General features: G+C 39.2%; 3 protein-coding genes and 1 non-coding gene across 4 annotated transcripts; 3 read left to right on the forward strand and 1 right to left on the reverse strand.

Moving 5' to 3' along the window:
- The first annotated feature begins 20558 nt into the window (after positions 1 to 20558).
- On the forward strand, positions 20559 to 20665 carry LOC131257053 (small nucleolar RNA R71). The gene has a single exon (XR_009177075.1). It is a non-coding gene; the product is annotated as a small nucleolar RNA R71 (small nucleolar RNA).
- A 3600-nt stretch (positions 20666 to 24265) lies between these two features.
- On the forward strand, positions 24266 to 25465 carry LOC131255301 (disease resistance protein RPM1-like). Its single transcript, XM_058255999.1, has one exon. The coding sequence runs from the start codon at positions 24335 to 24337 to the stop codon at positions 25463 to 25465; it is 1131 nt and encodes a 376-aa protein (XP_058111982.1). The 5' UTR covers positions 24266 to 24334.
- Positions 25466 to 27480: 2015 nt separating this feature from the next.
- Positions 27481 to 28806, reverse strand: LOC131256515 (ribonuclease TUDOR 1-like). Its single transcript, XM_058257378.1, has 4 exons — positions 28429 to 28806; positions 28166 to 28354; positions 28002 to 28082; positions 27481 to 27916 (listed from the first exon to the last, which is right to left on the reverse strand). Exons 1-3 carry the CDS (start codon positions 28621 to 28623, stop codon positions 28056 to 28058), a joined length of 411 nt encoding a protein of 136 aa, XP_058113361.1. The 5' UTR covers positions 28624 to 28806; the 3' UTR covers positions 27481 to 27916; positions 28002 to 28055.
- Positions 28807 to 36054: 7248 nt separating this feature from the next.
- Positions 36055 to 37644, forward strand: LOC131255302 (disease resistance protein RPM1-like). The gene has a single exon (XM_058256000.1). The coding sequence runs from the start codon at positions 36055 to 36057 to the stop codon at positions 37642 to 37644; it is 1590 nt and encodes a 529-aa protein (XP_058111983.1).
- The last annotated feature ends 34445 nt before the right edge of the window (positions 37645 to 72089 follow it).

Here is a 72089-nt window from a genome sequence, read left to right on the forward strand (position 1 = left end):
ATCCTTTGCTTTCCGCGTCCAACGTACAGTAGCAGCGTGGAATGAAGCAGAGAGAGGAAGCATCAATACCTCATTATAAAAGAATGAATTAAGCAGAGACATTCATCTTCTTCATCCAACAAAGCTCGAAGATAACTTTAATGGCTGACAGCTAAGGTACGTTTTTTTTTTTCCTTTTTCATGATTCAACGTAAGATTTTCATATTGGAATCCACTGAATAACATTCATAGGTGAACATTCTAATTTTCTCATAAAAGTAATTACCACAATTATCTTTGTCCATACCGTAGATTCCTAATATCTAAACTTTCACCTACAACACTGTTTTTTCTCATAAAACGGTTTATTTCCTGTGAACATGTGACTCAGGCAGAAATTGAACTAATCAACTCATTTCATGGGATGCATCCATAGTTAGGTAGATCATATGTTATCCACCGATTTGAATGGTATAGCCAATGGAAAAGGAGTTGCAATCCTCCAAGGGAATTAGAGTTTTGGAGAGCTTTCAGGGAAGATGGGTTTTGATCCGGGGAGCGGAAGGGTGTGCATTGTAAAGGGGAATGGCAAGGAATGGGGTCTTAAACCCCTTTTGCAAATGCCCCGAGTGTAAGACCTCCCTTCCCATCTTTCTTTCATTTTTTAAAGAAAAATAAATAAATAAAATTGTGGACCCAGTCCACCGGGTCAAGCAAGGGTGGACCGGGTCACATCCATCAAGCCAGGTCGACTGGGTTGCCCTGTCCCACTTTCTTAGCTAGCCATCCGGGGTTGACCGGGTAGAATTGGGGTCAATCGAGTCACCCCCAGTGACTTGGGGTCGACCGGGTCACCCTGGTCCCCCCATTGGTCAGCAACCCGCGGTTGACTGGGTCACCCCAATGCCTTGGGGTCGATCAAGTGGATCCACTGTCTTAATTTCAGCCATTATATTATTATTTTATTTTTTATTTATTACTATTATTATTTTGTTTACTTGGTGGACCACGGACTCGGAATTAACTACCCAATCTTCATTGATTTTTGGTCACTAACAAATGTATATAACCAGTACGTCACGTGAAAAAGGGGAACACAAATGGGCAACATGGATAAACACATGCATTCACGTGGGGCCCGTATGTGTAGTAGATTTAACGAAAAACCTACGTAAATCCCTCATGGGATTAAATGTACTTTTCATCCCACCAAAACCCACCTAATCACTTTGCACCAAACATCTTCTCACCGGATTTCTCCACTTGAAATCATTCCTCATTCATCTCAGTCCACTCGCTCAAGTGGTCCATGATTGGACCAATCTGGCAACTGATGCTCCTACAGGCTAGAGTACATCGATTTAGGGAAATCGCAAGTTCTTTACTAGTTAATAATCTAGGGGTTGGTTCCTAGGGTTCAATATCACCAATTTTCATAATCCTATCTATGTCAGCGTATTCATTATGGTAAGTCCACAAGTCCACGATCTATTTTAATCACAAACTCATGATCTGATACCAACTTGTGATGTCCCAAATTTCAGGGATCGAGCATATACTCGATCCCCGATGTTCTGAGCATCACGTAAGCCTTTCGAAAATATCATTTGGTTAAGCGTCTACCAATTGTATCATGATCGTGCGTAAGAAGTAAACTAAACATTGTATATCATGGTTACTACAAGTGTACAAGGAAAAAGAAAAAAAAAAAAAACAAGTTCCATACATACATACATACGTCCAACTAAGTTAGTCCACCCAGCTAGGGACTCAATATACATGTCCAAACATAAAATGCAATGAGTGTCCCCGTCCTCAAAAGGAAACCAAACTGGTGGTCCCAAAACGCCGCTTTACGTCTGGTCGTTTGCACACTGGAAGTATAAGAACTCCTCGACATGGTCCACATACTCCTCAACTGGTGTATCCTCCTTTAGGGCACTTGCGTTGACGAAATCGTTTAGTTAGTGTTTTAAAACATCGTCCCGGGTTGGGGTGAGTGATCAATTCAGTGTTACTATTAACCGAAGTTTCACATGTTATCAAACAAATATATGCATAGGCCATGATAGCATATTAAAACACAAAAAGTCTTATATTTGGTTATTTAAATGCGTGAATGACATGAAATGTATATGCATGATCTAGGATTTAATGATACCAATATAGAACCATATTAACACTATCACTGCTGAGGACGTTAACATATGCGCAATGGTTAGCGCGAAGCACAATCTAACAAATGCTATGGAGTGGATGATTAGCCGACTGTTTATTAATGTTAGTTTAAACAACAATTTGGTAAAGCTGGGATACCGCCGTCGAATATTGGGTTTCTATCCGGATTATGTAGGTCCTTGTGCCACTAGGAGGCTCATCACCAATATCCCTTAATTTATTTTGGATTTCCATTCTATTAAGTCCCTATACTTAAATCGGATTTATAGTAGAGCTAATCGTCTGAGGACGGCCACGACTAGGGTAAAGGTCGTCACCCGACCCCAGTGTGGAGAAGGCACACCACTCGTATCATCAATATCATGATAGGGTTGTGTCCTTTTTATGTGCTAGTCGGTTAATACGGAGAGGCTCGTCACCTAATGTTTTACTAATGTGGCAGCCCCATCACCCCAGCGTAGGCCGACAGCTCAGGCATAATATCTCATACCACCATGTCTGGCCTTCGAGTCTCAATGGATCATATCGCACTAATGGTGATGAATGACCTCATTCTTTAGTGACAGGGTATCCCATATTGATGCATGACCATATGATGACCTAATCCTAGATGCATGTATAATCAGGTTAAAGAATGTTCAAATAAATACACCAATTAACTAATCATTTCCAATCAAAGGGATTAGGTAAATTTTAAAACAAAGATGAGGTCATTCTGTCAGGATCATGTCCCTTAGCATAAAATCATGTAAACAGTAAAAAGGGAGGATCTAGGGATATGAGAAAATCTCAGATCTAGTATAAGACAGTCCACGGTCAACTTTGGATCTGATTCTATTGACTAACCATCCATATTTTCTGTTCAAATTAGAAAAGGGAGTATCCAGAGAGGAACGAAATGAGTGAAGAATGAAGGGTTTAAGATGAAGAAAGTAAGGGTCCTTTTGTCATAAAAAAAAGAAGAATGAAGATGATTTTTACCTTTTCCTGAACCTCGAAGATTTAGAAAGAAGGAAACCTAAAATCGGGGTGGAATCCTCAATAGCGAAGGGCCAATCTTGAAACCTTAATCTCTTGAATAAAGAGGAAGAAAATAGATAAATTTCTATTCATTTAATAAAAATCAAATGGGGTTTCTCACAACGTATATATAAGCTATGGAAAAAGTAAAAGTGCATTAAAGCCCCTAAAAACAAGGAAAATAAAAAAAAAGGATAAAAAATAAAAAAATTGCAATAAAGCCTCTAAAATAAGAAAAAAGAACAAAAACGTCTAAAACTAAAATACCCGTGTTGTAGGGTGTGAAATTCGACCCATGGATCTATGGTTAGGGTGCGGTCATACTGCTCTTGCATTCGTAACGCGTCAAAAAATGGGTCCGATGGACCTAACATCCATTCGCATAAACTCCTCCTCTCTAGTACTCTGTCGGCGATGCCTCCTCCTCTAGTACACTCTAAAGGGTACACTACTGATGTTCGCATCAATTCTCCTCGGGTAGGAAGAATTCTCCACTGGCGAAAGTGAACTCCTGCATCTCTCTAGCAAATTAAGGTTGATACGTTGCAGCTCTGCCTCTGTGATCCAAGAGTCATCTATAATGGGCCTGTTCATTCATTTAACTAGGAATTTATGAAAATCCCCGGAACGAGTAGAAACCGCCTCGGAGTCAAAAATTTCTTATCTCATCTCTTCTCGGTGCAAGTGGAAGAGAAGGTAAGATAGGTACAGGAAGATCAGGCTGTGGCCAAGGTCCATATATAGGGGGGTAAGAAACAAGAGAACTAGTGGATAGAGGTAATGGCTCGTGAAAGGGAATTAAATCTTCCATAATGAATGTGGAACTGATGCCCATGGTAGCGGGGATATCAACAACATAAGCATTAGACCCTAACCTCGTCATGATTTTATGTGGGCCTATGCTACGGGCATGAATCTCTTCACAGATCTAGATGAAAACCGATCAGACCTAATACGAATCATGACGTCATCTCTAGGATGAAATTCCCTAAATCTCCTGTAAGTGTCAATAGAAAGTTTATAATGTTCATTACTTGAATTAATCTTCTTCATGATCTTACTATGCAATGCATGTATATGCTAGGCAAAGGACTCTCCTAACTTTAAAGGACGTTGTGAGGTAGCCATGAGGATCAAATTTATGGGGGCTTGGGGTCTAAGACTTGAAATAATTTCAAACGGACTCATTCCTATGGACATGTTCATTGAAGAATTATACGCGAACTCTGTTGTGGGAAGAATAGTGTCCCAGGTCCTGTGATGGTCTCCAAACAGACATCTTAACAAATTCCCTAAGGTACGGTTCACTACCTCTGTTTGACCATCTGCCTGGGGATGATATGCTAAAAGAAACTGGAGCCTCGTACCCAAAAGATGTCACAGAGTCTTCCAAACATAACTAGTGAACCTGGTATCTCTATTAGATACGATGGATCTAGATACTCCGTGGAGTCGCATAACCTCCTGAAAGAATAACTTAGCAACGTGTGAGGAATTTGAGGTCTTATAACAGGGTAAGAAATGAGCTATCTTTGAAAATCAATCAACAACTACGAGTATGTAGTCGTGCTTATGAATAGTCTTGGGAAGCCCAAGCATGAAGTCCATAGTGACATCTTGCCACGAGGCATGTGAAACTGGTAAATGAGTATATAAACCTGTATTTTGCTTCCTCTGCTTTGCTAGTTGACATGTCTGACACTTCCCTACAATCTTAGCCACATCTGGCTGGAGATTAGGCCAATAAAAATGATTAGATATAAACCAAAGTGACCTGCCATCCCTCCAGCATGCAGATTTGAAACTAGAAAATCGCGGAGGGACGTGTGTGAGATACAGAGCTTGTCCCTTCTAAAATGATATCTATCTGTAAGGACGAACTCCGCACTCCTTGAGGGCGCGTAGCTCACTAGAGAATGACACATAAATGATCCCCAAATCAAGACAATTTGAGTATTCACCCTTCAGTTTCTCAAAGCTTATAACTTCAATACTCATGGATAACAGCGTCATGATACCACGGCTAAGCGCGACAACAACCTTATTCTCTTTTCCGTCCTTTTGCTTATGCACAAACATGTACTCTTGAAGAAATCATGTCCACTTGACATGCCTAGGGCTCAACTTGTTCTAAGAGCTCAAATATTTTAAGGCCTCATGATCAAAGCACAGGACGAATTCTTGTGGTAATAAATAATGTCGCCACCGCATAGAACTCCTTGTCATAAGTAGTGTTGTTTATCCTTGTTCAACTTCTCACTAAAAAAAGGCCACATGATGTCCCTCTTGGCTTAGCACTCTGCCTATGGCAATTCCTGACGTGTCACGCTACTTTAAAGGCTTTGGTAAAGTCAGGTAGACGTATGACTAACGCTTTCATTATCTTCTTTTTAATTTCTGAGAAATCTTGTGCCGTGGCTTTAGTCCATTGAAACTCCCCTTTTTGTATGCAATCTATGATGGGATCCATAATCGAACTAAATCCACAGATGAACCGTTGATAGAACGTAGCTAGGCCATGAAAGTTTCGCATGTCATGTATGGTACGCGTCTCAGGCCAATTGACAATGGCCTTGACTTTCTCAGGGTCTGCAGACATACCCTTTGACGATACAACGAACCCTAGGAAGATAACACGGGAGGTCAAGAAGGAAAACTTCTTGATGTTCGCACAGAGCTTTTCTATGCGCAAGGCGTTACAAACCTGCCTCAAGTCCTCGATGTGCTGGCTAGGGGATGTACTATAAATGAGGATATCATCGAAGTACACAACTAAAAACTTGCCCATAAAGGATCGCAACACCTGGGTCATCACCCTCATAAATGTACTTGGGGCATTGGTTAACTCGAAGGGTATAACTAGCTACTCATACAACTCGTCCTTTGTCTTAAAGGTAGTTTTCCATTCATCTCCGGGTGAACACGAATTTGGTGATAACCACTCTTGAGGTCAATTTTCGAAAAAATAGTAGAGGTGGCCATCATGTTAAGCATGTCATCAAAACTCAGGATGGGAAACTGATATTTGACAGTGGTCTTGTTTATGGCTCTACTATTAACACACATGCGCCACATGTCATCTTTCTTGGGCGTAATAAGCGCGGGCATGGCGCACGGGCTCAGACTCTTACAAATGAATCCCATTTTAAGCAATTCATCCACCTGCCTTTTCAACTCGGCATGCTCGGTGGGGTTTATTCTGTAGTGAGGAAGGTTTGGTAGGGTCACCCCTGGGATGAGATCTATCACATGCTGAATGTCTCACATTGGTGGAAGCTCATCTAGAAGGTCCTTAGGGAAGACATCTCGAAACTCCTCTAGGACCAGACAAGACTCCTGGGGTATTCCTATAGCAACTTCAGGTGTACCCTCCTTAGCAAGTAAGTCATACACCAGTCCCCATATTAGTCTCTCTTTCAAATTCCTTAGCATTTATGATGTGGAGAGACTTTGACTAAGGCGCCCTTTGACTCTTAGGATCACCTAAGGACGCAACATCTTTCACTCCTGTTGACGATTTGGGAGGGAGCGGGCTCAAGACAAGCTTTTTTCCTTCATGCTTAAATATACAATTATTCATACGCCCAAATAGTGTGACATCTTTGTTATAGAGCCATCGCATTCTCAAGATGATATGACCAACGTCCATCGTGACCACATTACACCATAACTTGTCCTTGTATGGTCTAAACTCAATCGCAACAAGGCATGGCTGGGTTACAGGGAGGGATGTCACATTCACCCAAGAAACTTTATATGGGTTAGGGTGAGGGACTGACTTCAACCTTAGACGACTCAAAGTAACTGGGGAAACTACATTCTCACAGCTCCCACTGTTTATGATCACTTTGCAGCTCTTTTTTCCATACTTGGCGTAAGTGTGGAAAATGATGGTTCTGCGCCAATCTTCACTTTCCTTCGTTTGGGTCAAGGTGCACCTCACCACTGCAAGTGGGATAGTTTCCACAGTATCATCCTTAGCATCACTAGCCGGGTCAAGGGAGGGGATAATGATCTCCTCATCACCCTGGTCACGATCAACTTTATCTGCCACTTCTTCTTCTGTGGAGTGTTCAGAAACAAAGGCAATGTGCCCATCCTTATTTTAACACTTGGCAGCGATGTGACCCATACCACCACAGCAGTAGCACTGCCCTGACATCGTAGGCGTAATACTTGGTCCAGCCATATTATTACTTTGATATCTGTTGACTGGCTAGGTACCAGGTTGAGCTCTGGGTTGAATTCCGACTTGGGGTCTCGCTCCCTGCTGTGCTACTCTAGGCATAGTAGGTCGAAAATCAATCCCCCTCACATTGGACTAGCGCACACAGTACTCCCGTTCCTGCATCACCTGGTAAGCATGTTCTAGACTGGTGATCATGTGAAGCGTGAGCTCCCGCTGAGGCTCAGGCCTGAGGCCCATATGGAAACAGGAGAGAACCACAGTAGGGTCATCATCCACATCGCATCTCATCATATATTCATCGAACTTGGTGATGTATTCCGTCACCGTCATGGATCTTTAGCGCAAAATGTGTCATTGATCCAACAATCTCTATCTATAAGAAATGGGAACATACTTCTCTCGCAACAACTCTTTCATCTGAATCCAAAAGAGAACTGACCCCTCTCCAGATCACTCACGACGACGCTCCACATTTTCCCAATATAGTTTTGCTTGGCCCATCAATTTCATCATGGCGAATTCGACTCGTTATGGGTCTGGTAGACTGAGCCACTCAAAGAAGTAGTTCATGTCTGCTAACTAGTCGGAAAAAACTTTGGGGGTCCAATTTTCCATAAAAAATGGAGGCGTCAACCTTGATGCCCTTCATAATCCTATAAACAGGGTCCTCGTGCTCATGATATCTCTAGGGGTGTTGACGACGCACCCCATCATGGTCCTCCCATTGTATGGGAATAACAAGATCACGATTGTATGTGGGTGGTAATAGATATACCCCATCATATCTGTTGCCAGGCTAAGCCTATGCCCAAACCATCCCTAGGCGGATTAGGGCCCAAAACTTGGGATTGATCAACAACCCCGATGTCAGGGGTCCCCTAGGCTCCACCTATAGTGGCGGTTGGAATACCTACCTCTAGATGCGTGAATCTACCATTTTGATGCAAAAACTGCTGCGCGATATCATCCCTCAAGTTTGAAAAGTTGATCGAGTCTCTTAGTTAGTCCCTTCATAGCCTTGACAAATTGATCGAAGTCGATGGTGTAATGGAGACCAAATTCACGACCAGTGCGCGTGGGCATACACCAGGAATGACAAGTGAATGGTCCTAGATCTATGTGCAAGAAAGGGTAAAAAATGATGATACCAATGCAATGCAACTACCCTCCATGGCCTATATCTATATGGGGACTCAACAAAACTTAGAAAAAGGGTTGACTAAACTCAACAAAATATGTCCCCTTCGTAGAGCTGGTCACGCGAGTCGAGCTAGAAGATGCTGAACATGCATAAATTGCTGCTTAAAATCTTATTGTTCAAATTTTTTTTTAAGTATTAATGATTGAATATCTTGAGATTAAAGATATTGAAATAACCCATTGAGGATCGATACTCATTGAAATCTTCACGATCGTTTATAGGATTCACCGATATGAATTATAGACAACTATCTTGTGTACGTACCACTTGAAACCTAAACAATTTTTATTTTTATTATTTTTATTTATTTATTTTAAAAAAATTTTGGGTAAAGGGTTTCCGTAGAAAATTTTCACCATAAAGACGGATTGAAATTAAACTGACCTATGCTAAAACTGAGCTTTGATACCAAATTTGATGTAGGGACATGTGATGACCTAATCCTAGATGCATGTATAATAAGGTTAAAGAATGTTCAAATAAATACTCCAATTAACTAACCGTTTCCAATCAAAAGAATTAAGTAAATTTCAAAACAAAGATGAGGTCATTCCTTCAAGATTATGCCCCTTAGCATAAGATCGTGTAAACAGTAAAAAGGGAGGACCTTGGGATATGAGGATATCCCGGATCTAGCATAAGTCGGTTCACGGTCAAGTTTGGATCTGATTCTATTGATTAATCATCCCTCTTTTTTTGTTCAAACAAGAAATGAGGTATCTAGAGAGGAAAGAAATGGGTGAAGAATGAAGGGTTTAAGATGAAGAAAGTACGGGTCCTTTTGTCATCAAAAGAAAAGAAGGAGGATGATTCTTACTTTTTCTTGCAATTCGAAGATCTAGAAAGAATGAAATTAACCTGAAATTGGGGTAGAATCCTCAACACCTAAGGGACAATCCTGAAACCCTAATCTCTTGAATAAAGTGGAAGAAAAGAGATGAATTTTTATTCATTCAATAAAAATCAAAAGAGGGTTTCTTACAACATATATCTAAGTTATGGAAAAAGTGAAAGTGCACAAAAGCCCCTGAAAACAAGAAGAATAATAAAAATAAAGAAAGTGTAATAAAGCTCCTAAAATAAGAAAAAAATGCCTAAAACTAAAACACCTATGTGGTAGGCTGTGAAATCCGACCCATGGATATATATTCAGAGTGCGGTCATGCCGCTCCTGTACTTATAGCATGTCAGAAAATGGGTCTGATGGACCCAACATCTATCCACATCAACTCCTCCATTCTGATACTCTGTCGCGACGCCTCCTCCTTTGATACATTCTAAAGGGTGCACTACTGATGTCCGCATCACATATTCCACGATGTGTCTCAAACGTTTGTCCTACATGCAACTAGGCCATGCAAGGGACTAATCTGATTGTCTAAGGGGAACCCTAGATAGACCGACATTAGGTGCAAGCAAGCCATGTAGTTCCAACTACTATTGATCGCCCAAGTTCCTCCTTAGTCAGCCACATGAGTTGGGGTGGCCAGATTAGTTGGTCATCCCCTGTTTTCAAGGTTAGGTAGGGCTTGACCTCTTCCTATCATAGCTTAATTCATAGAATATAATGAAATCAGTAATATAGTATTTATTTGACATCAATAAGGTTTCAAACTTAGCTCAAATAATAAATGTATCTCAAGGCAAGTGTAGGTCGGAATTTACATGTGTCCACATTCAATACGCAAAAAAAGAAGAAGAAGAAGAAGAAGAAAAAACATGCCCAAAGTTGTAAAGGCATAAATAACACTTTAAAATCTACCATTGCCATTTACAAACCCTAATTAACCACCAACAAAGTAAGCATTAAAATTAGCATGCATTTCATCATACATGTGAGCTACCAATAACAACACAAACAAGGATTTTTTTAGCATATCATTTAGGGAATACTTGACTTAAGTATTTTTACTAAATCAAAATGGATCATAATCTATCACCCTCAAGGGTTGATAGACGGAAATGTAGGAGAATAATCTACACCTTGATTTAGCTAGCACGACTCGGATTTGTTCATAGGGTTAGGGTTTTGAAAAGATTCACAAAAACCTGAATGATTTGAACAACCCTTGTAATGTTTAGAGAAACTCAACCCTAACGTCATGATTTGGGGATCTAGGTTCAAAGTTTACCTTCAATGCTTGTAGATGGAGATCCGACAAAGGATTTGGTCGCGGCCAGATCGCCAATTGGAAGGGAAAGAGGCAACCTTCACAACCAGCCTTCACAACCAGCCTCCCTCTCTCACACAACTTCCCTCTCTCTCTCTCTCTCTCTCTCTCTCTCTCTCTCTCTCCTCCCCAAGGCTAGGGTATGAAAATTAGTATGGGGAGAGGGGGTGTGAATAAAAAAGGTATTTATAGAGCTAGAATGTGCACAAATGTCTCCAAAGGCTAAGTCTTTATTTTACTTACCCTACGGGGTGGGTTTACGACCACGAGAGCCTATAGAAAAGTGCACGAGTCAATACATGTCAGGGGACGGGTGCCCCATTAGGGGATCTATGTTTGGATATAGTCATCTGACGATCGAATGTGCTGATTAATGGATAAGGTCTAAAACTCAATTTGACGGTCACCATTGGTTGATCGGGGCCACTGATATGCGTAGGGGAATATCTTAAGTTGGCACTCTGAGTTTGGCCGTGATCTGACGGTCCGAAGGTCACAACTTCGATAAAATGGGTCAGGTGATCATTTCACTTAAGTCTAGGCTATTAACTAAGTTGCTTGTATAACTTATGCGCCTGACTTGTGGGCTGAAGTTGAGCGATCCGAGGTGTCACCTTCGCTCTATATCCGTGATGGATATCAAGTCCAGTAAGACAGACGTTATTCTATAATTTTGAGACCAATAGACTAAGACGTGCAGTGTAGTCCTAATTTGGTTAAATTGGGTATTTATGGGGTATGTTAACTCTTGAGACTTCTCGTGGGTGTCAACAAGCGGTGGAATTGTCTAAAATCACGCGCCCACCTATTTGTGATGTGCAGGAATGGTCATTCGACTCCAATTTCCTTAAATCCATCATTTCTACTGTAATTAGGGAACTAAGTTGGACTAGTACAACAATCTGACAGCTCCACTTGTGTATATTAAGGGTTTCCATGTAGAATTTTACAGAACATTACAACCATGTCCCTGCTTCTAATCATTATTGTCAATTGGAACCCATAACCTTTAGCCAAAATTTTCATATGTATATCTCAAGAAGATACACTGCTTTGCTTTGTCATCAAGTTTGGATGACTCATATTTGAGAACATGCACAAATGATTGGCAACTAAACACCTTTAGGTGTTCATAGGAAACATATTTTATGGTCTATATGCTTTCTACAGCACCTCCATTTAGAGGAGCTGAAGGAGATAGATTAATTAAGTAGCAAGCGGTGCACATAGCCTCTCTTCAAAATGATTTTGATAATTTGATATGTGAAAACATACACCTAATTCTATCTACAATAGTGAGATTCATCATTTCCGCTACACCACTATCTTATGAAGTTTTGGGAATGAATTGCTCATACTTTTTGTTACACCATTGTAGTGGTAGAATGTCAAATCCATGAGATTTATTTGCCCCCTAAAATCTTCTTAAGGCTACAATGACTGTGAAACACAAATATCGGCTTGATCCAAGCTTTGCTCAAGAAGTTTTCAACAATAGGCATCTAATTCTCATTGTTCACTGTACTGTGGCCCACTTGAGCCTTCGATCTACTCAAGCAACCGAATTTCTTGAGAATGACGTGGACCAATCAGAAGCAGCCACACAGGAATTCCCTATGCTTTGTGTTCACTCCCCAAGTATAGGGTGGTGATGTAGTAATAAACTCGGTGAGACCGAGGTCGAATCCCAAGGGACTGATACCTGTACGTAATCTGAAACTAAATAAGACTAGAACTAGAATGAGATGAAATCTAAATCGAATGAATTTTGAGGAATAATGATGAAATAATTATTTAAAACTTTAAAGAATTTAGGGAAGGGAAACTAGGGATTCAGAGGATCCACTTGTAGAGATCAGGGAGATCTTATGCCTGCATCAAGAATTATGGAATTTAAACTGAACTTCCTTTGATATAGTTTTCATGAGATCAGACAGGTGTAAATTAGAGTGGATTCCATCACAAAACCATGCCCATGAGACAAAGCAAACAACAAAATCAAACCAATTCACAACCAATTTGTACGAATGTCAGGAAGAGTTCCGTCATCTAACCATGTCTAAGGGGCAATGGTGAACAACAGGGTTTCCTAACCGCATAGTCACAATGGACATACTCAAAGCCATCGCAAATATATTGTAATTTAAGTCACAATAAATCATTAAAAAAAACTTGAAAGTATTCCATGAGATCAACTATCATCAAAATCAGTTTAACATGAATCAAAGCCATAGGAGTACTCCCATCACGCTATAAGTTTCACCCCTTAGACCTAGCTAAGGGGTTTAGCCACACATGAATGGGCTAAACTTATTAAACAACGCAAAAAAAAAAAGAAAAAAAGAAAAGAAAAGAACAAGAAACCATATTTCCACTTCCTCTGCTTGCTCACGTCCAACCACCCGGTCCAAGCTTTTTCGATCCACTCTTCCCGTTCTCTCCCTCTTTCTTATAGTTATCCCAGCCCTTGAGAAGTCGGCTGGACGATCTTCATGTTGCTGCTGTTGGTGGGATTCTTGCACAGCAGCGTGCACAATAATGGAATCGCAGCACCGACTTGCGTTTGGGACCGAACATCACAGCCGCACATACGAGATCTGAGGCATTCAGTCGCCTTGGGTATGGACGGTCCCACGTTAAGAACATTTGGGATGGTCCAGATGGACGGACCGTCCATTTCTATGACCGCAGAATGGCCCGGATTGGTCGGTGCGTGCGCGGACTGTGTAAACAGACCGAGAAAACCGGCGCTGGACTCTCGGTGGGGCCCATTATCTAGTTTCTACGGGAAATCCACTCCGTTCATTTCATTCCCCTCGCAATTTTGGTCTGGAATGGCTGATTTTGAGTCTGTTTCGATGTGACCCCTTTGATCTTTCTTCCACCGTCCGTCGTCCGTTTTAACGATCGAAAACTGATCTCCGGTGTTTCTTGAAATAAATCCACCTAGGCCTGAGTGAGAGGGGCCGTGCAAGTCTTACGGACGGTCCAGATTGGTCCGTCGAATCATGGTGGTGGCCCACAAGAAAGAGCCGCAAGCTCTGTTACGAGTGTCCGCAGCACGAGAGAGAGAAGGATTCAAATCCTTCTATTCCTCTGATTTGGTGCCCATCCACCGTATGTAAGCTGTGCACACACACCACTTAATGTGGGTCCCACCTTGAGGTATATGAAATATCTACTCCGACCACCTGGTTCTTCACATGATTTAAGGCGTTGAGACCGAAGATGAGGTGTATCCAGAGATCAGGTGGGCCCTAGATCAGTAAATTGTGGGCTGATCTGTCTGTTGGGCCACTTCCACACCGATCCAATGGATGAAATTTTACGTGTACGGTTCATTTATGGTCCTCAGGCCACGTATGGAGTTTTGAACTGATCAGATGGTGAGAACCCTATGATCTTGCATGCTGGACACTTTTCAGGCCACTTGAGCTTCAATTTCTCAATTTTCTTGGATCCCTGGCGTACAAATCTGTCGATCTTAGTCTCCTAGGGTCCGTCGCTTGCCTTGGTGACTTCGGACTGTTAAATCCATGCTTTTAATACCCTTTCCTAGTCCAGGCTCGTGAATACGCCCTGCATCACAAACATGATTAAATCAGGCCGTTAAACAGTACTATGTTTGTAAATCCTGGCAATAACTAGGGTCTGATATGCAATATTCGACCCTCAACACAATCCCCAACCAGCATCTTGCTAGTCCCGAGCAAGGTATGCGAAGAATAAATTGAGAATTACAGGACAATTTCTACAAACTCAAGAGATTTATGAAAAACAATTCAGATACTCGAATTCTAAGATTCATGAATGTTGGCATTACTTTCTCCTGAAATCAAGCTCCCGGTAAACTTCATAATCAAGCTCAAATATTAATCCATTAATTAGAACGATTCTAAATATTGAGTTCCATAGGTGTATCGTGTAATCTCGGCTTATCATTAAGGTTCACTCCTTAATTTCATGATATTATCGGTAAACACTAAAATAATTCATAATAACTTAAACTTTCCTCACGGATCATCTTTTCATTAATCGACCTTTGATATATATATATATATATATATATATATATATCTATATATATATATATATATATATATATATATATATATATTCCATTACATGCCGCCAAGGGGAGGAATCAAATCTTCACCTATAGGGAGCAAACCTATGATGAAGAACATTGCCCACCCCTTTCCGCCGGCCACTTTGGGAAATTAAACCTTCACCTATAGGGAGCAAACCTATGGTGAAGATTATTTACCCAATCCTTTCAATTTTCTCAGGCCGGTTCCTTTCATGCTTAGTGAGTACCAAGAAAATCCTTCAATATCAAACTGAAACCTTAATGTGAAAGCGAGATGTGACATGTAATCATAACTCAATCAATGTGTACAACTTCTAATTCTGGATTAACAATTCAAACTTAATTATGCAATCCAAAAGATACTGAATCCAGGCGTCTTAAATTTCCAACATCATGTATCTTGAAATTCCAAGTGCCCTAGATGGCTGTCAAAGTCCCCTTGAATTCACAAGAGAGTCCAGAAAAATTAAAAATTTACACAATTTTTGCTCAAGACCAAGAAAATGCTGATTAGGTCACCTAATCTCCCACCCCCAGCCAAAAATCTACATTGTCCTCAATGTAAAAGAAATAAACATGCAATGCACATGGGACAACGGAAATATAGGAGGAGTGATGGAAAGATAGTACTTAGACGAAAGAATCAAGAGGCTTTCCAAAGATATCTACGTAAGAGCGGGTCAGCACAAGAGAGAAACGAACAAAAATAAAATAAAATAAAAATAATAAAAATGAAATCCTACCTACACCACTTTCGCAGGTACTCTCGATTGCATTTAGTATATGCAACAAGCCTTTAAACCCCTAGGTTGCCCCAAGTGGACGAGTTGTAGTCTCGTGAGGGTTTGCAGTAATGTTACCCACAAACATTGAACTAACTAACGAAATGAAATGAAGAGCTGGGTTGCCTCCCAGGACCGCTAAGTTTACCGTCTTCAGCCAGACAAATAAAGCAACTACCCTAATCCTATGAAAGTGATAAACCTACCTATACCTCAATCAGACTAGGAGGTCAATCCTGGTAAACATGAGCAATCAGGGGCATGGACATATCTTCTGAATCAAATTTCTCGACAAATGGTTTCAATCGATGTCCATTGACTTTAAACTCATTGTTATTGTTGGGATCTCTTATCTCAACGGCCCCATGAGAAAAAACAGTAACAACAATATAAGGGCCAGTCCAACGAGATCGAAGCTTACCCGGAAAGAGATGTAATCGAGAATTGTACAAAAGGACCTTCTGACCAGGCGTGAATGATTTTCGCAAAATGTGTTGGTCATGAAATGCTTTCATCTTGTCCTTGTAAATTCTCGAATTATCGTACGCATCATTCCGGATTTTCTCAAGTTCATTCAATTGAAGTTTGCGTAGCGAGCCAGCGTTGTCCAGATTAAAATTAAGATTTTTGATCACCCAGTACGCTTTATGTTCCAGTTCCACAGGCAAGTGACAAGCTTTCCCATAGATAAGTCTAAAGGGAGACATTCCAATAGGGGTTTTAAAGGCAGTACGGTATGCCCATAAGGCATCGGTCAATCGGATTGACCAATCCTTACGATCAGGGTTAACCGTTTTCTCCAAAATGTGTTTAATTTCCCTATTAGAAATCTCAACTTGCCCACTTGTCTGTGGATGGTACGGGGTGCTCACCTTATGAGAGATACTGTATTTCTTCATTAAGCTCTCAAATGGTTTATTGCAAAAGTGTGAGCCTCCATCACTAATGATGGCTCGAGGCGTTCCGAATCGAGAAAGAATGTTTTCTTTTAGGAATTTAATGACCGTGCGATGGTCATTAGTTCAACACGGAATCGCTTCGACCCATTTAGTGACATAATCCATGGCGAGCAAAATATATAGATTTCCAAATGATTGGGAGAATGGTCCCATGAAATCGATGCCCCAGCAATCAAATGCTTCAATGATAAGGATGAGATTCAAAGACATCATATTTCGACGGGACAATGCTCCCAATTTCTGACAACGCTCACAAGCTTTGCAAAACTCATGAGTGTCTCTAAACATAGTGGGCCAGTAAAAGTCACACTGTAGAATCTTGGCCGTGGTCTTTTTAGCAGAAAAGTGACCACCACAGGCCTGTGAGTGACAGAAGGAGATGACGCCCTGATGCTCATCGTCTGGTACACATCTCCTTAGGATTTGGTCTGGGCAATATTTAAATAAATAAGGATCATACCAGAAAAAGTTACGCACCTCGATGAAAAATTTCTTTTTATCTTGCGCAGTCCACTGTGTCGGTATGGCTCCTGTCGCAAGATAATTAGCAATATCAGCAAACCAAGGTGAATGAGAGACTCTGAACAGTTGTTCATCAAGGAACATGTCGTTGATATAAGTCGTCTTAAGGGAATCAGAGGTATGAAGGCGAGAAAGGTGATCGGCCACAACGTTTTCTACTTCCTTTTTATCTTTAATTTCCAAATCAAATTCTTAGAGTTGAAGGATCCATCGTATCAGGCGAGGCTTAGAATCATTCTTAGAAAGAATATACTTCAGTGCCGCATGATCTGTATAGATAATGATCTTGGATCCGATCAGGTAGGACCTAAATTTGTCCAAGGCGAACACTACGGCTAAGAGTTCTTTTTCCGTAGTTGAGTAGTTCACTTGGGCCGGATTTAAAGTCCTACTCGCGTAATGGATGACGTACGGTCTCTTATCTTTTCTCTGGCCTAGAACCGCTCCAAGAGCATAATCAGAAGCGTCGCACATAAGCTCAAAAGGAAGGCTCCAGTCGGGTGGCTGCATGATAGGTGCAGTGGTTAACGTGCCCTTAAGCTTGGTGAAAGCTTCCTGGCATTGCTCAGTCCACTCGTACGGAGCACCCTTTTGAAGAAGATTACATAAAGGATGAGAGAGAAGACTAAAGTCCTTTATGAATCGCCTGTAAAATCTTGCGTGTCCTAAGAAGGATCGCACGTCTCTGATGTTCTTGGGTGGAGGTAGGTTAGACATAAAATCGATTTTTACCTTATCTACCTCGATTCCCTTGGACGAGATGATATGCCCAAGGACAATTCCCTTCCGAACCATAAAATGGCATTTTTTCCAATTAAGTACCAAGTTCTTTTCTTCACATCTTTTTAGCACACATTTAAGACTTTCCAAGCATTTGCTGAAAGATGGACCGTAAACAGAGAAGTCGTCCATGAAGACCTCTAGATATTGCCCCACCATATCAGAAAAGATACTAAGCATACATCGCTGAAAGGTGGCAGGGGCATTACATAGTCCGAATGGCATCCTTCGGTAGGCAAAGGTGCCGTAGGGACATGTAAATGTGATTTTTTCCTAGTCTTCAGGGGCTATCTCTATCTGGTTGTAGCCCGAATACCCGTCAAGGAAACTGTAATAGGAATGACCAGCTAACCTTTCCAGGATCTGATCAATGAATGGTAAAGGAAAGTGGTCTTTCCTCGTGACGGTATTCAACTTCCTGTAGTCAATGCACATTCTCCAACCAGTAGTGACTCTAGTTGGCACGAGTTCATTATTAACATTGGCTACGATGGTGATTCCAGACTTCTTAGGGACCACTTGAGTTGGACTCACCCATTGACTATCAGATATAGGGTATATAATACCCACGTCCAATAGTTTAAGAACCTCGGCTTTAACCACTTCCTTCATGTTTGGATTTAGTCTACGTTGTGGTTGCAGAGCGATTTTTGCATTACCCTCAAGATATATGCGGTGAGTACAAATCGAGGGATCGATTCCCTTGAGGTCCGCTATCGTCCATCCCAGGGCTCCTTTATGCTTAATGAGAGTAGATATGAGCATACTCTCCTGTTCTTTCTCTAGGTGGGCAGAGATCACTACCGTGTATGTCTCATCTTGACCTAAATAGGCATATTTCAAATCAGAGGGCAAAGGTTTTAGGTCAAGCTTCGGCGGCTTGAGGTTAGACGGTAGAGGCACTACATCGGTTTATGGCAATTCTTCAAATTGTGGCCTCCACTGGTTAACTTCAAGTACCGGTGCAGTATCAAGCAAGGCGCACGTCTCCCTAATCATGTCATCATCAAAATCATGGGAGTAGGCCAGGCACGTCTCTAGATGGTCGGAGGATAAGGTTAGAGGTGTCGTATCTTCCACGAAAGAGTCAATGATGTTAATGTCGTGGAAATCGTCATCCTACTCTAAGTTTCTGCCATTATTGAAAAAGATGTTTGACTCCAATGTCATATTCCCAAAAGACATAGTCATGACACCATTCCTACAATTGATAATTGCATTTGAAGTGGCAAGGAATGGGCGGCCAAGAATGACGGGGATCTGAGTGGTTATGTTATTGATGGGTTCGGTGTCCAGGATGATAAAATCTACAGGGTAGTAAAATCTATCAACTTGGACCAACACATCCTCGATTATCCCTCTTGGTACACGAACAGAGCGATCAGCAAGTTGTAGTGTGGTTAGGGTGGGTTTTAATTCACCCAAACCTAACTGTTTGTATACCGAGTAAGGAATCAGATTGACGCTCACTCCTAAGTCAAGAAGTGCGTGATCAATTCGATGGTTCCCGATTACACATGATATGGTTGGGCTACCGGGATCTTTGAATTTCTATGGCACGTCTTGCTTTAGAATAGCACTCACTTTCTCAGTCAAGAAAATTTTCTTTTGAATACTTTGCCGTCTTTTGGTCGTGCATAAGTCTTTCAGAAATTTGGCATATGAAGGAATCTGTTTTACGACATCAAGTAGAGGAATGTTGACTTTCACTTGTTTCAATACCTCTAGGATATCCTGAGAGTTAGAGAGAGGTTTTGGTGAAACCAACCGTTGGGGGAACGGAGCAACTGGCTTCTCTAGAAGTTCCGGTTCTAATTTTTGTGAGGCATCACTAGATCCATCATTGTTGTCCTCTTCTGGTTCTTGAGGCTTTTCAGGCCTAACCGGAAGAGTTTTATCAATGATCTTTCCACTCCTAAGAGTGGTGATGGATTTAGCATGCCCCATCTGATTTGAAGAGCTGGGATCATTGATCTCGTACTGCGGTTTAGGATTGGGGAGAGGTTGTACAGGAAGCATCCCATTTTCTATAACCGTCATACGAGAATCTATCTTTTGCATAAAATCTGTAATTCCCCGCATTGCCTGAGCCAGCTCTTGTATGGAATTTTGAACCGGTTCTTCTTGAGGTTTCACTTGATTTGGATTTTGATTGAAGAAACCTTGAGGGGTAGCCGTTTGTCCATTCCTCCAACTAAAGTTTGGATGATTTTTTCAACCAGGATTGTATGTATTGGAGTTAGGTCTAGTAAAAGGTCTTTGATAGTTGTTTACGGCATTAGCTTGTTTATTCAACACTCCTCGAAAGGCGGGTATTGTAGGACAATTTTCAGTTGTACGAATGTTGCAATCATAGATGCCGCAAACAATTTCATTAACCTTATCCTTCTTTCCTTCTATGGCCTCAACTTTCCTTATGAGCGCAGTCACTTTACACTTAAGATCATCCTCTTCTTTCAAGAGATATAATCCACCTTTCTCCTTTAATTGAGTCGGCCTAGACGTGGTGTTCGACTTTGGGTAATAGTCCCATGATTGTGTTTTTTCAGCAAGACTATCGAGGTAATCCCATACCTCGTCAACATCTTTATTAATGAACTCTCCATTACACATTAATTGTCTCGACTATTTGGCGCATGGAAGATGTCAGTCCATCATAGAAAAAATTTGTAATGCGCCACGTTTCAAATCCATGTTATGGGCATGAACTGACCAAATCTTTGAACCTTTCCCAACATTGGAAGAATGTTTCATCTTCCTTTTGGGCAAAGTTCATGATTGCTTTTCTGAGGGTAATCGTTTTATGATGTGGGAAGAATTTTTTTATGAATTCCCTCTGCATGTCGTTGCATGTGCCAATGGATCTAGGACGCAGTGAATGTAACCACGTCTTAGCTTTCTCTTTTAAGGAAAAAGGAAAGAGTTTCAGCCTAATTGTATCCTCAGATACATTAGGAAAACATAATGTAGCTATAATCTCATCGAACTCTTTCAAATGTAAATTTGGACTCTCTGATTCAAGTCCATGGAATTTGGGAAGGAGTTGAATAACTCTTGGCTTGATGTCCATTTGTCCTGTGTTTTCAGGGAAAATCATGCATAAGGGCGTACTCACTCTCGCCGGTTGTAGATAATCTCGTAAAGTACGAGGCGGGGGTGCCTGATGCACCTCGTTCTCATCTTGGGTATCCTCCACCCTGGGTGGAAGTAGAGGAGGTTGGTCTTCAGCCATAACTTTAATTAACTCAGGAGAATTCGAGTGGTGTCTAGTCATGCGATGGATAGTCAACCCCTCAACCAATCCTCCTTCAGTCAAGAGACGTCGAGTGTTGTCACGGGCCCACTTGGGCATGAAAATACTCGCAGCCCTAAATCAAATTCAAAACCTAATCCTAAGAAAGAAAAAGAAAATCTAAAAGAAGGAGAGGAAGAGTTGGAAAGAAATTACCAAATTGAAGCCCCTAAGTTAAGGACCTGCAAAAGAAAACAAACAAGTCAGTTCTAAAGAGAATGTCTAGAATTAGAAAATCCTTAAAAAGGAAGATAGAAGTAAACTAGTTTCTAAAAGAAGAAAGTCCTACACTAAAAAGTAAATTAAAAAGAGATATGAAAAATAGAAAGTGGAGAGAAAGAACTTATCGAATTTAGAAATTTCTATCTCAAAGGCCTACACAATAGGAAAGTTAGTTTCTAAACAAAAATTCTATGAGTAGAAAATTAGGAAGGCATTACCAATTTAGGAACCCATGTCAGGGTCCTACAAAATCAAGAAAACAGGTTAGTTCCTAAAAAATAAAAAAAAACTTTAACCTAAGTTAGTAAAATCCTAATCCTAACCTAATTCTAAAACTAATTAATTTCAGAAAATCGTAGCCGTCAGTCCCCAACAACGGCGCCAAAAACTTTTTCACTCCCCAAGTATAGGGTTGTGATGTAGTAATAAACTTGGTGAGACCGAGGTCGAATCCCAAGGGACTGATACCTGTACGTAATCTGAAACTAAATAGGACTAGAACTAGAATGAAATGAAATCTAAATCAAATGAATTTTGAGGAATAATGATGAAATAATTATTTAAAACTTTAAACAATTCAGGGAAGGGAAACTAGGGATTCAGAGGATCTACTTGTAGAGATCAGGGAGATCTTATGCCTGCATCAAGAATTATGGAATTTAAACTGAACTTCCTTTGATATAGTTTTCATGAGATCAGACAGGTGTAAATTAGAGTGGATTCCATCACAAAACCATGCCCATGAGACAAAGCAAACAACAAAATCAAACCAATTCACAATCAATCTGTACGAATGTCAGGAAGAGTTCCGTCATCCAACCATGTCCAAGGGGCAATGGTGAACAACAGGGTTTCCTAACCGCATAGTCACAATGGACATACTCAAAGCCATCGCAAATATATTGTAATTTAAGTCACAATAAATCATTAAAAAAAACTTGAAAGTATTCCATGAGATCAACTATCATCAAAATCAGTTTAACATGAATCAAAGCCATAGGAGTACTCCCATCACGCTATATGCTTCACCCCTTAGCCCTAGTTAAGGGGTTTAGCCACACATGAATGGGCTAAACTTATTAAACAACGCAAAAAAAAAAAGAAAAAAAGAAAAGAAAAGAACAAGAAACCAGATTTCCACTTCCTCTGCCTGCTCACGTCCAGCCACCCGGTCCAAGCTTTTTCGATCCACTCTTCCCGTTCTCTCCCTCTTTCATATAGCTATCCCAGCCCTTGAGAAGTCGGCTGGACGGATCTTCATGTTGCTGCTGTTGGTGGGATTCTTGCACAGCAGCGTGCACAACAATGGAATCGCAGCACCGACTTGCGTTTGGGACTGAACATTACAGCCGCACATACGAGATCTGAGGCGTTCAGTTGCCTTGGGTATGGACGGTCCCACGTTAAGAACATTTGGGATGGTCCAGATGGACGGACCGTCCATTTCTATGACCGCAGAATGGCCCGGATTGGCCGGTGCGTGCGCGGACTGCGTAAATAGAGACCGAGAAAACCGGCGTTGGACTCTCGGTGGGGCCCATTATCTGGTTTCTACGAGAAATCCACTCCGTTCATTTCATTCCCCTCGCAATTTCGGTCTGGAATGGCTGATTTTGAGTCTGTTTCGATGTGACCCCTGTGATCTTTGTTCCACCGTCCGTCGTCCATTTTAACGATCGAAAACTGATCTCCGGTGTTTCTTGAAATAAATCCACCTAGGCCTGAGTGAGAGGGGCCGTGCAAGTCTTATGGACGGTCCAGATTGGTCCGTCGAATCATGGTGGTGGCCCACAAGAAAGAGCCGCAAGCTCTATTACGAGCGTCCACAGCGCGAGAGAGAGAAGGATTCAAATCCTTCTATTCCTCTGATTTGGTGCCCATCCACCATATGTAAGTTGTGCACACACACCACTTAATGTGGGTCCCACCTTGAGGTATATGAAATATCCGCTCCGACCACCTGGTTCTTCACATGATTTAAGGCGTTGAGACCGAAGATGAGGTGTATCCAGAGATCAGGTGGGCCCTAGATCAGTAAATTGTGGGCTGATCTGTCTGTTGGGCCACTTCCACAGCGATCCAATGGATGAAATTTTATGTGTACGGTTCATTTATGGTCCTCAGGCCATGTATGGAGTTTCGAACTAATTAGATGGTGGGAACCCAATGATCTTGCATTCTGGACACTTTTCAGGCCACTTGAGCTTCAATTTCTCGATTTTCTTGGATCCCTGGCGTGCAAATCTGTCGATCTTAGTCTCCTAGGGTCCGTCGCTTTCCTTGGTGACTTCAGACTGTTAAATCCATGCTTTTAGTACCCTTTCCCAGTCCAGGCTCGTGAATACGCCCTGCATCACAAACATGATTAAATCAGGCCGTTAAACAGTACTATGTTTGTAAATCCTGGCAATAATTGGGGTCTGATATGCAATATTCGACCCTCAACACTTTGAGCACATTGATTATTTAACACCTATTTGATAACAATCAGGTTATGTGCTTGTCATGGACCATAAATTTCTGTCTTCCTGCATTCTGATTGGTCCACGTCATCATTGACATTATCAGCACTGCCGCATTAAATGCATTTTGTGATGATGTGAAATACGGATTAACATTTTAAAAAATGTGTGCGATGATGTGGCTCAATCAGATATCCTGTTTGTGGCAAGCAGAGAATCTCGATTCATATGACAATTTCAACGTATGGCAATGTATAGTGAAAAGCAGGATGATAGTTTGGTCAGATATTCATCAATTGTGACCATCCATTAGGTTTTCTATACTCTTCATGAGCCAGTGTTAAATATCAATAAAAGAAAAAGAAGAGATTGAGAGGAGGATGCCATTCTGTTAAATAATTGAAGATAGTTTCATTTTCCTTGTCAAATAGGTGTTATGGACTTTGAAAGCTAAGGAAACGTCAGGTAACAGAGAGAAGAAAAAGAAATGGCAGAGAGTGCTGTGAACTTCTTAATACAATACTTTGGGCCTTTGCTAGTGAATGAAGTGCAGTCGTTGAAGGGGGTCCGCGGAGAAGTCCGTGAACTCATAAATGAGTTTGAAAGCATCAGATCCGTCTTAAGGGATGCCGATGCAAGACAAGATACCGATGAAGGCCTCAAGACATGGGTGAAACAAATAAGAGAAGTGGCTTATGACGTTGAGGATGTTCTCGATGAGTTCATGCTCAGCCAAGCACAACAGCAGCAGGGTGCTTGGGGATGCATCAATTTTCTTCATATACTCATCAAGCAGTTTATGGTGCGCCATAAGACTGCATCATCGATACGAGATATCAAAACCCGAGTCAGTAAGATTAAAGAAAGAAAAGATGCTTACTCTCTGTATAGTATAGCGCAAACTTCAAGCTCCAAAAAAATGAGTGATCAATGGTATGATCCGCGACTGAAAGCTCTTTTCATTGAGGAAGCTGATCTTGTGGGCATCGATGTGCCAAGGAGTCAATTGATTGAATGGTTGGTCGATGAAGATTCAAGACTTTCGACGATTTCAGTGGTCGGGATGGGTGGCCTTGGCAAGACCACTCTGGTGAAGAAAGTCTATGATAACCAACAGGTGAAGAAATGTTTTGAGACATACGCTTGGATCACTGTCTCACAATCGTTCAAAGCGGAGGAACTGCTTCGAACCATGGTAAAGCAATTCTTTAAGGAGAAGAAAGATCCATCTCCCCAAGGTTTAGACGTGATGACACAGGTCGAGCTCATACAAGTGCTACGGAGCTACTTGCAGAACAAAAGGTATGTACTTGTTCTTGATGATGTGTGGGAGGCAGACGTATGGAATTTCATAGGCAATGCATTGCCCAATAACGAAAATGGTAGCAGGGTAATGATCACTACACGCAAAGGTGATGTCGCATCATCTTCTTGCATCGGACCCTCTGATCTCATCTACAATCTCCAACCTCTGCATCCAACAGAGGCTTGGTCCCTCTTTTGCAAGAAGGCATTCCACTCGCACAATGAGAATAGATGCCCTCCTGGATTGGAGAAGCTTTCAGAAAGCTTTGTAGATAAATGCGGAGGATTACCGCTTGCACTACAAGAAAACTAGTCTTTAGCGGCGGTCAAAACCGCCGGTAAAGACCAAAAAAACCGCCGGTAAATCCTCTGCCCGCGGTTAGCTAACAGCCGGTAAAGCCTCAGTCGGTAAAGGCTTTACCGGCGGTCAGGACCTTTACTGACAATTGTGCTGGACGCCGCTAAATCGCCATTTTTGTTAGACTAGCAGAAAATTGATCAAAAGCTACAGGTAAAATCCGTAGCTAAATATGAGTGACCATAGTTCGACCGTAGCCAATGGTGCCATATCTCTTTAAAATTCTACTGCGGATTAGCTTCGTAGCTATAGGGATCATGTACACTGACAATCCATAGCAAAATAGAAAATCTTTCTTATCAAAAAAGTTTCTTAAAAAAAAAAAGAATAATGAAAGGACAACGCCCACACATCTGAATGCATACAACAGCACAAGAATTGCACAACCTCGGCTACAAAATTTGCTACCCAGGTGCCACTGTCACTTTGAATTGTGTTTTTGATTTGTGCTCCTGCTCCTGCCTCCTAGCTGTTCATACTTGCTAACATTTTGAAGAAATAATGTGGGTGGCAGTACAAAACCAAAACAAAATTCATGCAACTATTGATAAAACAATTCACCTTGCGTGATTGGATGATCCCATATATGCTATCGGGTTCATTGATTTGTGTGACCACTACAACTAGTAATTCAATATGGGGTGGCAGCTGGAAAAATTGAATGTAAGTTGGTGAGTCAGATCATGAACTTGAAAAAATCGATCAATACAATTTAACATTGTTAGTCATGAAAAATTTCCCCCGTACTTCAATCAGTCAAAAATTTGATCCCTATAATTTCCCTCACACATAAAGCATATAAAAGGTCAAGACCTGAAGTAATGTGGAAAAGGGGAAAAGCATAGTAGTTATTTCAATACTAACAGTTTTAATAGCAGTGAAAGGGATATGTTGGATTGCTTCCAAAAGCTAAAGCAGAACCAAACAGACCTGAATTACTCTGTTCAAGATAAATTTCGATATTGGAAATGGAAGAATCTCTATTGCAGTCCAATGCAATTGTGACAGATGTTCCTCTTGTGATCTTTTGCAGCCCACAAACTTCTTTGATCTCATGGTATAGACCAGGTGCCATAACCAGGTGCAATAGCAAATAAATCGTCATAATCATCATCATTACAATGAAAATTTCCCATATTTTGCAGCATTTTTCATACAGGAGCTAGTCAGTACCAGGGCATCACATTTCTGGACACAAAGCCCTTCGAAAAGGTTTATACACAAACATTATCCAAAAGCAAAGAGCTAGAACATGGTAAGCTATGCTCATTCAACATAACATGGTAAGCTGTCAATAGCATGATACTCAAGTGGAACCCACGACTGAAAAGCATTTCAAGCAACCAGTAAGAATCTATATTTTGTAAAGAGATGATAGTTAAAAGAAGAACAAAATTCAGTCACCAACATCTGCTACAAAGAAATCTGCCATGTAGAATGCCTTCACTCCTAAAAAGCCCATGAAATGCAAATGTAATCAAGACCCATCTCTCATTTTCTGCAGGTAAGAGATTCAAATGAAGAAAGACTGAATTGGAATGCTTTTGATGTTGAAATTTGCAGTGATAAACTGACAATTAAGAGGATGCAAGTTTAGTAGTTCATCAAACTACCCAAAGTTATAGTCTCCCACTGTACATTGAGTACATGTTCATCCAGTGGGCTCGTGTACTGCAGATGATCACAGATAATTCATTTGCTGAAGATTATAAGACAATGGGCCACACAACTGATAGACATTAATTAGTTTATGATTCAAAAGATAATAATTAAAGCCAGCCAACAAAAGTCAATTTCTTGTAGTGATGTGTATAACCCAATAGATGATAGATTGCAAAGGATTCATTCTTCTCTGATCAATGCTATCCAAATGAGATGCGACAATTTCCAATAAGTGAAAAAGAAATTTATCAACTCAAAAAATAAAACAAACACACTCCACCTTGGAAAAGACAACCACATGAAAAATTGTTAATAAAGGGAAAAAAAAAAAACAAGAATAGATACATCAAGGGGCCAAAATCATCGTTATCTTGATAGAAGAAACAAATGCTAGGGACAACTAGTGATTGCTTAACCCAAGCACAGCTATGCCAGATGGTGCATCAAAGCCAATAAAATTATAAATACTGCTTACTGACAACTAGTGATTGCCACCAACTTTTCCAGAACATAAAAGGAGCCACTTTTTGTAGTTAATGAGAGTCTCACCATGGCCCTGTTCCAAGAATTATCGGCACTGAACTGAGCAAGGACAATATCCCCCTTCTTAGGATTAAAAGCGCCAATGACAGGAGGATCTTGGAGGCTCAATGAAGCTAGTTGCTGCTGAATAACAGCCACTTTCTGATCTCCAACTGTTTAGACATAAAACTTGCCACCGCCCAGTACCTCAGTAACCACCACCTGAAAGTAAAGATCAGGAAGGCAAGTCAATTATCCACCTAGAGAAATAAAACAAGGCATCACTCAAGCGAAAATCACACAGCACCTTAAGCACTTCCTTCTATTTGGTCTCAGCCACTGATGACCCATTAGTAGCTTCCTATCCTTCAACATGATTTTCCCAAATCTGCAATAAATATGTGTTAGCACACACAAAGTGAGCAAGCTCGGCATCGACTTTCTAAATCACGAAGCACCTTAAGCACTAACCTTCAATCTCTGGTTTTTTGCAGACTGCTCAGTCTTTGCAAGTAGGTGAGAATCAGGAATCCTGTCAGCACCAAAAGCAGTTTGAAGCCTTGCCAGCCCAGACTCTAGAAGAACCACAGCCATGTTGGTCTTTGATTCCCATAAAGAACTCAAGAAGGTTCCAGTTCTATCAACTGTTTCGACTTCAATCTGCACAAAATTACAGAAATTTAACAGCACTGAACATGAAGTAAAATGGAATAAACCGAGGTAGAACACGGCACCTCTACATCCCTCTGCAAGATCTTTCTTCTCATGAAGGCAATTGCTTCATCTGAGAAAGGCTCATCGCGGCTAGGGCATCTAACACTAGAGAAGGAGAATGGAATGCTGCAAGTTTCCTTGGGGATTAACAATTTAAACCGATGACCACTAAGGACGTAATCCACAACAGCGGGTAGCCTTTTACTCTGTTGCATGAAAGGCAAGAAATCTTTAGCTTTTTTTGCAGATGCCTGAAAATATATTTTTTTAGCAAGTTCTGAAGGAACAATTTAATTCCAGAAGAGATCATTTTATAGAACCAAACATGATAGAAAGTACAAGGAAACAAGAAGGTTCAGCTTTCTGACTGTCAGCAGGTCCGTTACATGCATGACTGGGGGATCCTTCGCAGAATGGATCCCTTTCTTTGCATAGTTTGCACGAGATTCAGCAGCAAGCAACGTGTCATAATAATTTGACCTTTCCTCAAAATCTTTTGTAAGAGTATCTCCAATTACAGCTACAAGAACATTTGTGTCTAGGTCCCATAAAGTGAGAACATCTTCTGCAGCACATGTCAGTGAACATTGTTATGAAGGAGAGATTGATGCATAGATATGCCAAATTATATAATGTATATATGGAAATGCTTGTGATGGCCATATTTTGGTACCAATACAGGCTGTGTCAGCTTGTATATATGGGCCATTTTCTCCCCTGTGACCAGTTTATCCATGTATCATGTGTTGGGACAAACGATATGAACACGATGCATCCATATTGTAACCATTTTTAATAAGCTTGATCATGGGTTAAAAGCATTTCTCAGTCAATGGCATATCATACCATTCTTTAGATAACCAAATAGGAGTAATTTTTGACTGAATATCAAGCCTTGAGCACGAATATGGCCTGATACCTGTCGCATCATCAAATTAGTTATAGATAAATAATGAGGGTAAACTATCAAGATTCTTCAAAACAAAATTCTCGATTCATCAAGGCATAAAGGTTGTGCACTAATTAGAGTGGTTGTCCCTAGCTCAAGCCCAATGGCTCGTGTTGAGTTGACATGGTCAACAAGATCAGTTGTCCAGTCCTACCAATTCTGTTCTAAATCTTCTAAATAAGATTTTTTTTTTTTTTAAAAGGAAGATAAAAAGAAAAAGAAAAAGAAGAAGAAAAGAAATCTGTTCTAACCATATTAATATTACTTACATAGAATGCAGTTATCGTTCCAACTGAATCTCCCGAGACCATCTTTATTCTCATGCTGAAGTGGCCAAACACATAAGAGCCCTTGGATTAAAATCCAGTCCCTTTAAACAAAAACATAAAAAATTAAAAAGAAAAAGCCAGTCCTTGGATTGAAATCCAGTCCCAATTGTAATTAGATTGGCACTTAGATTTGCAAATTAGTAGATTTCAATCTATCTATCAAGTAAGAGCATTTTTTTTCTTCTTTGAGAAATGACACTGAAGTGACCTAATAGAAGCTCTATAAGTGCAGTCAATTTTGCATTAAGTCCATTTGTACCATTGATCAAATGACTAACATAGTCGATTCCCCTGATTTTTGGGCTATGGCCTATCTGTATGATTGTGTAAGCCACTACATATGGGACAAATCGATGGCTGTCCAAGCATGTTTTATGCATTTGTTTTCTAGACTTTGCTCCATCTGACAGATCGACTGCTAATTTGACTAGGAACAGGGCCCAACTGATGGACAGCTTGGATCTTACAGTTGTTTTCCATCTAGGCACATGTGATGGCATGTAAAGCAGTTGTTGGATTGTAAGCGCTTGAGATTTTCAAGTCTTATTACATCTTCAAGCATTCAAAGAAAGGATAGTAAGTGTATGACTGCAGTTATGGCCCTTGATGGAGTGGAATGGCGGAAAAAGATGTATGTAGCCAACCCCCAATTAGTTGGTATAAGGCTTAGATGATGATGACCAGCTTCTGGTTGGAGCCAACATGGTCTGGCATGCATTTGGTGTATGTGGAAAACAACACTCATAGTAATGGGCTTCCATTCTTCCACATTTTCCCCTCCAAATTACAAGATATCCACTGGAAGATCCAGAAGATATCTCACTCAGGAACTGGGAATTTGTAATATATCCTTAGAAAATTGTAGCTTCCAAAAACTAGTAAAACTGAAAAATATTAGCCAGCCGTGTAAATCATGAATAAGCAAAATGCATGAGAGGAGAATTGATTTCAGAAAGTGAATAGTGAAGCTAAGAGAAATGCTTTGGTTTCCAATTATTAACCAACACTCTCAACATAAATATGTCATCATCTCAGGATCACACACATTATATTATATAATGAGATCATTTTAATATTTCATAAGGTCGTCCATAGGGATGGGTTAGCTTGCATACCTCAGGGTGTGCATTGCAGAAATCTAAAAGGCGGGCACGGAACATCTTCCTCAAAAAAGCGTACCCACTTCCTGATTTACGGTTACCACCATTTTCGAATGCATCCAGTTGTAGGTTGATTTGAAGCTCGGGCTTCATACAAAGTGTCCTCTCATCATGCACAAGGATCTTTTTTATACTAATTGCCTTGGGTAAGATGTACTTCAATTGTGCTAAATGACGATGTGAAAAGCTCCTAAACAACATTTAAAAAATAAAAATAAAAAAATAAAAAATAAAAAATAAAATCTCCTAAACAACATTTTAAAAAATTAAATAAATAAAATAAGGGAAGGTGATTTATACACAATGGTTGGCCAATCAACTGGCCAGATGGAGACCACCTTTGGGCAATGCAGACCATTTATCTGGTGATCCCAAATAGCAGAACAGCAATGCCGAAAAACTTCCTCCATTGAACAATCATAACTGTGCAATTGGTAGCCTGCAGGATGATGATTTTGACAGCATACTGCATTTAAGAGGTAAGAAAGAGGCTTGATACATGAACTTTCTGACAAAGATTGCTTATTTATCAAAGAAAAAAGATAGTATCATCAGCGAAATAGACTGTAACATGTCCAACTCCCCTAGTACAAATTAGCATGAATTTTACCAAAGAATTTTTTTCTAATGCCTCTACTCAGAACCTCTTCAACGGTGATGGAGAACAATGGGTATGATGCATCCGCTTGACAAATACCTTCAGTAAATTTGAAATATTCACATAGCTCACCATTCACCACCACTGAAAAGAAGCAGTTGACAACCACTTTATAGATTAGGCCAGCCAACTTGATAGAACCAAACTCCCTCATGATCGTAAAGTGCATCCAAACAGTCACAAGGTTTTGCCATATCATGTTTAATAATGACATTTCCAATGCTAGAACGCTTATTCCAGACTTTAAAAAATAATAATAATAATAAATGTTTGTCCTATACTAGTTTGGAATAATTGCACCCAACATGTTAGTCAACAAAATTTCAAAGACTAATAGTGTGAAATTTCCTAAAATCTGGTGAGCAATTATATTTTGGAATAAGAGCAACAAGAGGAGGTAAACACGAACCTCCATGGAAAATTTCCCAAACCATATTGAAAACATCCATTTTAATGATATTCCCACAACTCAGAAAAGAATCCGCCAGAATGATGGCCATCTGGACCCAGAGCACTATTCCTATCCAAACTGAAAACAGCTTCATGAACTCATTCTCACACTAGGACATTCATAGATGCCAAACGCCAACAGTCAATAATTCTAATTCATTTGCTAAATCTCATCTAGAGATTTCAAACAGATCTTTCCCATTAACAACCAAATTATTGCATCACAAATATGCAACTCCACACAAGTAGTTTAGCCTCCAAATATCAAATCCCTGAAAGTCAAATAACATTGGAAACAGAAAGTGGCAAAAGTCCAAATTCAACCACAAAAGGGCCACATGCCAAACCTTGCCATCCCAACATAAAGGTCCACCAGCTGATGGTATAAATTATACCAATCAGCTCTTCAACTCTCTAGGAAAAATGGTCCTCGTGAAAGCTCAGGAGCATTGGACTATTAGATCTCCTTCAGCTTTCTGTGTCCAATGCACCTCACAACTTTCTGTGACCAGTTGTGGTCCTTCATTATGGTGTAGAGAGCACACAAAATAGTCACTTAAATACATCCAGACGAATCACAGTAGCACTTCTCTAACATTCAAAATTTCAAAACCGAATTGGAAAAAAGATAATCAAAGTAAACTAAATCAGACTTTGTTACTGAAAATCCAACAACATACGAATTTAGCCAAACCCATCACAGAAACAGTACTCAAACTTTAAAAAAAAATATATATCCAACCATCTAAACTCACAAACAAGATTATTCTAATCTTAGGCTCATCAAATATGCACTTTGAGACTTGCAGTTTGGATGATTTAGACTGGGCTAATGACATGCCACATGTACAATTGTAAACTGAATATGCATATATACAAGCTGACACAACCTGTATTACAAAAATGGACTAACTTATTTAAGTAATTATCTTGACAGCCTGTATTACAAAAATGGACTAACTTATTTATAGATAAACAAACATGTCAAAAACTTTTGGGGTGGAATATCTGCTTACCTGCATAGAAACTGAACACAAGGGTATATATTGATCATCCACCTACTGCCAAGTAGTCCTGATGAAAATGCATCTACACTACAAGAAGGGGAAAAAAAATAATTTGTGGCTACACCGATACGGTCTAGTATGAACGGCTGCCTACGTACCCAATGTTCAGAAGATTGGGATCAAGCCACTATGTAGTTCTTAATATTTAAATCAGAATATTTTACGCATAAGCAGAGAAAAAATCAAAATAAATCATAATAGAAATGTGTACCTTCTGTTACGCATAAGAAGATGAAAAGCTGAAACAAATCACAATATAAATCTTTGTAGATTAGTCAAGTAAAACTACTAACATGAAACAAACATTAGCTGTCACAACCAACTGTCAAAATCAATTATTTTTGTTTTCAGAAATAACAAAGAGAGAGAGAGAGAGAGAGAGAGAGAGAGAGAGAGAGAGAGAGAGAGAGAGAGATCCCTCCATTTAGCTCAATCCATAGTTGTCACAACCTACAAAATAAAATAACAAGAAGAAATTAGTTAATATTTACAATCTTAGTTAAGAAAAACATGTACCTACTCCCATCAGTAAAGTAAATGAGACAAAAAAGCAAGTTACAGATATTAAGAAATGAAATATAATTAAATAACATAATTATAGAAACTTGTGAGACAAGACAGTAGATTCAAAGATTCTTTCATTTCTAGTGTTTGGAACATTTTCCGAAAAAAACTATAAGCCACTCAATTAAAAACTGATAATCTGATATGCTTCCAGGGTTGTTTCCATCTCAATTTATTTACACTCCATAGGGAAACAATTGAAACCGAAGTTAAGAAAAACATGTACCTACTCCCATCAGTAAAGTAAATGAGACAAAAAAGCAAGTTACAGATATTACGAAATGAAATATAATTAAATAGCATAATTATAGAAACTTTTTCCCTACAGTTCCCAGATTTCAAAGGTCAAGCACATGGAAAAGCATCAAAGGTAAAACCTACCACTCTGTGTAGTTGATCAAGCACATGGAAAAGTTGAGTTCCTAATGCAATAAATGATGGAACTGACATGATATAGTGACATCATACCTGGAAGTACTGATATTAGCAACTTACCACTCTTTGTGTAGTTGATCAATTGAACGGTGATTTCCTTTTGTTCTTTGATAGCATCTCTAATTTTAGAGACAGTTCCTTGATCTGTATCAGGGCCTTGAAGAAACCTACAGCATCAACTGGATGTTATTGTTTAATTGTGGTCTGATAAGGGTGATCTCACAATTTTAGTAGAAAATAAGAAACTAAGGACTGGTTCTCATTCATTAGATTCAAAAGGATTTAAATCCTTTGGGTTCCAAAATGCACTTCATTTGGAACTAGATAATGAATGGCTTGGATCTCATGAACTTGTTCCTGGGCAGATTGCGGGCAACTTAACATGCATGAGTCTAATTTATTTGTTAAAACTTGTTGTAAGTCTACCACTGAGCCATGAATGGAGACCCAGCTAAAAAAATCAAGCTGTTTTGCAGTAGTCAATTCCTCATGCAGTCTGTTGAAGAGTGTGAATCTTAAGCAAGGTCTTTAATAAGCATGTCAAGAACAAGCAACACTTCAAGACTGATACAGGAACAGAAAGGAAAGGCATAGACTAATCGCATTGGAAGCTACAAAATCATGAAACAAGGAAAAACAAACAGAACACATGCATAACACACGGGATCATTGCAAGAAAGATTAGCAAACAAATTATCTAAGTAGCACAGAGCAGTTGTAATTTCAGCTTAATGGCCATGATAGTTAACCAGTATGGAGAATGATAGAACTTTATTTTCAAGGGATGCATAGTTAACTAACTCACTGCCATCTCCACCAATCAGAGCAGTTGCATTTTCAGGTAAATAGCAATGGCAGTAAACCAATATGGAGAATAAACTAAGTATGGTTCAGAACTTTTTTTTTTTTTTTTTGGAAATCTCACACCTTATTATCAACATCAATCAGAGCATTAAAATATAGATAATATTTAATTTGAAGATGCCAACAAAAAGGGCTAGACTTTTATCTACTAGCCTATGCATGTCAACCTCTAAGATAATTCCCTATATGGCTCCTAAGGAGAGAGGAAAGAACATGAGCCCAATTCTTATATCATTTATTTTGACACCTGATATTGTCCACCAAGGGTCGGGGTATCTTTTTTTAGTTTTAAAGGATTTCTTTATTGAATAACCTTGAGGGAACTATATAGAGAAAATCACATTTCAGGCTGCCCTTTCGCTACAAAAAGGGAGAAAAAAGCTGGTCGATATATCGTACCCCCAAATTCTATGCCTAGCAGGATCACCTTCTTGCCAGAAATTTCAAATCCCTCAATTAAAAGAAAATTTTAAAAAATAAATTAATTAATATTCAAAAGATCTACATCATCAAAGCACAAATGAAAAACATCAGACAAAATTTTTAAAAAATAAAAATAAAAATACTATGAAACGATCTCAACATCAAAATGCAGCTCTAGAAACCCCCAAAAATCATTGCAGAATACAAATGTGATTCAAAAAACCCTAGAAAACATAATGCAGGTCGATGAAACCCTAACCTTACAATGCGGGAAGATGAGATAAAAAAGATTGCGTTTGCTCTTACCTTAAATCGATAAAACGGGAAGCGAGATAGTAAAAGAAAACCTAGATCCGATGCGAATGCGATAACCAAACGGGTCCGCCTTTGAAAACGTGAGATAGAGATGGAAAATCTGTAGTAGGGTTTTCTGAGAGAATCGAGGGAGCGGGTCAGAGAAAAATTCCAGAGCTTTTACCCTATTGCTGCTGCCGGGTGTTGCAAGAAGGAAAAAAAGGAAAGAAGATAAATAAGAGGGGGAGGCAGAGAGAGGCAGAGAGAGGGAGATACTACGGATAGGCCTCTCTGTTTTTGTTTTTTAAAGAAACGGACCTTTTGCCCGCAGCCGTTAAAACGGGCTGCGGGCAAAGGGTAAGCCCATCAGTCGGCTCAGGCCTAATTTGTTGTAGTGTTGCAATTGTGACATTAGGTAGTCTTCTATCCAGCAAGACGAATGACGAGTGGGAGATGATTCACCGTAGCCTTGGATTGGAGTTTGAAAGCCATGACAATCTTAGAAGAATGATGAAAATATTATTGCTCAGTTTCAATGACTTGCCTTACTACCTGAAATCATGCTTCTTGTATTTGAGTATTTTCCCCGAGGACTATCGGATTAAGCGTATGAAACTAATTCGCCTATGGATAGCCGAGGGCTTTGTAGAAAGAAAAGTAGGCAGGACAAAGGAAGAGGTTGCTGAAGGTTACCTCAATGAGCTCATCGCTAGAAATCTGGTTCACGTGCATGAATGGAAATTATATGGGAAGGTGGTCACTTGTCGCATCCATGATCTTGTGCAAGAGATGTTTATTCCAAAATTCAGGGAGGAGCATTTCTTTGCATCTTCTGTTGAAGAGAACACAATGCCTTGTAACAGAATCCGGCGTCTGTCCATTTATAAAGATGAGAATTTTCCAAAATTTGATGCCTTCTCCTGCCTTCGCTCGTTGTTCATTTTTGGTGTGGAAGGACTATCTAATGCCCCTGCAATCTCTTCATTTTCCAGCTTAAGGTTGTTGAGGGTGGTGGATCTTGAAAACACGTCCATGGGAATCTTTCCTGATGATCTAACAAGCTTGTTGCATTTGAGATACTTAAGCTTGGAGAATACAAAGATCAAGAAGCTTCCTAGTTCGTTGGGGAAGCTAAAGAACTTGGAAACATTGAATCTTAAGGGCACATTCGTATGTGAATTGCCGGCTGAGATTCTCAAGCTCAAGTGCCTATGCCATCTTCTGGTTTACCGCTATAGGACTGGAGACGGATATTATATACCATGTGATTGTGTAGATGGAATTAAGGTGCCTGCTGGAATCGGGAGCATGAGATCCCTACAGAAGTTGGCACATATAGAGGCAGAGAGCGGCATCATTAGAGAGCTGGGGAATCTTACCCAACTGAGGAGGTTAGGCATTATCAAGCTAAGAGTGGAAGATGGGAATGATTTATGCACTTCCATTGAGAAGATGATTCACCTTCACTCCTTTTCTGTGATATCAATGGCCGAGGAGGAGGTTCTCGACCTGCATTCTTTATCACATTCTCCGCTACCTCTTCGATGTCTAAATTTGATAGGGCGTTTGGAGAAGTTACCTGAATGGATTGCCTCACTTCATAATCTGGTCACCGTTTGTCTGAGATGCTCAAGATTGAGGGATGATCCACTCAAAGCCCTTCAATCACTGCCCAATTTGGTGGAACTCGAACTAGATCGAGCTTATGATGGAGAAGAGTTATGTTGCGAGGGTAGAGGATATCCAAGACTCAAGAAATTATGGCTCTTTGAGTTGAGCGGGTTGAAGAATATGAGGGTGGAGAAGGGAGCAATGTCTAGCCTTGAAGAGCTAGATATTAGACGTTGCGAAGAATTAGTGGAGGCGCCGTTGTGGCTCGAACACGTCACTAACCTCAAAATACTTGACCTGTATGATATGTCGGAGGCTTTCTTGAATGGGCTCAGAAAGGACGGAGTTGAAGAGTTAGTGGATTGCATTCACCACATCCCATTCATACAATATACAGACACTCAGACAAATACTCATTGGGAGTTGTCATGATTCTGAAGAGCAGTTAGTCAGGTAAATGCTCTATATTTCCCCTCTTCCTATTTACACTTTAAATTTTTGTTCTCCCTGTTGCTTTTTTTTTTTTTAAATTACTTGTATTTCCTTTTTCTTTTCTTTTTTAAACGGCATTTTTACAGTTGTTTCAAGGAGGTCGGCTCCTCTAAAATTATATGGGTTTCTTTTGCTTGATGCACAGGTCAGATGGTATGCACATTTAACATGGAATCGGATTGGGTGGTGTTGGGCTCTGTGGAGTCCACCTTGATGTATGTGTTCTATCCACAGCGTCGATCCCTTTTGACAGCTCATTTTAAGGCATAAGCCCAAAAATGAAGTATATCGAGAGTTGTAGTGGACCACACACAGTAAACAGTGGTGATTGAATGCCCACCATTAAAATACTGAAATACTTCTTGCATGCCACAAAAAAGTTTTGGATCAATCTGATATTTGTCTTTTTCCATCAGGTCCATGTGACCTTAGATGGTAAATAAACATTACGTGGACCCTAGGAAGGTCTCAACGGTTGGCTTTCAATCTCCACTATTTCCTCCGTTGTTGCGGTCAATTTAAGCTTCGGTTTTGGTCCACCAGCTTATTTTAGGGGTTCAGCCCAAAATTTAAACATACCCAAAGATCAAGTGGACCATATCATAGGAAACAATTGGAATAATGATTTCCACCATTGAAAACTTTCTAGGGCCCACAGTGATGTTTATTTTTCATCCAACCTCTTCATAAGATCACATAGACATAGATGAAGGGAAAACATAAATACAAGCTTGATCCAAAACTTCAGTGGAGCTGAAGAAATTTTCAACGTTTGGCATATAATTCACATTGTTTCCTATAGTGTGGTCCACTTGAGCTTTGGATGTACTTCATTTTTAGGCTTGAGACCTCAAATTATCTAGTAAAATGGATGGATGTAGTACTGGATAAAATACATAAATCACGGTGGAACCCACAGAGTTTAACATGAAGATTCTGTAAGAGCCCACCATATTGGTCGGACAAGATCCACTTCTTTAACAGGTGCACCTTCTCATGTGCCCAGAAATGTGTGCAGCCCAAAGCGTTGGTGGGCTACACCTTGTTCCTCTAAGTTAATGCATTTATGTTTTGGTTCATGATTACTTTCAAGCATACTTCATTGGAAGAGGATTGTGTCCAACAAGGGATTGGATGCATTCCATTGAAACTCTCTTATATGATTGTATTTTTTTTGTAGGACCTGCAAACAAAGAAGGTGGTTAGTGACGGACATCAAGAGCAAGTGTCATATCTCTTTGACTCTCATTCTAGCGCTCTAGTTTACTATTTTAGAATTCAACAAGTGACATTGTCACTTTGGCATTCCTTATTTCCAGTTTTAAAAATGTTGTTGCTTGTATTGGGTGTAGTTCATTGTTGTCTGATACTTGTAAGCTCCTGAAGCATCATGGGAGTATTTCTTTTTCTAGAGATGGAGCTGGAATTTGTGGATGGGGATAACTTGAGTAATGCATACTTTTTCATCTATTATTTTTCTTCTCCTTGTAATGGAGAGATCTTTAGTTCTTCCTTTTCTTCTTTTTCTAATTCAGAAATCTTGTTTGTTTTCCATCTCCTTATAAGTTACTTGACGGGAGTTTCCTGGAACACCAAGCCATGTGAGGCTTACAGCGACTTTCATGTAAAATCTATTTCATCCATTAGTTTTACAAGCTCATGTTTAATGAGACATCCAACTGAAATCTCAGAGAATAGCGGAACTGTAACGGTCCTAAGGTACTAAAATTCTTTCTCAGGTAAGTTCACCCGCATGAAAGGTGAAATGATCTGGGCATGGTCTCGGAGAGAGGCTTGATGAAAAAGACATGTCTGTGAAGATGCGGGCTAGCCGCACCTGGATAGAAAGACCTTATAAAGCTTTGATGTTCCCTATGATTGACTTTGGGCCTTTCCTGCGCAGCTTAGGTGGAGGGCGAAGAAGGCCTCCTTCCAGGGGCTTGAGCCATCAATGAGATACCTATATGACGCAGGGATGAAAGTGATGAGGATAACTACTCCGAATCCACGGAGCTTCTTTGGACTCCTCAAAGAGACTTCTCGAATCCACGAGGAAAGAAAGCAAAAAATTGAAATAAATTCTAATAAATTCGAAATTGATTAATTGATGAATAAAAATGAGTTCACAACCCTTTAAATAGGGGTACCAAGCAATGGGAAAGAAATCAGAATCAAACTACAACTAAAAATCCAAGAACGGTCGTGATGTCTACTAGTGCGCAAGGTTTTCGGCCAAAAATAGTAAGTGTCCTATTTGGCTTCACCAAACTGTTCTCCTAATTATTCTAAGCTCTTTTCACGTTGGGCACAACTCCTAAAGCCCGACGGATGAAGAGTTATAATCAAACTAAAACTTACTATTTATAGTAAAAACGAAATTAAAACAGGAAAACGACCATCGATCCAGGGTTTTTTTTACAATTTCGGGCTGCATAACCCGGCATAGCGGGGTTGGTTGGCTAAAGTAGCTCGTTCAACCCCAAAATCATATATTTTACGTCAAATAACTCATTCCGGATTGCGAGATACGCCCGATCTAAGGTCTGACGGTCCGGATCACTTCTGTCGTCAACCGAGCCTTTTTTTATCCATCTTGGCCATGAAACTGTCCGCGACCCACTCTACATCACTATATTAGGAGGAAATCTCTCTCTATCGTGTTTTTTTTTTTGGTTCTTTTTTATTCCCTTTCCTCCCTCGAGGAAATCTTTATCGTGTGTTAAGAATTTCACGGGAGTTGGATTGAAGTGACTGAAGTCCCTCTACAATAGGGAAACAGGGAATACGTACAAGTTCTTCCGGGGCCACATTTATATGTGTAATCTTCTCCGTCCATTGATTGTGATCCTTGATTCTAGGATCTCCTAGATACATAACTCATGTGATCTAAACCAAAGTGAACGATGGGGATGGCATGCCAATTGTCAAACTGCAGTAACTCATTGAGTTGAAGGGAATGAACGAAAATCAGACTGATTAAGAAATACAGAGAGACCTGACAAGTAACTTGGTTTTAGGTGCAATTTTACATTGCTGCCGTTGGTTCATATAAGATTAGGAGAGTCCAGGTAATAGCTTGGTGGGTGAATCACTGACCCTAGAGCCCACCTTGATTTATGTTGTAAGACCTGTATCCTAAACCGTACTATTCCGTAGGCTTCTGCGGTCCTTCCGGTCGAATTCCGGCAATCCTCGACCTGCATCTGACATTTGCGCATGATCCTAAGCCGAGTCCTGCATACCAACATCGGCTTGATTCGAAACTTATACCTTAGCGACCGCACCGTCGCCGAGCTCTAACGCTGTGACTTGTGCACCGAACTGATACCTAGGTCAGAAGATGTGAGCCTGTGTTCATTCCGAAGAAACGCCGCGCGTTACGAATTTCAAAAAAATCTCTACAACATGTCCCATCAAATCAAGCCAAGTACACCACCTTACCTCAATGCCACCTCACCTAATAACAAGTACAAATGACCACTCCATCCTTTTCCATAAGTCAACTCTCTCTCTCCCCTCACCATTCCTCTTTACAAATTTTCAAATAAACCCATACCTCTCCTTACAACACCCATCCCATATCATCTCACCACCTCCCTCTCTCTCTCATTCCATCTCCTCACTCCTAAGCAAAAAAAAAAAGAAATTCCATCCATCCAAGCCCTCCCAAGCTCTCCCAAATCAACAAGTGTGGCCCACCCTCTCATCTCTCATCCCTACCATCAAAACTCCATCATCCACTGTTAAAAGTTGAGCATAAGAGCTAAGGAGGCTAAGGGATCAAGGAGGAGTGCAAGACATGGGTGATCCACCGTTGATTCTTATTTTAGGGCCCACTTGTTGGTGGGCCTATTTTGATGTATGTGATATAACCATGAGGGGCCCATAGTGGCGGGTCCCTCTATCACCATCTCTCTCTCTATATGATGATGATGATGAAAGGGTGTGTGGCCCATCTAGTGTGTGTGTCCCACCATGGAGCATATATTTTATCCATTCACCTTCATGTGGGACCCGCCTGATGGATGTGTTGGATCTACACAATCCAACCCATTAGTGGGCCCAGACGGAAGGAAAAACACAAACATAAGGTGATCCAAATAGGTGGGCCACGTACACGTGGGACCCACCATGATGTTGTGTTTATCCATGCCGTCCAGCGTCCTTGGACGCTGGATGTGAGGCAGGGAGTGGATAGCATGGAGAGCATGTACTGACATGGGTGTGTGCTTGCAAGCCAAAAAAAAGAGCTATTGGGGTAAGCTACTCATGTAGGCCCTACGTTGATGTAAAAATCAAATCCACACCGTCCATTTTATTTCTCAGCCCACTTTAGGCGTTGAGCCGAAAAATGAACCCAATCCGATTTCCTGGCGGGCCCTGGTATGGAAAACAACATTTTTCACCTTTAAAATTCATTAGGACCTACCTTGATGTCTCTACCCACCAAAAACATACTGCATATTGGACTCGTCTGATTCGTCATGGGCCATAGAATCCAATGGGTGGGGTGGATTCTCAAGACGCGGGCCCCACATGTGAAAAACCTCAAGAAAACAATTTTAAAAAAATGCATACTGTTGTAGCAAGCACTACTGTTGTCAGCCGCGTGCGCAGGTACTGTTACGCTGGCGGACGGACGGACGGACTGCAGGGACCCATGGTCCTAGCCATGGGCCTCACCATGATATGGTTTGGACATCCACACCGTGCATGTAGTAGGCCCACTTAGGGCAGTGGGCCACCCCAAAAATTAGCCTCATTCGGAACTCAGGTGGCCCACACGGTATGAAACAGTGGTGATTGACGTCTGCCATTGAAACTCTTTTGGGCGCGTAGAAGTTTTAGATCATTATGAAATTTGTTTTCCTCTTCATCTCGAGTCTGTGTGACCTTACCAGCGGATTGGATGGCAGATAGACATTTTGGTGGGCCCCACGTGGGACCTCACAATGATGTATGTGTTCTTTTCACACCGTCCACACCACTGGACGGTGGGACCTCACAACGATGTATGTGTTCTCTTCACACTGTCCATCCTTAGGGTACCCACCATGATGCATGTATTGCATCCAAACCGTCCAACCATTTTGGAAGCTCATTTTATGGCATAAGCTAAAGAATGAGTCAAGTCTACGGTTCAAGTAGACCCCACCATTTAAAATAGTGGAAATAGTGGCATTCACCGTTCAAAATTTCCAAGGGCCACAATAGTTTCTTATTAGGCTGATATTTGTGTCCACTTCATCTATCACTATGTTAAACTTATGAATTGGTTGGATCTCAAATACATTATGGCGGCCCACACCGTTATGTGATCATCCATTGATCAGGTGGACCACACCACATAAATAGTGGAGGATTGAACGTCTATCATTGAAACCCATTTGGGTCACGGAAGTTCTGGATCAATGGAGAATTGTTCTCCCTCTTAATCTAGGTCTTTATAACCTTATGATTTGATTGGTTGGAAAATAAACTTTATAGTGGGCCCTTTGATTTATTTAACCGTGGAAATTATTATCTCCATTACTATTTGTAGTATGGTCCAAATGATCATTTATTATGATTTTTTTGGGATGTGATTAGACCCATCTTGATATATTTGTGGCTCGTTGTTAAGGCACACTTAGATATATATGAGGCCCATGTGATTAGGCCCATCTTGATATATTTGTGGCATGTTGTTGAGGCCCACCTTGATATATATGAGACCCATGTTATGAGGCCCACTTGATGTATTAGAGGCCCATGGGTCGAGGCCCAACAGGATGTACATAAGGCCCATTGCAATGTGTGATTTCACCATGGTTTATGTAATGATGTTCATGGCAGGTCGTGCCTTGAGAGCATTAATGGTTTGATGTCCATATTGTAAGGATGATGTTGGTTAAATGTCCACATCGTCACTCTCCCTAGGACTCATTAATAGGCCCATACTTATAGTGTGTAGGTTACCTAGGCCCATCTTCGTTGTGAACAGAGTCTATCACCATATAACATGTTTAGTATAGTTCCATGATTTATGCTCATACACATCATATGTATGCTTGATATGAATAGTGACTGATCATAGTATATGCCTTTGGGCAGATTGTTTATGGGCTCCCTGATAGGCAGAGTTGCCCTACATGAGCGCGTAGTACGCGCAGGATTGTTGTATGACTGGTAGTGTGATTCATACACTTCGCATTTGTATGACATGATTACTATATGCCCTAGTGACATTAGGGCCATTACCTCTACAGACACATCGTGGGTGGCCGGATTGGATACCAGAAATACTGTTTCTAGCATCGGGGCGCCATAGATGTCCCTGGGTGAAAATTCCTAAATCTGATGGTACCAGATGATGACTCCAATGTCGAGACCGAGTGGTATATGAGTGCATGAGGGCCGAATACCAGGAGGCTACATCTTCCACTGTGTTGTGGTCGGTTGGAAAGGGGTGTGGCCTTACTCGCCCGAGAGTAGGGGCATTACTAGGCTGAGTTTGACCAACTCGTGAATGGGTCCGCAATCGACGTGCCGGATAGGTATTGACAGACTATTGGCCAGGCGGATAGTAAGGTTTTTTACGCTCACTAATTGGACTATGCGGCTGGGAGAGGGGCAGTGCCATTTGGAGTATATTAAATCCCAGTGATTATCCAAAATGAGAACTGTATTGATATTTGATAAGTTGTATATGGATTTGGATGAGGATTGACATGCTTGAATTGCATATCTCATCACATGGTCTTAATATGACCGATAACATTCATATCTTGCACCGCATAGCCTTAGTACGGTTGATTGCATTCATGTACCCATCAGCATGATTCCACATTACTTTGGCATTGCATTCTACGCACGTTCATACTACGCACACACTTACACCACCCTCTAAGCTTTCTATAAGCTTATGCGCGATTGATGCGTGCAGGTGACGCCAGGACGCAGCCATAGCCTTGTCGCAGTTGGAGTGTGCAGCCGAGTTTCTGGAGTTTTTGTTACTTTTATTATATTGTATTTTTCTTTCATACGCATTGTACTCAAAGTTTTTAATCATAGTGGATTTTGTGATAGTGTTCTTATGGTTATTGTTCGTGGGTTATGCTCATTACGAATCAAATCATGTTTGAAATTCTCCTTATAGGATCCCAGGATCAGAACTTGGTGTATGGGTACCGGGAGCCGAGAATGGGGTACTATGGAGGCTGTTAGCATCGAATTCGGCAATCGGGAATTTTGTGAGCCCAGTTTCCGATTTTGGGGTGTGACATATGTGTTTTATATCCACTCAACCCATCAATTCTTCCAGTTAATTTTAGGGCATGGTCCCAAAAATGAAGCGGATCCAAATCTCTTGATCATTAAAAACTTATTATGGGTACAAAAGTTTTGGATCAAGCTAATATTTTTATTTTCCCTTTGTCTAGACTTGTGCAACCTTATCAACAAGCTGGATGGAAAAATAAACATTATGGTGGGCCCAAGGAATTTTTTAATGGTGAGTGTTCAATGATGGTAACTTTCTTGATTTTACAGTAACACATAGAACAAATTTTTTTTTTCGATGGTGTGTGGTACACCAGCCAATCCCCTTCCTTGTTCTTTTTTTTTGTGAAGAGGAATTTTATTTATAATCAGCCAAAGATGTACAATCTTTCAGGCGAGAACCAACAAAAAGGATTGGGCCTCGCGTATCGAATACCAGAAACAACTAAGGCTATGGACAAAAAGACAACTGAACTATCCACAAAGAAAACCGCCCAAAAAGGGGCCAGCGAGGGACCGATTAAGAAAATATGAGAATACCAATCCCAGGAATGTCGAGGACCAGAGAACCCCTAATGGTTCTCGGAAGGTCTGCCCGGGAGGTATAGAGGCAATTGGCTCGCCCCTCACTAGCCAATCTAGCTAAAGCGTCCACCACCGAGTTTCCTTCATGGAAGATGTGACAATAGGAGAGGTTGAGAGGATGAGTCAACTGATGAATGACTCCCATCAAGTACCAGATATTCCATGGGCAAGGAGCCGAGGGGTCGTAAGCTGCATCCACAATGATCTTCGAATCTGATTCAACAATAATGTTTGATAGGCCCAATTTGGAGCAAATGACGATGCCGTCAAGCATTGCCTAACCTTCAGCGATTGTATTCGTGGCTCTTCCATAGCCTCTATGGAAAGCAAAAATCAGTCTCCCTTGATGGTCCCTGCAGACGTCCCCCTGAATATAAATTAAAAATGGTTAAAATTTTACTTTTTGTGTTAATAAGCAAAGAAAATCACTTAACCATTTAATAAAGACACTCTTAGGCTTGGAAGAGGCTATAGGATTAATTCTTACCATTGCTACTCTTGGTTGTGGGGGATTTCTGAAAATTGATTTCAAATTTAAAATATGATATTTTTTAATTTGTTAAAAGATGAGAAATTTGATATATATTTTTTTAATTTGTTAAATGATGAAATACAATGCATTAAACATATCATTCTAATGACGTTGGAATACTAAGACCACTTTGATTTATTTACGTGGCCCCCTCACTGAGGAATAATGATTCCCTAACCCTATGTTAAGGGATGAAATCTTAAAAAATTCAAATCAGATGTTTAAATCCTCCATGTGTACCCAATTCAAAGGTGAGCCAATTATGTGAATTTATTTAGATGGAAGTATAATTTGATTATGACATGTAATTAGGAATTTCATAAGTTGATTAAATTAGATAACATGTCGAATTCAACGTCACCAAATTACATATGAGTGATTGATTCATCTGCGTTATGATTAAAATAGATTGGATGTGATTGGTTTGTTTGATGTACTAATGTCGAATTAATTGATTTAGTGATTGAATGTTGATCTGAGTTGCCATTGTGAATTGCTTGTATTGATTTATTATATCGTTGAATGCACCAAATTAGTATTGCCTCTAATATCAAGAGATGTATGTGATAAAAATTGCCTATGTTGATGTATCAATGATTGGACATTCATCAATTACATAGCACACTTCGTGTTAATTCTTAGATGCCAGCTCTAGATGAATTGCATGCACACTTTGTACCGAGTTCTTAAGAGACCATCCTTAGATGCCTAGGATATGTAGAAGCCTGCCCAAGGGGCAGATGTGAGAATTTCCCATATGCCTACCCATTATGGTAGAAGTCTGCTGGATGGATTCCAACCCAAACTAGTAGATGGTTTTCCCACTTAATGCATTATTTACATCATTTGCAAATTGCATCCGCACGACATCCTCTCGCATTCATCTACATTTCTATATTGCAGTGGTTATATTGTATTTCTGTTGCACTATTTTACTTGTACCCATGCACGAATCATGTTGGGTTTTCTCACTAAGCCTGGCTAGCCTATGTGTGTTGATAAATAATGGTGTGGCGGACGCACTTACTAGATTGGAGAGTGAGTCTCAATGCAGTAGAGAATTCTTGGAGGTGGGCAACCTCCTGCAGGCTATTAAAGGCACCCTTTTCCTTGACCATGTGGGCTTAAGTAATCTGAGGATCGAGGGGCCTTTTGTAAAGGGACCCTATGCAGGCCTAGGCTATATCATAGGAGAGCCCAAGATGATTATTTTGGGCTTTGGGTTTTCCTGTATCCATGTATTTCTAACTGTTCCACTCTTTTCCTTTAAAAAAAAAAAAAAAAAAACACCAAAATTCAGCCTAATCCGTAACATGAGTGGACTATAGAGACTTTTAGATGGAATGTGGGCTGCACAATATTCTTTATATACCATATAAACCAGTTATCATCAGGGGTGCCCCACTAAGATGAAGGGGCCAGCAAAACACAAGCCATTCCAAAGCTCAGGTAGCTTCCTCCCTGAATAAATAAATATGTTGAGGCAGGGTTGTACTACATTGCTCAACATGGGATGTTGAACAATATTTTTCTTTTTCTTTTTTTTAACTTTGATATATTCATAGAAGGGAAAAATTTAAACAGGGATATTCGGGCAGACCTAACATCAACAAGGGGAAAAGGACCGCCTATCGTGAGGAATAAATGAACAACTACACCCTTTGGGAAAAAAACAAGAAAAACTCAATCCTTCCACAAATTACCAAGCCCCACTCTATCTAGAAATGGGATGTCCACCATGGGTATTGGATTTGGATGACTCTTGGCAACTAGGGTGAACATGAATGGTGAAAATTGTGGTTTCTTCAAGTCCACTAGAGGGCTGAGACAAGGCGATCCTCTTTCTCCTAGCCTTTTCATTCTTGCGGCAGAAGCTTTCAGCCGAGGGCTCTCTAGGCTGCTTTCAAGTGGGTTATGTCAGTCATTCAAGTTAAAGCAAGGTTGTAAATAGATCTTCCATCTGCTTTATGCAGACAATACTGTCTTGTTCCTTAATGGGTTCTAAAAATCCATTAAAGCGACGAAATCATTCCTCCTTAACTACTAGTCCACTTCTGGTTAAAAGGTTAACCTTAGGAAGAGTTCTTTCTTCTGTTCTCCCAAGTTGTCTATTGCCAAAATCAGGAGCATCGAAAAATCCCTTGGCTTCAGTAAATCTGCTTGGGGTTTCTCTTACTTGGGGGTCTCGATAGTGAAAGGTAGGATCAAATGTATTATGTTTAATCTATTAATTGGCAAGATGGTAGCCAATATACAAGGGTGGAACACCAGAATTCTCTCCCAAGCCGGTAGATTAGCACTAATCACCTTCGTCGTTAGTGGGATCCCGGTCCACATGTTGGCTGCCACGGTGGTTCCCAAGAAAGTCCTGAAAACTATGGAAAGCTTCTTTGCAAACTTCTTTTGGGGCTGGCAGGAAGGCAAAAGGAAACTTCATTGGAAGAAATGGAGTGTCATTTCCTTGCCTATGGAGGAGGGAGGCCTAGGCATCAGGAAATTGAAGGAGCTTATGAGAGCTCTTCACATGAAAATGGCATGGGGGATCTGGTTCGGGAAGGATAGCAGCCTTTGGGTAGAATTTATGTGATCAAAATACCTATAGAGTGGAGTTGAAGCGAGCTCCAACAGGCCTTCCCTCGGATGCTTCGCCTATCTAGAAGGTTTTGGTGGGTCTCTTCCCCATTCTGGATAGAAATGTTCAATGGGAAGTGGGTCGAGGTTCTTGCAAGATGTGGGAGAGTAACTGGTCTAGGATGGCCCCCCTCATCTCTTTGCCTTCTCTAGATATCTCATCAAATATGATGGGGCTATGCATTGTAGATTTCATTGTGGAGGACAATCTCAAGTCAGAAATCCCTTTTGCTCTTCCTGGTTGGATCAAGGATCATATTCAGCTTAGAGGAATCTACACCTTGGATTCTGAAGACTCCTGCATTTGGCCTTTTGACCCCTTAGGCAAATTCTCCGTCAAAACGGCTTGGGAAGTGGGAAGAGATAATGGTCGAAAATGCTCTGGGGGAAGAGGGTGTGGCACCCCAAGATTCCTCAAAAAAATTCTTTGTTTGTGTGGAGGTTACTATAAGAAGCCTTGCCAGTCGATGATAGCATTTAGAAGAAGGGGATTTGCATGGCCTCTAAATGTGATTGTTGGGGCTAACCCGGTTTCCAGACCGGTAAGGGAATCTCTTCCTCACCTATTTCTATCTGGATTCCTGGCTGACAAGATGTGGAATATGCTTGTCGGTTTTTTCGGAGTGTCCCTATCTCGGCACATTTTTATCCAGGGCCGACTCCACTGGTGGTGGCAACAGTCTCTTCCTTTTAGAAGAATCCCTGTTGTTCTCCAGTTAGCCTTAGCGTTTTTGCTGTGGCAAATTTGGAGGGCCAGGAATGATGCAAGGTTCGTCGGCCGCGGTTTTATTGTTCAAGGGGTTTTCCTCAAAGCTAAATGATGGATGAATTCCTACTTCCCTCAAATTCAGAGGAACCCCTCTCAGGCATCATTTTCTCCAGAATTTGCTGGCTATCAGTAAATCCGTCCATTTCGCCCCTCCCATGACTTCATTATAGTTAAATGGATCAGGCCGAGGGAGGGCTGGTTTAAGTTGAATGTTGATGGCTCCGATCTTTTAAATCTAGGGCCAGGAGGAGATGGAGGTATATGTAGGGACCACCTTGGTAAGTTGATTTTATTTTATTTTTTGTCAGCGAGTGTGGGAACTCATCCAATAATTGGGCTGAACTACGGGCTATTCATGACGGAATGAAGTTCTGTGTGGCTCTTAGTTTAGGGAGAGTGCTTATTGAATCTAACTCAAAATGGGTGGTGGATAACATCAAGGGGAAGTCCTCTTGTGCCTGGAAATGGTCATATTGGCTATCTAGAATTAAGAAGCTTAGTCTCAAGGGCTCCTTTTGGATCTCCCTTATTCCTAGAGAAGCTAATGGGTCGGCGGATGGTTTGGCTAGAGAGGGCTGCAAGAGACAATCTGACAGATCCTTCAGCGAGGTTTCCTCCCTTTCTCGGCTGGTAAAAGGCTGTTTCTTATTAGATAAAGCTGGTCTTAGCTCCATTAGGGAGTGTCGTAGATCATCCTCTGTATAAGATATGATGGGTGGGACAAGCATTTGGCCCCTGTTTCCCGCCCAAATAACCTAGAATTGTATATTTTGGCTTATATATGATATTCATAGTTTTTTTTTTTAAAAAAAAAAACTAGGGTGAACATGAGGCGCCTCAGGTGCATGGTTTGAATTCCACATAAACATCACAGGTGGGCCTTATAGAACTTTGAACGCATGGTAATTATCTTTTGTTAAAACAGATGTCATCACTCCCCATTATTTTTTATGTTTTGCCAAGTTGTAAGTAGTTATTAGTTATTCAAATATTACAAGTGTTAGGGTTGAGGCGGAAAGATAGAAAATTAATCACCTAAAGATAGGCTTAAGGCATATTACGATGTCGCTATATTTAAGGTGATATTTGCACCCTATTGGTGATTAAACCAATTGCAAAAGGGCTACAACAAATCTGCCTCCAGGATACAATAAGCCTCTTCTCCAAAACCAGAGAAATGTGGGCTTCAGCCTGAAAAATCGAAAAACCGTATCCTGAACACACTTTTACAGCGTACAACCCTTACTTTTGTACTATTACAACTTACCCTTAAAAATTATTTGCAATTTACTGCATGAAAAACTATTTGTAGTTTAGCACCTGAAAAACTGTAACTTTTCAAAAACCATCCAAATTCGAAAATGGAGAAGAAGAACAAGATGGAGAGGAGATTGTTGGAATTGTTATTTTTGAATTGACCCAAAGATGGGCTTATATAGATGTGGTTTATTGAGCTAGACCTTTAGGCGATTGGATAAAGCTTAATGTCGATGGGTCGGCCAAGAGGAACCTGGGCTTATTGGGTGGAGGTGGAATTTGCAGGGGGGCGGATGGTAATATGTTATTTGCTTTCTCAAATGGCTATGGTTTAGGCTCGAATAACAACGTCAAATTTAGAGCAGTGTGTTAAGGGTTGCTTCTCTGTGTTAACTAGGGGTACTGGAAGGTGGTGGTAGAGTTAGATTCGAAGCTGGTAGTGGATGCTTTGAACCTCACATCCGACGTAGGCTGGAAATGGAGGCATTGGATCACTCACATCTCAGGCCTCAACCACCTATGTTCTTTCTAATTGAAACATATCTACAGGGAAGGTAATGGCCCAGCTGATGGTCTGGCCCGAGAAGGAAGTGAGCTCCAGTGCAACCACCGGTATTACGAGATGAACCAACTCCCCTCGCACATTAGAGGGCTGGTCTTTCTAGACAAGGTGGATCTAGGTTCAATTAGAGAATTGGACAATGTATAGCTGCATATGATAGGCATCCGTGGGGATCTTTTCATGCCCTGCTAGTGACCCGAATATTTTTAATTTCCCCCCTCATCAATACAAAACCGTTTCCTTTAAAAAAATGAAAATACATCTTCTTCCATGGTGTCTTTTCAACAATGACATCCCTCCACCATTAATGGCATCTTTTCACCTACATTTTGAATTCAAATGATGCTCCATTTACCAAGGGGCACAACTATTCACAAATGAATGGTCACCAACAATCACTAAAAGCCACAACCCTTTTCCCAAATTTTCTTTTATAATTCAAAAAATATTTTTTCTTATTTTGAAAAAACTCAACAACAAATTTAATTATGGAGTCAAGCTGGCTCCACATCGTGGGTACACGTGGGCTCGTATGAGTGGGCCCACGGTTGGAGATCTAGAGATTCTAGATGAGTGATCACATGGACCCCACAGTTGTCCCAAGAAAAAATGCTTCCTTTTTTAAAGCTTGCAATCGAAAGCTCCCCGGTATCCTCGTGAACATATCTTAAGATCAGACTAACTAGTTCAACATGCAAAAGTTCCTTCATAAAACCAGAATTACAATGCCAACCATAACAGGCAAGAGAAGATTTCCACAATTCAAAGGACTGATTAACCTGGATTTGTACATGCCGTGAGGTGGGCCTTCTCTTAGACTATTTATGTTTTGCCAAATTGTATAATGTGTCTTTAATTGGTCCCTCATTCCTTTGCCTATTATCCTAATGGAGGAAACGAAACCATAGTGTTATCTTTTGTTGTTAATATCTTAAATCTGTAAATCGACCATTAACAGACTGCTCGATGCCCTCGAGCAGAGTTTGATGCCATTGAAAGGAGCTCGATGCCATCGGAAAAATCCAGAAAATCCATCTTTTCTTGCTAAAACGTTCTGGTGTCTTCTCAATGCCATTGAAGGCATTTAATGTGATTGAAGGCGTCATCGAGTGCGAACGCAGAACGCGAGATATTTTTTTTTTCGATTTTGATTGTGATTCTTGAATATGCTATATATATGGGTGTAATCGGGATTTGGGATATCTCAGAGCTTTCTAATTCATTCTAGGGTCTTAAGGGCATAACATGAGTTGATTCGAGGCTTGTTCAGATCAAATAATCTCTCTCTTATAATTTTATGCTTTCATAGTACATTACTGTCACTTTGTGGAGTGATTTTTGCGACAGAAGCTCTCAGTGGATCTGCGATGTTTGTGAGAAATATGTCCCGTCCATCCATTTTTCCAAGTCATTTTACTATGTGAGTCTGACAATGAGACAAATCTAAAACTTAAATGGGCTGCACAACAAGAACAGTGAGGATTGAACATCCACCATTAAAGGGATGGATTGTTCACAAACATCACGGTGGGCCCCACCAAGGTTCGAACGAAAGAACTTCCTGAAAGGCTTTGGCAGGATATTTGCACCTAAGACAGTGTGGCCTTACCGTGGGGCCCATCTTAATATATGTATTCTATATACACCTCGACCATCAATTTTCCCACATTATTTTAGGGCTTGAGCCCAAAAATGAGGCATATCCAACCCTTAGGTGGACATATTAAAGGAAAAAGTGGTGATGTAACGTCGCACCACTAAAAACTTCCCACAGCCCACTGTAACGTTTGGTGATATTTATTTTCCATCCAACTTATTGGTAAGGTTATGTAAAGCGGGTCGTTGACACTTTCTTGGCAAAGATGGAACTAGAGAAGTCATAATTGAAGTTGGAAACGATCAGGATCATCATAACCTTCAATCAGTTGTATCTTGCAAATTGGAATGAGTTTTTTGACATTTTATATATGATTTTGGGACAATAGGAACTTTTTAAGCCAACCAACCCTGCTACACCATGTTGCCTATGCCAGATTAGCAAGATTCCATAAGATCAATAGTCAAAAATCCATTTAGATTCGCTTTATTATAAATAGTAAGTTTTAGTTCTAGTATAACTTTTCATCCTTTGAGTTGTAGTATGAAAATGGCTTTAAAAGTTAGGAGAATAATGTAGTTAGGCCAAATTAGATAATTTTTTATTTTATTTTTATCAAAAACCGTGAAGTCTAACAGGAACAAAGTTCCTCTAAATAAATAATAGAGTTTACTATTTATAATAAGTTACCTTTTTAGGGTGTTTGAACTGGAGTCTAAATCTAAAACTGCACCTTGGTTTGAGTTCTCTATTCGAATAGCTGTAATTTCATTTTTTCTTTTAATCCCTTGTGGGTTCGAGATACATAGAGTCATGTTAGAGGCACGGAGAGCCCCATGATCAAAGTAATCATTTTCCCCATGATCAGAGTAATTATTTATTAAGGAAGACGGTGAAGTTATTAATGGTCAATCACCCATTTTTCCTATGGTAGGGTCACTTGTGTTAGATTTGTAAGTGTTTCTTGTACATAATAGAGGATAGAAGAAACGATAACGAAATGATCAAATTTATCGGGTTCAAGGCTCAACTTGAGTAGTCAATTTCTCAAGACAGATTTACTATTCTTTTTCTGGAAGTTCCAGCAAGTGCAAACGAAGGAAATCTGTAAATTGTCTTCAGAATATAAGGAACTCTCAATTAGATTTTCAACACGAAAATTTGCACATTTAAGTGTTGACCAAATCTCTAGTTTAGACACCGATATGCCTTAAGACGTTTAGAAAAAACTCAGCAAGAGATCAGATTGAGAGTAATTGCACAGAAGATGATATGATCTTAGGGATTAAGAGTATCTCCTTTTAGATTATAGTATCCAGGATTTATATCAATTGAAAGGTTATGGATTTCTTTCAGAAGAGGTGCTAAAGTGCCTCTTCAAGAAATTTATACCCATTCACAGTAAATAATTGCCTTCCATGAAAGGACATGACTCTTTGTCCTATGATAGTTATTTCTATACCCATTCAGACAAAAGCAGTTATCCAACAGGAAAAACTGTATCCATATAAGCGACACATGGCATAGGTGCCGCATGTACAATCATGTCACAATTACTCTTAATCAATAAAAAAGATAATAAAATAACAGGGTACCATGGCCAAAAAGTTTAAACCGAGTGCCAAAAAGACTAAGGCTCTCTTAGCTCCATGCGACGATGTGCACGTGCGAAGTGCTAAGTGGGCCTAATAAAGCGCCCAAGTAGCCTTACAGCCCAAGCTGCGCACGCAGACGGTGCTTCGCACCGTCCTTGAGGAGATTTGAACCCTAGTTGCATAAGCAAAAACCCCTTCTCTTACCGACAGGTTATACACACTATTTATGGAAAGTTTAAATAATTAATATATTCATTTACTTTCTAAAAATAATTTTTATTTTTAAAATTTATTTTTATTCTAAAAAACACAACAATCCCCCATAATTTCAAAAATAAAATCATATTCTAGAACGAATGATATATCAGTATAAATAGATATATAAGTAAAGGTATCTTTTAGATTTGAACATTTACTTTAGTGTATACGTATCAAAGTCATGTCAAGTACTTAATAACCCATTAGTCTTGAACTAAGGACCTTATGACTCACTGGACACATAATACACATCTATTTATATATAACTGGAGATCTAAAAGTTTGCACATTTCTGACCTTATGCATATCCTTATTTCATAAGTATTCTAGAGACAATCTCAATCTCTTCAAAAGCGGCCTCACTTCTCTACTCATATAAGTAGATCTATCAAAGATGATTCTTTTTCATCTCAGCAAAGTCTTCTTATAGATCGATTAAGAGTTAGTACTCTGCCTCTTAAGATATGAAGAAACCAAACACTAGACTTTTAGGAATGAGACTCAAATTTTCTTTTTCTAGTGCATGTTTCAGTCACATACTTAACTTGTTTGTCCCTTTGAACCTAGCTTATATTTCAAAACATAGGTAGAGTTGCTATCAAGAGTAAAAGTTATATCTTTATGTATCTTACTCCCATTCTTTTAGTGGTTCTCCTTATTTGATCTCTTGATAAACCTTTTGTCAAAGGATCTGATAAGTTCAGGATGAATTTAACAAATTCCACTGTGATTACTCCATCTCTGAGCAATCCTTTAACAAAGTTATGTCATAGACGAACATTTCTATACTTAACATTATAAGTCTTACTCATAACACGACAAAGAGTACTATCACAAAAGATAGATATGGCAGGAGTAGGTTTTAGCCAATACAGGATTTTCAATAGTAGGTATCTTAGCCATTCACCTTATTTACAAGTAGTGCCAAGTGCAATAAACTCACTTTCCATCGTAGAGTGAGATATGCACGTTTGTTTCTTAGATGCATATGATATTGCTCCTCCTCCAAGAGTGAATATCCAGCCACTTATAGATTTAGATTGTATGCTATCTGCATTCCAGCTTGCATCGATGTACCCTTCAAGTACAACGGGATATGATTTATAATGCAGTCCTTAGTTTATGGTTCCTCTTAGATACTTTAAAACTCTCAAAATCGCATTCCAGTGTACTTGTCCTGAATTACTGGTATACCTGCTTAGCATTCCTACTGTGAATGTTATATCGAGTCCAGTACAATTCATTGCATACATTAAACTCTCAATAGCACTTGCATATTCTTGTTGTGCGCTTTACATCTACCAATATTTTTAACCAATTTAATACTTGGATCAAATGGGGTTGAAACCGGTTTACCATCATAATGATTAAACTTCTTTAACATTTTTTCTAGGTAATGAGATTGTGTTAAGGCTATTACATTATTAAGATTATAAATCTTAATACCTAATATTACATCGGCTTTACCTATATCCTTCATATCGAAGTTAGTACTTAGAACCTTTTTTGTTTCTTTCACACATTCCTCATATGGTCTAAATATTAGCATATCATCTACATATAGCCAGATAATGATTTGACATTTAATATATATGTACTTATCTGCTTGGTTTACTCTAAAATTATTAGATTGTACTACTTGATCAAACTTCTCATGTTATTGCTTAGGAGCTTGCTTGAGCCCATAATGAGATTTGACCAGTTTACACAATTTCTTCTCTTACCCAAGTTGAACAAACCATTCAGGTTGTTCCATATAGATTTCCTCATTTAGATCACCATTTAAAAATGCTATTTTGACATCCATTTGATGAATTACTAGGTGGTAAATTACTGTAAGAGCAATTAAAGTCCTAATGGTAAATATACGAGCAACATGAGCATATGTATTGAAAAAATTGATACGTTCCTTTTGTCTAAATCCTTTGGCTACCAATCGAGCTTTAAACTTATTTATAGTTTCATCAGGATTGAAATTTCTTTTAAAAATCCACTTACATCATATACGCTTTGAACCTGGTGGAAGATCGGCCAAACACCAAGTGTTATTTGAAACTATGAAATCCATTTCATCGCCTATGGTTTCCCTCTAAAACTGTACATCAGGAGATGAGAGAGCTTCACTAAGTGTTAATGGATCACTTTCAATACTTAGGGTAGAGTAATATCCTTTCGTATTTCATTTCTATCCCCTTCTATAAGGAATATATAGAAACCTGGGTCAAAAGATGTTTCTTTTCTTGCCCTTTTCGATCTTCTTAGTTCATTTTCTTCGGGATGAGTGTTAGATTTATCGTGAAAGCTGTTAGGTTCTTCGTTCATTGGTTCTATTATATTTTAATCAACTTGCATTTTTGTATGATTATTTATATAGTCTTTGTATACTATATTTTCAAAAAATATAGCATCCCTAGACTCTATAATCATGTTTTTGTCAGCAAAAGTAGATTGTTCCAAAATCAAAAATCTATATACGGGACTATTAATCCCTTAACCCATAAAGGCAGACATGATACCTCTAGGACTTAATTTTACTCTCTTAGAATAAATAATTCTGACTTCTACTATACTTCCCCATAATTTGTAGTAATGAAGATATGGTTTCTTCTTTTTTCATAATTCATATGGGTAGATATCCAATTTTTTATGTGGGATAACATTTAAAATACGGTTTGCTGTTAATAATTCTCCCCGCACAAATTCAGTGGTAATCCAGAATTTAATATCATACAATTGATCATCTCAACTAATGTCCTATTTTTGCGTTCTGCTAAACCATTTTATTAAGGTTATAAGGTGCTGTAAATTTATGGATTATACCATTTGATTGATCATAGAATTTATTGAATTCATTAGAAAAGTACTCACCCCCTCTATCACTTCTAAGGGTTTTAATCTTTATATTCAACTGATTTTTCACTTCGTCCTTATAAAGCTTAAACTTTTCAAAGGCTTCATATTTAGATTTTATTAAGTATACATAGAAAAATCTAGTGAAGTCATCGATAAATGTAATAAAATACCTTTTTTCTTCATGAGTTAAGGTATTATTTCAATCATAGATATCGGAATGAATTAACTCTAGGGTTGTGATTTTCTCATGCCAGTCCCAAATGGTTTTCTGGTTACTTTATAATAGGCACACACATCATATTTTTCTTCTTGTTGAATTTCATATTTTGGTATAAGTCATAGGATCATCATTCTTTTCATTGAATGATAGTTAACATGACCTAGTCTAGCATGCCATAAAGATATAGAATCCACTATATAAACTGAAACATCATTATTATTATTAATATTCAGTTTAATTATATCATTACATGAATATCCTTTGCCTACAAACATACCATTCTTGGTGATAACCAACTTATCAGACTCAATCACTATTTTGAATCCTCTCTTATTGAGAAGATCACCTGACACTAGATTTTTAGACATGTCAGGTATATGCAATATATTTGTTAGTGTGAGTTTTTTCCCAGATGTAAATTGAAGCTCGACTATTCCTTTTCCAACAACGTTCGCACGAACGTTATTACCCATCTTTACTTCTTGTCCAGTTGTAGTACCTTCATAGGTCTTGAAGATATTTTGGTCCTTCGATATGTGAATGGTTGCACCAGTATCTAGCCACCATCCACCATCGTATATTACTGTGTTAGCTTCAGTAACTATTGTTACAAGTTGGTCTTCTGACATGTTAGCCTAAGCTTTCAGTTGTTTCTTCCTGTGTCGACATTCCTTATGTAGTATCCATGCTTATTGTAGAAGTGACAATTGCCCTTTTTCTTAAACTCTGAATCTTTCTTTGAGGGAATAGATTTGGAGTTCTGAAATTTTGGCTTGTTATCTTCTACTATGTTTACTTTGGAATGATTTTTCGATGCACTTTCTTTCTTGTCTCGATTTCTGGACTCTTCTTCTATAGGAAGATGTCGTTGAAGCCCTTCAAGATTATACTTCCTCTCATCATGTTTCAGTTTCTTTTTATAATCAAACCATGATGAGGGTAATTTTGTAATGACTACACTGACTAGGAATTCTTCAGGAAGATCTATACCACCAATCTTCAATTCATCAACCAAGTTTTGTAGTTCGGTTAATTGAGAGAGAATTGGCTGATCATTTTTAAACTTAAAGTTGACATAATTTCCGATCAGAAATTTCTGAGTACTGATCTCTTCAGTTTTATATTTTTTTTATCCAATTTTGTCCCCAGATCTTTAACAAAGGATATTTTACGGTACGAATTATACATAGAATTAGAGAGGGCGTTTAGGATATGACCTTTACATACAAAATCATCCTCCTTCCTTTTCTTTTGTTCTTCCTTTACTTGGTCTGAGTCGTCTTCTTTTGGCTTAGGTAGAGAAGATAGATCATCATCTAGAATGTAGGATAATTTGATAGTATTTAGAAAGTAAAACATCTTCTGCTACCATCTTGAGAAGAATTGACCGTCGAAACGATTCAGTCGTACAAAGTCTTGGTTCATAACTTGAATGAAATGAATTGCCTCCATTGTGAATAATTCTGTCTTGAATGTTAGATTTGTTAGTATTTCTTGTATACAACAGAGGACTGAAGAAACAATAACGAAACAATCAGATCTATCGGGTTCAAGGCTCGACTTGAATATTCAATTTCTCAAGACTGATTTGCTGTTCTTTTTCTAGAAGTTCCAGCAAGTACAAACGATGGAAATCGGTAAATTGTCTTCAGGATACAATGAACTCTCAATCAATCAAATTTTCAACATGAAAATTTGCACATTTAAGTATTGAACAGATCTCTAGTTTTGACACCGATATGCCTTAAGACGTTCAGAAAAAGCTCAGCAAGAGATTAGATCGAGAGTAATTGCACGAAAGATGATGTGATCTTAGGGATTAAGAGTATCTCCTTCTGGATTATAGTATCCAGGATTTATATCAATTGAAAGGTTATGGATTTCTTCCTGAAGAGGTGCTAAAGTGTCTCTTCAAGAAATCTATACCAATTCACAACAAATAATTGCCTTCCATGAAAGGACATGACTATTTGTCCTATGACAGTTATTTCTGTGCCCATTTAGACAGAAGCAGTTATCCAACAGGAAAAACTATATCCATATAAGCGACACATGGCATAGGTGCCACATGTACAATCATGTCACAATTACTCTCAATCAACAAAAAAAGTAATAAAACATCAGGGTACCATGGCTCAAAATTTTTGAATTGAGTGCCAAAAAGACTAAGGCTCTCTTAGCTCCTTGCGACGATGCGCATGTGTGAAGTGCTAAGTGTGCCTAATAAAGCGCCCAAGCGCCCTACAACCCACACCGCATGCGCAAACGGTGAGAAGGAGATTTGAACCCTAATTGCATAAGCAAAAAACTCCTTCTCTTACCGACTGGCTATACACACTATTTATGGAAAGTTTAAATAATTAATATATTTATTTATTTTCTAAAAATAACTTTTATTTTTGAAATTTATTTTTATTCTTAAAAACACAACAATCCCCCATAATTTTAAAAATAAAATCAGATTTTAGAACGAATGTCATATCAGTATAAATAGGTGCATAAGTAAAGGTATCTTTTGGATTTGAAGCTTTACTTTAATGTATACGTATCAAAGTTACGTCAGGTACTTAGTGACCCATTAGTCTTGAATTAAGGACCTTATATGACTCACCGGACACATAACACATATCTATTTATATATAACTGGAGATCTAAAAGTTCGCACATTTCTAACATTGTGCGTATCCTTATTTCATGAGTATTTTAGAGACGACTCCAATCTCTTCAAAAGCGGCCTCACTTCTCTACTCATATAATTAGATCTATCAAAGATGATTCTGCTTTATTTCAGCAAAGTCTGCTTATAGATTTATTAAGAGTTGTACTCAGCCTCTTAAGATATGCAGAAACCAAACACTAGAATTTTAGGAATGAGACTCAAATTTTCTTTTTCTAGTGTATGTTTCAGTCACATACTTGACTCGTTTGTCCCGTTGAACCTACCTTATATTTCAAAACATAGGTAGGGTTGCCATCAAGAGTGAAAGTTATATCTTTATGGATCTTAGTCTCATTTCTTTAGTGGTTCTTCTTATTTGATATCTTGATAAACCATTTGTTAAGAGATCTACTAACTTCAGGATGGATTTAACATATTCCACTGTGATTACTCCATCTCTAGGCAATCCTTTCACAAAGTTATGCCTTAGATGTACATTTCTAGACTTACCATTATAATTCTTACTCATAGCATGACAAAGAGTAGCCTGACTATCACAAAAGATAGATATGGTAGGAGTATGTTTTGGCTAATACAGGATTTTCAATAGTAGGTATCTTAGTCATTCACCTTCTTTACAAGTAGCGTCAAGTGCAATAAACTTACTTTCCATTATAGAGTGAGATATGCACGTTTACTTCTTAATTAGATGCCCATGATATTACTCCTCCTCCAAGAGTGAATATCCAGCCACTTGTAGATTTAGATTTTATGCTATCTGCATTCCAGCTTGCATCGTTGTACCCTTCAAGTACAGTGGAATATGATTTAGAATATAGTCCATAGTCTATGGTTCCTCTTAGATACTTTAAAACTCTCGAAATCACAATCTAGTGTACTTGTCCTGGATTACTGGTATACATGCTTAGCATTCCTACTGTGAATGCTATATTGGGTCTAGTGCAATTCATTACATACATTAAACTTTCAATAACACTTACATATTCTTGTTGTGCGCTTTACATCTACCAGTATTTTTAACCAATTTAATACTTGGATGAAATGGGGTTGAAACCGGTTTACCATCATAATGATTAAACTTCTTTAACATTTTCTCTAGGTAATGAGATTGTGTTAAGGCTATTCCATCATTAAGATTATAAATCTTAATACCTAATATTACATAGACTTGACCCATATCCTTCATGTCGAAGTTGGTACTTAGAAACTTTTTTGTTTCTTTCACACAGTTCTCATTTGGTCCAAATATTAACATATCATCTACATATAAGCAGATAATGATTTGACATTTAATATATATGCACTTATCTGCCTGGTTTATTCTAAAACCATTAGATTATACTACTTAATCAAACTTCTTATGTCATTGCTTAGGATCTTTCTTGAGCCCATAAAGAGATTTGACCAGTTTAGACACTTTCTTTTCTTGCCCACATTGAACAAACCATTCAGGTTGTTTCATATAGACTTCCTCATCTAAATCACCATTTGAGAATGCTGTTTGACATCCATTTGATAAATTACTAGGTGGTGAATTACTAGGTGGTGAATTGTTGTAAGAGCAATTAAAGTCCTAATGGTAGATACACGAGTAATAAGAACATATGTATCGAAAAAATTGATACCTTCCTTTTGTCTAAATCCTTTAGCTACTAATCGAGCTTTAAACTTATTTATGGTTCCATCAGGATTGAACTTTCTTTTAAAAATTCACTTACATCCTATAGGCTTTGAACCTGGTGGAAGATTGGCCAAACACCAAGTGTTATTTGATACTATGAAATCCATTTTATCGTCTATGGTTTCCATCCAAAACTGTGCATCAAGAGATGAGAGAGCTTCACTAAGTGTTAATGGATCACTTTCAATACTTAACGGTAGAGTAATTTCCTTTCGTATTTCATTTCTATTCCCTTTTATAAGGAATATATAGAAATCTAGGCCAAAAGATGTTTCTTTTCTTGCCCTTTTCGATCTTCTTAGTTCATTTCCTTTTGGATGAGTGTTAGATTTATCATTAAAGCTGTTAGGTTCTTCGTTCATTGGTTCTATTATATTTTAATCAACTTGCCTTTTTATATGATTATTTATATAGTCTTTGTATACTGTATTTTCAAAAAATATAACATCCTTAGACTCTATAATTATGTTTTTGTCAGCAAAAGTAGATTGTTCCAAAACCAAAAATCTTTATACGGGACTATTAATCTCATAACCCACAAAGGCATACCTGATTCCTCTAGGACCTAATTCTACTATCTTAAAATTAATAATTCTAACTTTTGCTATACTTCCCCATACTTTGTAGTAATGAAGATATGATTTCTTCTTTTTTCTCAATTTATATAGGGAGATATCCAATTTTTTATGTGGGATAACATTTAAAATACGGTTTGCTGTTAATAATGCTTTCCTCTACAAATTTAGCGGTAATCCAGAATTTAATATCATATAACTGATCATCTCAACTAATTTCCTATTTTTGTGTTCTACGAGACCATTTTGTTGAGGTGTGTAAGGTGCCGTAAATTCATGGATTATATCATTTGATTCATAGAATTCATTGAATTCATTAGAAGAGTACTCACCCCCTCTATCACTTCTAATGGTATTAATCTTTATATTCAACTGATTTTCCACTTCGGCATTATAAAGCTTAAACTTTTCAAAAGCTTCATCGTTAGATTTTATCAAGTATACATAGGAAAATCTAGTGAAGTCATCGATAAATGTGATCAAATACATTTTTCTCCACGAGTTAAGGTATTATTTAAATCACAAATATCGGAGTGAATTAACTCGAAGGGTTGTGATTTTCTCATATTAGTCCCAAATGGTTTTTTGGTTATTTTAGAATGGGCACACATATCACATTTTCCTTCTTGTTGAATTTCATAATTTGATATAAGTCCTAGGATCATCATTATTTTCATTGAATAATAGTTAACATGACTTAGTCTAGCATGCCATAAAGATAAAGAATCCACTATATAAACAGAAACATCATCATTATTATTATTACTATTATTCAGTTTAATCATACCATTACATGAATATCCTTTGCGTACAAACATACCATTCTTGGTGATAACCAACTTATCAGACTCAATCACTATTTTGAATCCTCTCTTATTGAGAAGATCGCCTGATACTAGATTTTTAGACATGTTTGGTATATGCAATATATTTGTTAGTGTCAGTCTTTTACCATATGTAAACTAAAGCTCGACTATTCCTTTTCTAACAACGTTCGCGTGAACGTTATTACCCATCTTTACTTCTTGTCCAGTAGTAGTACCTTCATAGGTCTTGAAGATGTTTCGGTCTTTCGATATGTGAATGGTTACACTAGTATCTAGCCACCACATCCACTATCAGATATTACTGTGTTAGCTTCAGTAACCATTGCTACAAGTTGATTTTCTGCCATATTAGCCTGAGTTTTTAGTTGTTTCTTCTTATGTCGACATTCCTTTATGTAGTGTCCAGGCTTATTGTAGAAGTGTCACTTACCCTTTTTCTTTCCCCTTTTCTTAAACTTTGTATCTTTTTATCTTTTTTTTGTGGGAATAGATTTGGAGTTCTGAAATTTTGGCTTGTCATCTTTTACTATATTTGTTTTGGAATGATTTTTCGATACACTCTCTTTCTTGTTTCGGTTTCTGGACTCTTCTTCTATACGAAGATGTCGTTGAAGCCCTTCAAGATTGTATTTCTTCTCATCATGTTTCAATTTCTTTTTATAATCAAATCATAATGAGGGTAATTTTGTAATTACTACACTGACCAGGAATTCTTCAGGAAGATCTATACCACCAATCTTCAATTCATCAACTAAGTTTTGTAGTTCAGTTACTTGAGAGAGAATTGGCTGATCATTTTTAAACTCAAAGTTGACATAATGGTCAATCAGAAATTTCTGAGTACTGATCTCTTTAGTTTTACATTTTTAATCCAATTTTGTCCCTAGATCTTTAGTAGATGATATTTTACGGTACAAATTATACATAGAATTAGAGATGGCGTTTAGGATATGACCTTTACATAGAAAATCATCCTCCTCATTTTCTTCCGTTCTTCATTCACTTGATCTGAGTCGACTTCTTTTGGCTCAGGTAGAGAAGACAAATCATCATCTAGAATGTAGGATAACTTGAGAATAGTCAGAAAGAAAAGCATCTTCTGCTGTGTTGAGGGTCGAATATTGCATATCAGACCCCGATTACCGCCTGATTTTACGTACACGATAATGCCTAATATTATAATTTAATCGTGTTTTTATTGCAGGATGTAATAAGGAGCTTTGATTGAAAAAGAGTATTAAAAGCATGGATTTAATGCTCCGAAGTCACCAGAGCAAGGAATGGACTCCAGGGGACCGAGATCGATGGATATACACGCCAGAGATCCGAGAAAATTGAGAAACTGAAGCTTAAGTGGCCTGAAAGTAAGTCAGAATGCAAGATCACAGGGTTTCCACCATCCACTCGGCTCGAAACTTCATACATGGCCTGAGGACCATAAATTAACCGTACACGTCAAATTTCAGCCATTAAATCCTCGTGCAAGTGACCCAACAGAGAGATCAGAGGACAATAACCATTAAGAAAGCATCTTGGACATCCTTGGGAGATCTGGACCCAAACTGAACTGATGGAAAGAGCACGAAAAATGGTGCATATTTACCAAATTTCACTTCTTTTGGATGGTGCAGTAGGGAGGAACGAACGACGGACGTTTCTAGAAGGCAGAGTGGCAATTCTATAAATATAACAAAATTCATATGCATGCATGCACGTAAGCAAGAGGTTTGCTTCAACGTTCTGTATCGACTCATCACAGGTTAATTGTGTGGCCCACCTAAAGTTTGGATCTACTTCATACTTTGACCCATAGGCTTATACTTTATTAAGAAAATGATGAGCGGAGTAGATCCTTGAAAATACCATCAGAAGTGGGCTCCACCTATTTTTTGCAAACTTTCTAAATAGAGTCATGCGAAACGTCCAGTGACGGACGTGCCATCCACTGGGTTTTTACAGTGGGCCCTGCCCATCAGTCTGATCACTGATCCAGACCGTCCATGTGACTCACGTGGTTTATCTTCACAAAGAACTAGGTGACGGAATTTCAAAAGGGAGCGAGTATGGGTTCTCGGCTGTTCAAACGCAGGTTGGACGGTGGCATAAAATATCCCATGGGCCACGTGAATGCAAGTCCAAACCGACCATCTCCGGTCGAAATTTCGAGAAGAGTCTGGTGAACGGAGTGGATCTCCTGTCTGAATTCAAGAAGGGGCCCAACGGACAGATCAGCCCACAATTTACTGATCTGGGACCCACCTGATCTCTGGATACTCCTCATCTTCGGTCTCAACGCCTTAAATCATGAGAAGAACAAGATGGATGGTGTGGATTTCTCATAATCATCATACAGTGTACATAGTACACTTTTTGCACCAAGACTGCATTGCAACACCAAAGATGTTCAAACCGCCTTTGACTGTAGAAATTCGAAAGAAGGAAATTTCCTTCTTCGTGCACTTACGCAGCCCGTTCGCTGGGAGGGTGCGTGACCCACTTGCATTTATCGGACGGCTGATCCAAATCGACCAGATTGTCCAAGGGAGGGCACCTACCAAAACCCAACAGATTCCAGGATTCCCATGCAGACAATCAAGACGGCAGCAGAAATTTTTCCTGATACGTTGATTAATGGTGTGGCCCATCCAACACACGGATGCACTTTGAATTTGGACCTGTGATCAGGCATGAATACAGAAGCTCGTATAATGGATGTGATTCTCCATAAGATTAGTCAAAGTGGACCCCACTAAGCATCAGCGCCGACCACTGCTGCAAGCCCTGTTTTCAGTGCGTCCGAGACCCGAGCGCTATGGGCCATTTTGCAGACGTGGCTAGGATCGGTCTAACGATCCTAGCCGTTCAAAATCCTCCCAAGGCGGGACCGACCACGCTCAAAGAGACTGATCGGAATAAATCCTGAAAAACAAGTCGGCTATTTGTGCCGAATGCGAGTCGAACGCAGGTTTGTGGCGCATGATGCGAATCGCATTATCCATCGACTTCTCCACTCCACCGCCTCCAGATTGCTATAAAGAAGAAAGAGAGATACGTGGAGAGGGATTCAAGTTTTGGGGGAGGTGCCTGCACAAGAGAGAAGTTAAAGTTTGGTTTCTTTTATTTTTCTTTTTCTTTTTTTTTTTTAAGAGTTAGCTGCATCATGGCAGGCTAAACCTCTTAGCTAGGGCTAAGAGGTGAAGCTTGTGGCATGATGGGAAGACTTTACGGTTTTGATTCATGTTGAACTTATTATTGATTGGTTTGATTTTAAGGAATGCTTTAGTTTTTAATGGTTTATTGTGACTGATATTACAGTAGATCTGCAATGGCTTGAGTTTTTCCTTTTCATTATTCTGATTATGCGGTCAGGAAGCCCTGTTGTTCACCATCGTCTCCTGGGCATGGTTGGATGACGGAACTCTTCCTGACATTCATACATCACTCAGATTGGCTGTGAATTGGTTTAATTGTGTTGTTTGCTTTGTCTCATGGGCATGGTTTTGTGATGGAATCCATTCTAATTTACACCCGTCTGATCTCTTGAAAACTAGATTAAATGAAGTTCAGAATTGATTTTCAGGTGAAGATGGGACTCGAAGCCCAGTTGAGTTCATGAATCGACCGTAAATCTCCCTGATCTCTACAAGTGGATCCTCTAAATCCCTAGTTCCCTTTCTCTGAATTCTTTAAGTTTTGATTAATATTTCGCCATTATTCCTCAAATCACGATTGGTTTAGATTTCATCTTAGCCTAGTTCTAGATCTGGTTATTTTCAGATAACGTACAGGTTTCAGTCCCTGTGGATTCGACCTCGGTCTTACCGAGTTTATTACTACATCACAACCCTATACCTGGGGAGTGAACAAGTTTTTGGCGCCGTTGCCGGGGATTGACGGTTACGTTTTCTGAGATTAATTAGTTTTAGAATTAGGTTAAGATTAGAATTTTACTAACTTTAGGTTAAAGGTTTTTATTTTATTTTATTTTTAGGAACTAACCTGTTTTTCCTGTTTTGTAGGATCCTGAAATAACTTCTAAATTAGTAATCCCTTTCTAATTCCTCTACTTTTTCTATTTTTAGAATTAGGGTTGATTTTTGGAAATTTTCTAATTCTAGTATTTTTCTATTTTTAGGAACTAGTTTATTTTTAGAAACTTTCCTCTTTTGTTTTTTTAGAAACTAGGTTAGTTATTTCCCTTTTTAGAAATTCTTTCTAATTTTAGAAACTAACTCATCTTTCCTTTATTTTATTTTTGAAAACTTTCCTTGTTAAGAATTAGTTTATTTTTAGAAACTTTTTAATTTTAGGGTTAGATTTTCTATTTTAGAAACTTTCTAATTCTGGGTTTTTTTTTTAGAAATTAACTTAGCTTAGAGTTTAGGGAACTTTCCTTTTTAAAAAACTGTCTATTTCAATTATAGGAACTTTCTAACTGTAGACTTTATATTTTAGAGACTAATATCTTTTGTTTTCTTTTAGGATCTTAACATAGGAACTTCTCATTTGGTAACATCCTTCTAACTTCTCCTCTTACTTTCTGTACTGCTATAGGAATTTTTTATTTTCTTTTAGGATTAGAATCAGAATTAAGGTTCACCATGGAAGCTTGGGTACGTGTCTATACTGAGATGGATAAGCAGTTTTGGGGAATGCCTGAGGATTTTGGAATTCAACGTATACATCAAGATTTTTCTCCATCGAGAACCGACATTGAGAACCGACTAGAACGTTATGCTCCATCGGCTAATAGGTCTGTATACGATCATAATTATGGGAATGAGGATTATTATCAACCATCATGTTCTCCCATGTATGATCAGTATGACTATAACCAGTGGAACCATCAAAACTGGGAAGATGAACCAACAACATGTTGTAATGATTATTCTCTTGGATACCCTACCTTTGAGAACCAACCAGAAACGATCCAAGAGAATTCATTTCAGCATAACATGGAGTGTCTTGCTGAAATTAGAAAAGCAATGGAAGCACTCAATTCGCGCCTCGATAGGATAGAGGAAGCTCGCTCATCCCAACTACAATCCAATCCAGAAATACAATGCGAGTAAAATGATCCTCACTCGCTTTTGAAGAAATCTGAAATTTGGAATGAGGAGTTGGATTCCATTAATGAGCATACGGTTCAATTCCCTGATGAGTCGATCTCAATGACTGTTCAAAAGAATGGTGGAGATACATGGGTGTCTTTCAAATATAATGATGATGATATACTTCACTCACAGGATACACTAGATTTCAATGATGAGGGAGAGGTTGGTTTATGTGAACCTCAACCCAATCTGGGAATAGAATGCGAGGAAAGTGATCTCATCCCAAATGTGCACTGCACTGAACTAGAATATGATGAGTATTGGGATGACGATCATGAATGTGCAGCACCAGTTCCCCTGGAATTAATCTCAAGTTTGGTCCAGGTCAATGATCAAGAAGTGCACGAAGTGAGTGGTCATAATGAGCTACTCCACTCACCTGACATATCTGATTTAAAAGTGGATGAGCTCATTACAACCAACCCTTCTATCTCTTGTGAGACATGTTTGGACCACTCCCCTGAATTACATGATGATATGATTCGGGAGATGGACGAGTCACTCGATTCGACTCTGGAATTTAAAACCACCCAGTTGAGGCCACCATCTGAACTATTGGATTTTGACGATTCACTTTCTCTTCAACAGAGTCCGCACATCAATACTTCGTCTATTGACCCTCTATCTGTCTGTGTAGGGCTGGAGCAAGAGAGCATGCGTCCATCCACTTCAAAAGACGATGGAATCTTTGCGCTCATCATCACAGATTTCGATGCAGGAGACGAGTCACTCCCAGCTGACTTTCCCACATCTTTGAACTTATGCTTGGCACACCTTGTGGATTCCAATGACCTCATGATACAAGAAAAGGTGGACTCCTTGCATGACACTATCTCGGTGGTTGTCACGGACCAAGCGAACCCTTACTCTGAAGCCCCTTCTTCCATAGATCCTGAATGTTTACCATTAAGGGAGGAGGAACTGAAAATTGAACCGAAGACTGACACTTCGGAATGTGTTGAGACTACATTACATCTTGCGAAGTTTTCTAAACTTTATCTACCTGTAGTTTCTGATTCACTATGGGATATTAACGATGAAACTTCGTCTGTCACAGGTGAATCGTATATGCTATGGATACCTCAAGCACTTCAACGAAAAATTTCTTATGAGGTACATAAGTTTCTCTGGAAGGTCATGCTCCAAGGCGTCCAAGCCTATTGCAAAAAGGGCTTTTGGATGATCCTGTTGAGGAACTTACTGAGAAACTTATCAAGATATTGGCCAAAAGAGGAACCTTGCGGCTTGACTCAGTAGTTTTTCCTTACTTTCTTAGGACTAGGGTAGTTTCCTTTATGCTGTTTTAGGATAGACGGTAAACTTAGTGCTCATGGGAGCCAATCTAACTTTTCATTCCATTTCATTGTCCTAGTTAGTTAGTTCAATGTTTGTGGGTAACATTGCTACAAACCCTCACGAGGCTACAACTCATCCACTAGGGGCAATCTAGGGGTTTAAAGGCTTGTTGCATATGCTAAATGCAATCGAGAGCACCTGCGAAAGTGGTGTAGGTAGGATTTTATTTTTGTTATTTTTATTTTTCTTCTGTTGGTTTCTCTCTTGTGCTGACCCGCTCTTACGTAGATATCTTTGGAAAGCCTCTTGATTCTTTCGTCCTGGTACTATTTTTCCATCACTCCTCTTATATTTTCGTTGTTCCATGTGCATTGCATGCTTATTTCTTTTACATTGAGGACAATGTAGATTTTAGGTTGGGGGTGGGAGATTAGGTTTCTTAATCAGTGTTTTCTTGGTCTTGAGCAAAAATTGTGAAAATTTTTAAATTTTTCTGGAATTTCGTATGAATTCGAAGTAATTTTGACAGCCATCTTGGATTTAGAATTACAAGATAAGTGATGTTGGAATTTATGACTCTTGGATTCAACTATTTGTTAGATTTCACAGTTAAGTTCGAACTATTAATCCATGATTAGAGGTTTTAAACATTGATTGAATTATAATTTCACAAAACACGTCTCGCTTGCACATTAAGGGTTCAGTTCGATATTAAAGGATTAACTTGGTGATCACTAAGCTTGAAAGGAACTAACCTGAGGAATTGAAAGGATTGGGCGAATGGTCTACACCATAGGTTTGCTCCCTATAGGTGTAGATTTAATTCCCCATGTATGATATGTGAAAAAAGTTGGTGTACAGTCTTCATCATAGGTTTGCTCCCTGTAGGGGAGGATTTGATTCCCCTTCTTGACATTACTTTTACTAGAAAAATCAAAAGCAATAATAATAATAATAATAATAAAATAAAAAAATGATGAAAAGATGATTTGTGAGGCAAGTTTTGGTAATTCTCGTGTTGGTTACCAATGATATCCTGAGATAGAGAAGTGAATTTTAATGATGATAAGCTGAGATTATACTATAAACCCATGGAACTTAATGTTTAGAATTGTTCTGATTAATGGATTAATATTTTGAACTCGACTATGAAGTTATCGTGTGCTTGAGTCCAGGAGATAGTAATGCCCAACATTCATGAATCATAAAATTCTAGGATCTGGACTGTTTTTCAAAAATCATTCGATTTTATAGAAATTGTCCTGTAATTTTCAACTTATTTTTCGCATAATTTACTCGGGACTAGCAAAATGCTGGTTTGGGGTTGTGTTGAGGGTCGAATATTGCATATCAAACCCCGATTACCGCCTGATTTTACGTACACGATAATGCCTAATATTATAATTTAATCGTGTTTTTATTCCAGGATGTAATAAGGAGCTTTGATTGAAAAAGAGTATTAAAAGCATGGATTTAATGCTCCGAAGTCACCAGAGCAAGGAATGGACTCCAGGGGACCGAGATCGATGGATATACACGCCAGAGATCCGAGAAAATTGAGAAACTGAAGCTTAAGTGGCCTGAAAGTTAGTCAGAATGCAAGATCACAGGGTTTCCACCATCCACTCGGCTCGAAACTTCATACATGGCCTGAGGACCATAAATTAACCGTACACGTCAAATTTCAGCCATTAGATCCTCGTGTAAGTGACCCAACAGAGAGATCAGAGGACAATAACCATTAAGAAAGCATCTTGGACATCCTTGGGAGATCTGGACCCAAACTGAACTGATGGAAAGAGCACGAAAAATGGTGAATATTTGCCAAATTTCACTTCTTTTGGATGGTGCAGTAGGGAGGAACGAATGACGGACGTTTCTAGAAGGCAGAGTGGCAATTCTGTAAATATAACAAAATTCATATGCATGCATGCACGTAAGACAGAGGTTTGCTTCAACGTTCTGTATCGACTCATCACAGGTTGATTGTGTGGCCCACATAAAGTTTGGATCTACTTCATACTTTGACCCATAGGCTTATATTTTATTAAGAAAATGATGAGGGGAGTAGATCTTTGAAAATACCATCAGAA

The sequence above is a fragment of the Magnolia sinica genome, chromosome 9, assembly GCF_029962835.1.
Source record: "Magnolia sinica isolate HGM2019 chromosome 9, MsV1, whole genome shotgun sequence".
In the NCBI taxonomy this organism is placed as follows: domain Eukaryota; kingdom Viridiplantae; phylum Streptophyta; class Magnoliopsida; order Magnoliales; family Magnoliaceae; genus Magnolia; species Magnolia sinica.

Excerpts from the sequence above, each read along its gene's own strand:
- LOC131256515 (XM_058257378.1), bottom strand. The coding sequence starts at position 28,623 with ATGCAACAGAGTAAAAGGCTACCCGCTGTTGTGGATTACGTCCTTAGT. Across the intron at positions 28,355-28,428 it reads TCTTGCAGAGGGATGTAGAG|ATTGAAGTCGAAACAGTTGA; the intron begins GTGCCGTGTTCT and ends AATTTTGTGCAG. Across the intron at positions 28,083-28,165 it reads CAAAAAACCAGAGATTGAAG|ATTTGGGAAAATCATGTTGA; the intron begins GTTAGTGCTTAA and ends TATTTATTGCAG.
- LOC131255301 (XM_058255999.1), top strand. The coding sequence starts at position 24,335 with ATGGCAGAGAGTGCTGTGAACTTCTTAATACAATACTTTGGGCCTTTG.
- LOC131255302 (XM_058256000.1), top strand. The coding sequence starts at position 36,055 with ATGATTCACCGTAGCCTTGGATTGGAGTTTGAAAGCCATGACAATCTT.